This window comes from Aulonocara sp. 'chitande type north' Nkhata Bay, linkage group LG13 (assembly GCF_057382095.1).
Source record: "Aulonocara sp. 'chitande type north' Nkhata Bay isolate Kocher_YH1m ecotype deep benthic linkage group LG13, A_spYH_male_GT1.1, whole genome shotgun sequence".
NCBI classification, from domain to species: domain Eukaryota; kingdom Metazoa; phylum Chordata; class Actinopteri; order Cichliformes; family Cichlidae; genus Aulonocara; species Aulonocara sp. 'chitande type north' Nkhata Bay.
Window position 1 is genome coordinate 20,283,550 of NC_141356.1, and position 72,089 is coordinate 20,355,638.

Consider the following 72,089-nt stretch of genomic DNA (forward strand, 5'->3'; position numbering starts at 1 on the left):
AGACAGAGGAGTTCATGGTTGACTGAATAGATGTAACCAGTCAGTATGAACAATGCTGTGCATTGTAGCTAGAGTTGGTTGGAGTTTACTGCTTAAATGGCAATAGACTCTAACAAGCTTTTAACATGGGAAGGTCAAGGTCAAGGTCAAGGTTCTTTATTTGTCACATGCATAGTTATACAAGTATAACACACAGTGAAATGTAGCCTGACACGCTCCTCGACATGAAGCAGGTGGGAAGAAGATTTAAGTGCGCAGTTTTAGGGAGGGTCCTGTTCCCCGTCCTCTCTCCTACCTGCAAAAGTGTTTATACAAGCCTCCAAATATGCCATCAGAGATCGGACATCCAAATATTTTAGGGAACTCAAGCATCCATCATTTTACTGTTAACCCTTGTGTGGTGTTCGTATTTTTGTTACTCAGCCAGTGTTCATGGGTCTGGTGGACCCGCTAGAGTTTTGGCTTTCCAAATTAACACTATCAAACAATTTTATGTTAAATTACTCAACAGATGTTTACTTCATCCCAATTACAAGACATATGAACAGCAAACATGGTTAATTTTTTCCCTTTACCTTTGTTAGATCACATTTATGAATTAATGTGCTTCTCGTTTTTCTTTTATATAAAATGTTATAAATAAATCAGTTATAATCAAGTGGAGTGAGTGGAAAGACACAACACATTTACACGTGAAAAAATAATTAATTGTTTAATTTTTCTTTTGAAAAAAACTGAACACGGGTCTCACAGACCCGAACACCATACAAGGGTTAACCTGTTACACTCCTAACAGTCCTGGTTCATAGTGTCAAATTCAACTACTGAATGTAAATTAATTTTGTGGTACCAACAGCAGGATGGAAGAGACGGAAGTCAAACACAAAGTGATCATTTAATCCAGAAAGACTCCAGAATATTGCAAAGTCCAAAACCAGGGATATAAATTCATGAAACACAGAGAATACGTAGCTAGGAAGCACACAGCTATGAAACCAAGGAACTATTTTAATTTTTGACAAAGGTATCCCAAGTAAATACAAAATGCAGCTTCTAAATGTGATTTCCTTTATTAAGGGGGAAAAGGTTAATATTAAACTTTGTTTGATTTTATTTGATCTGAAACATGTAAGTGTGACAAGTATGCAAAAAAAACAAACAATAAATCAGGAAGGGGCAAATACTTTTTCATGGCTCTGTATGTAGACAACACAACAAAGAACAAAGGAAGACTGAGACAATTGAGACAATATACACACAAACAGAAATAGGTGGAGACTACACACAGCTGAAAACAATCAAGACAATGAGCAGGGGAAGATCAGAAAATTAGATACAGAAGATCAAAGAGCTACCAAAACAAAACAGGAATTCAATTCAGTTTCATTTATAAAGCATCAAATCACAACAGCAGCCACCTCAAGGTGATTTATATTGTACACTAAAAACCCTACAACAATACAGAGAAAAATGCCAACAAAACAAATAACCCCCTATGAACGAGCACTTGGCAACAGTGTGAAGGAAAAACTCCCTTTAAACAGGAAGAAACCTCAGACAGAATCAGCCTCAGGGAGAGGCAGTGACAGGGTGAGTGTGAGTGGAGGAAGACAGGACAAAAAAGACAATGTGGAAGAGAGCCAGAGATTAATAATAACTAATGATTAAATGCATAGTGGCTTGTAAGCACATAGTGAGTGAAAAATGTGAGTGAAGAAGAAACAGCATCCGCCAGCAGATTAGGCCTATTGCAGGGTAACTAAGGGAATATTCAAGGTCAGCTGAAGCCTAATCTTGAAAGTAGAGAGGCTGTCCGTCTCCCGAATAAAAACTGTGAGCTGGTTCCACAGAATAAGACACAACTAAACAAGGAGCTCAAATTAAAGCAACAACTCTACAACTAGTCAACCAGGTATTAGACCTTTGTGTGTCCATTAATTAGACACACAAAGAACCCAACGCAAAGGATTAGCTAAAATGAAAGGCTCAAAGGAGCCTAACTATAACCAAGGGCCACTGGGGAGATATAAGAATGTAAAAAATGCAAACAACCTACATTTAAAAAGGAACAAAAAACAAAAACTCAAAGAAGAACCACTCTTAGAACCAAAAGCAATCATGAGCTCTTAAAACTCAAAGTCCTGGCTCCAGGATTGAGGGGTCACGATGACCCACAGAGCTATGAGACCAGATATTTACCCAAAAAAACTGAAGGACCTTGCTTCTGGCTGATGGAATTTTAAAATGGCCAGGAGGGGAAAAGGATACTTTTTTGAGAAAACTACTGAAAACAGTGACCTGAAATTTTCTATAATTCCTTTAAAGAAGTTGAACAAATTAATAAACATTCTTCCCTAAAAACATGAGATATTAAACAGGCAGGATTAGAGGCTGTATAACACAGCTCTGTGTAACAGTGGAGAGCGGTGTGGCGATCGGAGCCAAACGTGATGCTTCTTTATGGTCTCAAACGCAGCAGTTTGCCTGAGTGAACAAAATTAATTTGATTTCGTTTGCAGTATGAATTTGGAAGGTAAAAGCCCTTAAATGTCCAGCAGGGGTTTTTGTCTGTGGCAAGGCAGCTGGCCAGATGTAGAGTCCCCCACCACAGAAGCCCACCACCCCCACTGCACACACACATACACACGCACAACTCTCTCTTAGTTCAGCAAGGGGACGGCCGGCTGGCTGTTGGCTTGGAGGCGCACTTAACCAATTTAGCTTCCAGATGTCCATCATACAGGCTCAGCCAAAGCTCCACAGTTCTCTGCAAGCTTCACACAAATGGGTGTGAGTCTCTCTCTCTCACACACACACGCACGCACACACACCCACGTTGCATAGCTGTGATATGCTGATGTTTGCTGAGACAGATATGTATAGAATGGCACAGACATCAGATGTATAAAATTCCCTTTAACACATCACACACGCACAGCAGCACCGCTCTCCTTGTGCATATATGAGAGCGACACTTGATTGACAAGTACAGATCCTAATAAAACTGAGACTCGCTTTTTGATCATGTCTAATGATCCTCCACCATCTGGAGATGAGCAAGTTAAATACACAGTTGTTTCTCCTGATGTCTGGTCCCACTGAGACACACGCACGCACAAATACACACACACTCTCGTGCATCAGAAAATGCGCTCTTGTACGCACACGCATGCTCAGGAACGCACGTGCAAACGCTAGAATCCACTCACACAAACACAAATTCACTTTCCTTAAATGGACAGATGCTGCACCTCTAGAGGCACAGAGACCCAGCAGCTGTTCCCCAGCCAGTCAGATGGGCGACCATTGATAGTTCATGAATATTTTACACTCAGTCAAAATGGCTGCATTCCAAACCGCCTACAACAGCAGCCACATTGAACCAGATGATCAAATCATTAAACTATATGGATGGATTTCCTCCCACTGTCAGCTGAAACAAAGTTTGTTCTTCCTGGAGGTTTTGACACTGACAGAAAGTTTGTGTTGGCTTTTTAGCTTGAGCTCAGGTGTTTAGGAGAGGATGTTCACATTTATGTCTCGTAATGCCACACATTTATGGAAAATTTAGGGACCTGCATAAATCCTGGGCCACATTGCTGCTGTATTCACATGATTAATCTCAGCTGAACAGGAGGTATGAGCCTGTTATTTCACCAATAACAGGCTTCCTTTTTCTCATACAGTCCAGTGATATAGAATGGATGCACTGCACACTTCTGCGAGAAGAAAAAATGGTGGATCAGGATGCCTGGTATGCATGGAGGAAAGAGGGCAGCCAATTGAACTAATAGAAATTGCTTCCATTACGTTCTCTATTTCTCTTTTGCTGTCTCTGCCTTGGAGGATGGATTAATCTCATCTGCCCCAGGGCTGGGATTCAAACATCTGTCTGCACCCCCTTTCCTTCCCTTCATCTTCGTCTGACAGCCAGCCAGTGTCTCCCAGAGTGTCTCCCCTCTTGCATACCTCCATTATGGGCATAATTAAGGAAGCTGTGGGACATACTGTGGAGGGCTGCTGCCTGCTGCAGGTTTGGGAAGCTCAAGGATTGATGGATAAGGAGTGTCCCTAACACAGGCTGAGACTTTATGAGAAAAAAACCAATTTATGCTCTTTACTTATATCAATAAAGATGCCCAAACAATTGTCAAAGGAAGTGAGATAATGATCCTGGCTGCTGCGTACTCTGCTGCCCTTGCGTGTTGCTTTTAATGGGTTTATTTCATTATTTCAGCCCCCTGCTGCTTCGAAACTAAGCTGAACCATCTACCAGACGGGATATCTCTGCAAATGAACATTTGTTTTTTCCTGCTTGGAACATTTAGTTCATGTTCATTCAGGGCAACTTATAAGACGTGCAAATAAGCTTTAAGATCTTTATCGCCAAATTTATCATGAACTTAAATGTAGGAATCACAGCAAACTGATGAGAACGGGAACACAGAAAGCAGTATTAATCACAGCGCAGGATACATAAATTATACAATGAGATCAGATTTAGAGCTCAGATCTTAGAGTCGCTTCTCTTGCACACTGAAATGAGCCAGTTGATGTGGTTCAGGCATCTGATGCCACCTGGACACCTTCTAGGTGAGGTTTTTAGGCCAGCTGGGAGAAGATCCAGGGACAGACCCGGGACATGTTGGAGACATAATGTCTTTCAGATGGCTTGGGAACACCACAGTGTCCCCCAGGAAGAGCTGGAGGAGGTGGCCAGGAAGGGAAGTCTGGGCATTTCTGCATCGCTGCTGCCCCAGCTACCAAGACCCAGATAAGTGGCAGAAAATGGATGGATGACTAGATGGATTTAATTGCAAATAAATATATCTTCAGTTGAGCACCCTGAGAAGTCATTTATTTTTGCATTTCATTGGGGAAAATGAGGACTGTTGAAAGAATTACCTTTAGAGGTGCTTTCAAACAGCCATCCATGTTAAAAAAAAAAACAACTTTGAATATGAAAACCCCTTAACAAGCAAAATATAATTAATGCTGGCAGCGAAAGCCAGAAGATGTGAAGCATGCAGTCCTAATATCTAAGGTATGGCCAGAGGTTTCCAGTGATTTACTTCATCTGCCAGATGCACAACATGCTTTTTCTTTGCTTTAAAAAAAAGAAAGAAAAAGCTTTGCTCAGGACTATCTATTCCAACAAAAAGATAAATAGCAGCATCAATCACTCTCTCCTAAAAGACAGTAAAAAAGAGTGAACAGAGAAAAATAAGCACTGGGAACACAACTACAAGCCAGAGAAGCATAAAGAAAGTCTGCTTAAATCTGAAGGAGATATTTAACACTTCCAATCGTTCTTTGAAGTGATTTTTTTATATTCTAGCCTTAGGTAAGAGCTTAAACATGTGCAGATATGCAGTCTAGTACCTTTCTTGCATGTATGCCCTTTATCAGAATAATTTTTAATCAAAATGTAAAACAAGCAAAGATAAGTTGAAGTCAATTCTACTGGACAGAGAGTGAACCGGTGTGTAAAATATGGGATCTACAGCGACCTCCAGAGGCAGAAATTATAACACTTACTCAGGACAATGCTGCATTTATTCGGAAGCGAAACACATGCTGTAATTAGTCTGGCTCTATATGTTTTCCTAGAAGCATTGTGCATGATTCATGTTTAAAGGAAACAACTCTTAGCATTGTTGTCATTGTCGTAACAGACAACAGAAATGTGAGAAAGGCCTGAGTACTGCAACATAAATATACGAGACTATTCGTAGATGTTTTGTTCTGTTCTTTCTTAATGTCCTCTGAGTTTTAAGCAGAAAGAAGGAGAACTAAACCTAAACAAAACTTCTGCTACAGATAATAAGCTCTGCTATGCATACTGGTTCTTGCATGTTTCTCCCTTCTGCCTGCCGTCTGCTTTGTCTTTCAGCTGTAAGGAGGATGAAACAGTAGTGCAGATAATTTCAAACATCAGTCTAGCTCTGCTTTCTTGGCTCACATGTTCACACACTTGGCTGTATTCTGGCATCTGTCAGTGGCAAAACAATATGTGGATCAGAGGAGGGAACACGAGAAAGGTGAAAGAAGTTTAGAAAATTGCACAGGAGTCTCTGGAGAACAGATTTCAGTACATCCAAGGCTATCTTTCTCTTTTCAGTCATCATATACAGAAGCTACAAAAGACACTTCCGGAGAGGTGAGCTTTCCAATACAGCCAAAGTGAAAAAGAGAAACTCTAAATGGCAGCGTATATTAAATATGGCTACATCTAAAATGCTTTGACTGCCATACGTTTATTGCACAAATTAGCCAACAGTTTTTAAAAGCCTGTCCTTCAGTCCAATTTCCTGCACAGGCCCCCTCGTTGAACTGCGTATTTTCGTGCATGAACAAGGGGCTCATTGTAATGCGCTGGTAACATGGATCCCTAAATTGATAGACACATAACAGGGTCATCATTCATTTGCATTTTAACAAGTCCTTCAGCTATGACACCAGATCGTGTGAATTCATTACCATACAGGGCTGCGGTTCATCCAGCCATCTATTAGTGACGCCAATTAGTTTACTGGGACAGGTTCACGAGATGCAAATAGGCCCTCAGACGCACCAAGCAGAGCTGCCCCAAACTTTTTCACATAGAGACTCTCATGACAGACACACATTCAAAAAAGGTTTTTGTCCCAGTGACCCACATCTGTGAGAAGTTGAAAAATATGTTGTAAGCATATAATTTGTGGTAAGTGGGGTAATAAATAAATTCATCTTGTGTGTCACTCTAAGCTTTAAGTCTCTGAACATCCTTATTTTGAAATCTGTGAAATGGTGTCCCTTTATCTGGACAGGAAGATATATTGCTGCTGATGTTGCGCCGTGTCCTAGATTCAGTGCTCTCTTCTCTCAGTTGTCACGTAGGAAACGTGCAACCTCAATATCTGTGAAGCATTTCGTACTGCTAAAGGCATCCATAACAAAGACTGATAAAAAAACAACTAAATTAAAACAAACCAAAAAAAAAAAGAACATCAGCTTGATTTCTGCTGGCCCGTTACTGGTGGAACAAACCAGTCCGGTGTAAAAATGTGCAACAGCCTGTTTATTGTAAACTGCCACTTACAGGTTAGACAGGCCCTGCCACCAGAAGCCTTGATGTTACTTCAGGAGGACAGAGCAAGTCACAGGTCTCCCGTGAAAGAGAAGTCCAAGACAACTCATGTGTCACCCGGGAAAGATACGGGCAGTTAAAACCTGTCAGCCAGCACAGGAACCTGTTACTTTTATTCACCCTTTTGTATCCAAGGTCACTGCTGGGCCTGTATTAGTCATTTCAGAAAAGAATTTCCTTCTTCCTCCTTTCATTTCAGACTCCGATTGACGCCTGTAAGAGTGATTTCTGGTGGAGACAAAACAAACATTTTAACTACACCTTACAGACATTTTGGATTTGTTCTTCTGACTCACACAGCTTAGGCAGCCACACTTTATTATAGGTTTTAACCGTGCTATAAGCATGAACAGCATCAGAGGCACATTAGTTTTTCTCACTCCAAAAATCATCATAGCCTCTGTTAAGGAGACAGTTTCCTCAAATATGTTAACATGTCTTTGGATTAGTTCAAATACAGATATAAGCTTTCACAGAGGAAAGACAAGTTTAAGATTTTAAGAAATTCTTGGTATTGGACAAGCTCATAGTGTACAGATGTGACTCAAGCAATCATATTATTAGTGATTAATATTTTTATTGTGTTTAAGCAGAAGATAAATTGCTGTTTAGTTCATAACATGTCAAAGAAGTAAAACAAATGATCATTTTACTGTTAACTGTGGCTCTCAGAGCTGTCTGTCTATTTAGTCACTTAATGAATAATAAAAACACATTAAATAAAAATGCCTTTAAGGCCTTTGTAACAGTTAACTGCAGATAAAATGTTAATCAGTTTTATTCTTTGTGCTTTGAAGAATCACCCTAGTTATACACTGCAATTTTGATATTATTATGAAAGTAGTAAAGCGTAGATTGTTCCTTCTAACAAATAAGACCAGGCCTGATAACATGTCTCAGATGCATTATAATGAACATGGGCTCTGAAATGTTTTGAATAAAACCCACATACTACTACTGCATCAGAGCCACACCTGGAAAAGGTTTGAGGATTTGCCACAGGAGACACTTTATAGGGAAATGACAGCGGTATTATCAATAGCTGTATTCTCAATTTTGTGGATTCTGATCTACTGCCATGGCTTTCTGATGCACCTACAGGCCAGCTGAGCCATCATTAACACTTTGTTCTTTTCCTACCTCGGCAAGTCAAAACAGGTTTGGTATATATTAGCAGGTAGGCGCCTCTTTGCAGCCACTGAGGCACACAAAATACCTTCATGGTTTGACCAAGGCGTTTTGGCTTGGGGGCCAAATAAAACATACAGGCAACATTAACAAGGGGATGCCAACATCACTTCCTTTATAGGGATGGGGGCATGTTTTTGTCCAAAGGTGCATTATGAAAAAGTGAAAGTTAAACTGTGTCTATCTGTCTATCTATCTATCTGAGGGATCAAGGTTAACTGTGTTGAAGAAACAAACTCTGAAGCAGACACACAACCTCTTTACTTTTTACTACAAGCTGCAATCACCCATTCACACACACCATACAGTATTTTTCTATCCATCACTTGGAGTGGAGTATCTTGCCCAAGGACACTTATCTGACTAGTAGATGAACTTCTCCGCATCCCTTCATCGGGCAAAGAAAACTTTTTTTATTGATTGAACAAAAAATTATATTTTTAACTGGATGGACAGCACACACTTTTAAAATGAGGTGGCATTAAAATGAAGTAAGGTAAGTGAGCAAGGTAGGTTTGTTGACTTTACATCTTCCTAATTATCTATCAACTACGTAAATACGTAATAAATTGTTTGTAACACTTGAAAATGTTTATCAGCGGTGCATTAACAAACACACTAATATAAATGCTCGCATTTGCTTACAACTACTACGCAATATAAATAATTTATCACATCTTCATCTGGTCATCATACATAATACATGTCCACCTCTGGAAGTGGTGCAGCTGGCTTTATGCCTGTGTCTTAAGCATTATCCAGCACCACTGGAAAACCCAACCACATGTTTTTACTTCCTGTCAAGGTGGTGCACCTGCTCATATCAGCTCCACCCCCTTAGCCTCCCTCCCTCCCTGCCTCCTACCCCCCCCCCCCCCACGACACCTCTCGCTCCAGGTTTGACTACAGTACCCAGAGCGCACTGCGCCGCTCTCCACTCTCCCTCGCTCTCCGCTGCGCCAGTCCGCCTCACTGACTCGCAGAACCAGTTGGTTTGGCCCAGCTTCTTGTTTCCTGCCTTCTCACTGTGTGTGTGCTGCTGCTGCTGCTGTTGTTGTTGCCTGGTGTCAACCTACGCCGACGGGAGAAGAAGACATATCCCTCCCTCTCCTCTGTCAGAGGGCCGCTTCCAATTTGCCTTCACTTTCCTCCTCGCCGGCACCATTGGCTTCCGTGCCGTGCCAGTCAACTCGCCTCCTTCCCCAGCCCGAGTTGAGCAGCAACAGCTCGGAAACATCTGGCCGCCGCAGAGTGCTAGACTCCCCGTCCCTGCGCCTGCTCGCCTCGGCAGCCTGTTATGGAAATTAGTCCAAAGTCAATCTAGTTTTGTCTCCGAAGGAAAAAAGAGGGGATTTTGACGGAGGAAGCGGGGAAGACGGTGGACCTTCTTGTCTGTAAGTGCTGCTTCTAATACCGGAGTCCGATTAAAGGAGGCTCAGGAGAGAGAGAGAGAGGGTGGGTTACGGAGGGGAAAAAGTAGCTAAACCTTCCTTAGCATGACTGTGTTGTCTCCACGCACTAATAGTTGCTATGTTAGCCGTCCCTCCGCGGTGTTTTAGGGGCTGTTGTCATAGCACCTGGGCCTCCCGAACAACTGTAAATAGCTCAATATTGCAGCCCGTCCGCCTTACTTTTGTTAGCCGCGATCGGGCTATAGCTAGCTGCGTGGGTCAGTGTGTCTCCGTGTGTGTCTCTCCCTGTTTTTCTGTGTTTGTTGTGTCTTCTGGTAAGAAATTAATTACAATACTCCTTTTCTCGCTCGGAGACTTGTCTCTGAACAGCCTGTAAGCGGTAGCAGGAGTTGGACTTTTATGCTAATTTTTTCTCCGGACCGTCGTGGGCAGGCAGCTTGAAAATTGAGTCTTAAATTAAAACAAACTCCAGCAGACTTTCTCCTAAATTTGATAGCACTTTAGAGGTGATAAAAACGCGTCAAAGTGAGGTGAAATTGATTTTTTTTAAAGCGACTTCCAAACCGTGTAATTAAAAGAACTCCGGTGGTGAAGTTAATTAGAAGTTTAAGTTGATTAATGTGATGTTTCCCGCACTTTATTTCTGTTTTATTGACACAGTGAAATTTTTCATTACAGGAGATTACACGGCAAATATTTCTAATTAACTTACAAAATGTTGAAATGGGTGATTATGAAACAAAGAAAAAATAATATAAATGTAATTTATTTCCACATTTGTGTGCAGCTGTGATCACATTTTATTGTGGAAACTCAGTGGGCGGTGTTGCTATTATTTTATTTAAAAAAAAAACAACTTTATTTACAGCCAAAATAAAATAGAAAATAAAAGTTGCAGAGTTGTAAATGTTACAGAAAGTTTGCCCAAAACGAAAGCGAAATACAGCCGTTATAATAAGTGTAATAAGTTTCTCCCCGGCTATTAAACACCCTGCACACCTTTTGTTTTGCCCTCACTGGACTCTTTCGGCTCATTTTTGTCACCCAGTGAGTCGTTCGAAGGGTCCGGGCAGTGGTGGTGGTGGTGTGTAGGGGGTGGTGGTTGCTGGATACATGGATATATGGATGGATGGATGGATGAGCGGATGAATGAGTGAATACAAGACGAGGTAGCGGCGCTGAACCGTAAAAGAGTGGAAAACAATATCAGCTGCGTGCGTCTGTCAGTTGCAAATGTGCCGTGTTGGCTTTTGTTTATGGTAACTGGAAGGAGAAAAAGACAGAAGGAGAAGGACAGAGAAGTGCATTTCAAATGATTTTAGACGCCAGGTAAAAGAAAAGTTGTTTGTGTGTGTGTATGTGTGTTTTTTAGTGCGTAAACTTTGCATTTCCTTAATAGTTTTGGTGGCAGTTGCAGCTTAGTGATTTTGATGTGTAAACTCCAAACACCAAATCCCAGAATATTTTAGCCGACTTGTGTTTTATTTCCCAGAGAGAGAAAAAAAGGAGGGGGAGAAGAGAGACAAAGTTGTGCGGTGTTGGTAGAATGAAAGAGGAGTCTGGTGGCAGGAGTGTAGAGGAGGCAGCATATGGCTGTAGAAAGAGCACAGCTGGAGGTAGCATCTCCATCTGAGGATGATGTCAGAGCAGCTGACAGGCTGCCATCCACCCCACCTCCTCCTCCTCCATCCCTCCACTGCCTCCACCCCTCCCCAGTCCTTTATTGTGAGTCTCAGCGGCAGCCTGGGAGAGTCAGTGCTGTGCGTGTGTGTGTGCAGTGTGCGCACGCTGTGTGTGTGTGTTTGTGGCTGCTGATCAGCGCCAGTTAGGAGGAGGAGGAGGAAGAGGAGGAGGAGGGAGGTGGTATCTCGTTCCCCCTCCAACATCTCCTCCACTTTGCATCTGTCCCTCGCAGTTTGAACAGCGTGTTTTTTTTTTTTTTGCTTGCCTGCCTGCCTGCCTGCCTCCCTCTTCTTCTTCTCTCCTCTTCTACCCACTCATTGATTCAGAGAGAGCGAGCGAGCAAGAGAAAGAGCAAGAAAGAAAGAGAGAGAGGGAGAGGGCGATACACAGCCATTCCCAGCCAGAGAGCCCGGCTATTCTGCTACAGTGGAGTTAATCAAGTTGATGCATACTGCTGCAGGTATCGTTTTGTGTGTGTATGTGTGTGCGTGCGTGTGTTTACAGTAGGAGAGTCCGGGATGGTGGAGTTTTGTTTTGTTGTGGGGGATCTCCGGTGTGTCAAACCAGTGTGAGAACTGCGTGAAACTGCTGGCGAGTGCTTCAGAAGTAAACGGCAAAGGTAGCCGGTGCTGCCTGTCTGAGGGGTAATTGCAGCCCGGGAGCAGTCTGCTTGTTTTTAGCTTGCAGTCGAGAGGGGTGCATTTAAAACTTAAGCTGCTGCTTCCTGTTTGAGCTGTCAGACGTTTTGTCGGGACACTTGTTAATTGAAAGGGAAGTGTAGTTTTTTGCAGTTTAATCGTGATCATAAATCATAAAAGTAAGTCTCCTTTGAAATATAGTATTTAGACATTTTAAGAGAAGACAATAAACACACATTTTAGCTAATAAATAGGCTTAAAAAACCCTAGAATAAACTGAGCAGTTATTTAATCTGTATTATCTACTTTACTTTTTTCCTGTTAATTCTAGCTCGCTGTAAAAATTACTTGAAAGCATGTGCGGTGCGCTCTACCCATTTTCCCCCTCCTGTCGGCTGGAGTAGAGGAGACTAATTTAGAAGTTGCAGATTTGAGCTGCCTGAATTGGCTAGACAGCTGTAATCGCACTCCCTCCTAGTCTTAATCTCTTTATCTGGCTAGCAGCTGCCATATGGCCCCCGTCAGCTGGATCAGATGTGGGTAAGCCTCCCTCCTCGGCCGTCCCAGCCTCTCCCTCACCCTCTCCCTCCCTGCCTGCCCCTCTGTGTGTGTCTCTCTCAGACCCCTGCCTGAGCTGGCTGGCCGGGGCCGGGTGGGCTGGGTGACTGGGCTGCTGCCCTCCTGAGTCTCCGCCGGCGGCTCCCTCCCCACCGTCGCCACCGTCGTCTTTATTTTTAGCCATCTTTAAGGATTAGGATTGATGCTGTGACGAGCAGGGCACTTACAGTGATTGTATTGTAAATCTTCTCTTCTGGGTGGTGGTGGGTGGAGGGGGTTGAGGAAGAGGGCAGTTTCTACTATGGGGCGGATGTGCGGGGTTTTTCTTGTAAGATTCAGATGGAAAGGAGTGCATGAGTGACGGCTGGTTTATATGTGTGTGCGAGTGTGTGTGTGTGTGTGTGTGGAAGGAGGAGGTGGTAGAGGGGTTTGGCTGGACAGTGGGGTGGGGGGGAGGTGGGAGGTGGTACACCCTTGTCCCTGTAAGTCCCCCTCATTAAAAGCAGTCTGAACAAGCCGGAGGGCGAGCACACACACACATGCACATCACACGGACGCACACACAGTCTAACACACTGACATTCTTGGTTTAGCTTCATTCAAATGAGGTGATTTAACTGCTTTGGTTAACACAGTGCAGAGCGGGACCAATGTATTTTCTCAGGCAGGACAAATCGACTTGGCTAACAGGTGGGACCTTTTACACATTTCTTTTTTCTTATTGTCTTCTGGAATCAAAGGTTTTTTGCACAATTAGTTGGTAATTAATTTTATTAATTCGATAATTTCCAGCAAATCTTCTCTAAGAACACCTGCAGAGCATTGATGCAAATTTCCTCCCTTTTTTTCCCTCCACGTCTAATCTCACACCTAAAGCCGAAGCTCGCAGGTTAAACAAGGGACAAGCTGTTTTGTTTTTGACAGTGCTGTTTCAATTGGCCAGTTTTGCTGCTCGACTTAGCCTGTGGAGGTGGTTGGTAGGTAGGCTGGTACTAAGTGTGTGTGTGTTGTGTTTTATATGTGAGGACAGCGTGTGCAGCTGAAAGCCGGTTACCTAAAAGGGCTGTGCCAGGCCAGGCCAAAGTGGGTTAATAAAAATAACCAGCGTAGGAGCAGCGACAATCCAGGAGTGCAGGCAGAGGAGTTGGAGAGATACAGAGAGTGAGAGCGGAGAGACCGAGTAGAAGAATCGGTCGCTGGTGGTTTACCTGAGATTGAGTCTTTGTCTTGGTACAAAACTGAGTTAGTGGTTTTTCTTAAATGAAACCATAAATTGTATTTTCTTTCTATTTTTCTTGTCTACTTTTTATTTATTTTAAATTAAGCAAGTAATTGGAGCAGAAAATGAACATTTGGTTTGATGTATGAAGGAATGTGTGCACGACTTTACGAGAATTGTTTCTGTCGATGTTGGGATGAGGAGTAAAAAAATCCGGGTTGTGCGTAGGTCATGGCTTATTTTAGTTAACTTTTTATGTGTTTTAAAATTATTATTTCATGTGTTACTCTTCCTGTTTGTGCCTTTCGTGTTTTCTTGTCTTTTTCTTGTTTTGTTGTCACCGTCGTTATATCAGATATGTTTTTTTACTGATTCTCTCTGTCCTTGTGTCTCTTAATTTTTAATCTTTTTGTGTTTTTTACCAGATTTAATACAAATTTTGTTCACAGAAATTGTGGCGTTAAAAGAAACGTCTTAGTGGTGATAAAAACTAAATCATGGTCTCTCTATTTAGCTTACGTTTTTAACTTGTTTTCCACCTTTTTAGATTCCATAGTTTTCTATTGCTCCTCATTTCATGTAATCTTGGTTGCCTCTTGTTTACCTTTTAATTCTTTATATTTTGCATATTTATGCTCATGGAAAGGTTGTTTTTTTTAATTACACCCCCTAAATGAAATCATTAAAATAACAAAAAATAAAAACTGTAGGTTTAAAATGAAAGACATCTTTGATACTTTACGAGATGTAATTAACTTTGACGCTGTGTCTGTGTGTGTGGCTTCAGGTTATGAGGACGGCAGGATGGAGTTCCCAGACCACAGCAGACATTTACTCCAGTGTCTGAGCGAACAGCGGCATCAGGGCTTCCTGTGTGACTCCACGGTGCTGGTGGGCGATGCCCAGTTCCGTGCCCATCGTGCTGTGTTGGCCTCCTGCAGCATGTACTTTCACCTTTTCTACAAGGACCAGCTGGACAAGAGAGACGTGGTGCACCTCAACAGTGACATTGTCACAGCTCCGGCCTTTTCCCTGCTCCTGGAGTTCATGTATGAGGGCAAACTGCAGTTCCAGGACCTTCCCGTGGAGGATGTGCTGGCAGCAGCCAGCTACTTGCACATGTATGACATTGTCAAGGTGTGTAAGAAACGTTTGAAGCAGAAGGCCACAGCGGAGGCAGACAGCACGCGCAGAGAGGATGACGGTGGGTCCAGCTGCTCTGATAAAGCCGATAGTCTATCAGACAGTTCCACAGGCCGGCCTGCTACTGCCGACCTGCTGCACAGCGATGAAGAGGAGGAGGGAAAGGCAGAGGGAGGGCCGCTGTGGCTGAGGCTGCCGTCTGCAGACAGACCAGGGACACCAGCTATGGCTACAACCAGTCCAGGGCAGGGTGCGACGGAGACGCAAGCAGGGGAAGGCCTGGGAGAGGGAGGAAAGCTCCTTTCTCCGGCCGGCAGCCCCACCAGCTCCACTGGATCTCTCTCCCAGAGGTCCCACCGCTCCGTGAGCTCTCGTGGGGGCCACAGGGGTAGGAGGGTGTCAAATGATGCAGCTGACTGCGTCCTGGACCTGTCAGTCAAGCCAATTGCAGGTAGCAACCACACTAACCACCACCAATCCTTTTTCAGCGGAGCAGCTACACCAGACAGCCTCCAAAGCCCATTGGCTGTTAGGGTAAAGGTAGAAAGGGGCGTGGCTTCAGATGAGGAAGAGGAACTGGGAGGTGGGGACTATGACATGGAGCATAGCGGCCTCACCAAGGCCACGGTTCCTAACACCAATGGGGGCCTGGCCCACCACGGGGTCGGAGGGCCCTTGTCGGCCCAGCGGAGGCTCGGCCTGGAAGCACACCTGTCTGCTCTGCGAGAAGCCTCCCTGGCCTCAGAGCTGGAGCGGGAGGAGAAGCCTCCAGCCACAGCAGACGATGAGGACATCCTGGGGGGCGAAAACGAGCGCGCTCAGGCTGAGGCGGCCAGCATGGATAGCTCGCTGCTGCCTTACGTCTCCAACATGCTGTCGGCTCAACACACACAGATCTTCATGTGCCCGCTGTGTAACAAGGTTTTCCCCTCACCCCACATCCTCCAGCTTCACCTCAGCTCCCACTTCAGGGAGCAGGAGGGCATCCGCGCCAAGCCCGCCGGAGACGTCAACGTGCCCACCTGCAACATCTGCAGCAAGACCTTCTCCTGCATGTACACGCTGAAGCGCCACGAGCGGACACACTCCGGTGAAAAACCCTACACCTGCACCACCTGCGGCAAGAGCTTCCAGTACTCACACAACCTCAGCCGCCACGCAGTGGTGCACACGCGTGAGAAGCCTCATGCTTGCAAGTGGTGCGAGCGGCGCTTCACGCAATCCGGGGACCTCTACCGACACATCCGCAAGTTCCATTGCGAACTGGTCAACTCGCTGTCAGTGAAGAGCGAACCTCTGGCGCTCCCAAATGTCAGGGATTGGGCGATCGAGGACAGCTCCCAGGAACTGTGGAAGTAGAAACAGACTTCTAGGTTTGGTAAAGGGAAAAAGACGGAGAGTGAAAGAAAGGCAGAGAGGCGTGGGGAGGTTAGAGGGAGGCGGCAGAGTTTGATATTCGGGGTTTAAGTGAGTCACGTTCTTGTTTGTTGCAACATCTCATTCAATAGCACTTTAATAGCACATGAAAATGTTACTACTGAGTTGTTTTTCTTTTCTTTTTGTTCCTATTTGGGGTAATTTTTGTTTTATTCTATTTTATTCTGAATCCTCATTTTTATTTCGCGCAAGTTCTCTCCTGTTGGTGGTTTTAATTGCGTCTCTGGACACGGGTCCCAGTGAGAAAGTCTCGCCTTTTTGAAGAGATTTCACTCTGTTTGTGTTTCATCCCAGACACAACACTCCGATGCTGGCCAGCGTATCGGTCCCAGTTCCACAGACAGCAAAACACCACTGCAGGAGTTCAGGTCGAACACACTGAAGTGAAAAAGCATTACAATACACTAAACGGGTACTGTGATCACCACAAGTCGACGCCACCAAACACACAGTTTGAATTAGCGTGCGCACACGCGAGTGTGTGTGTGTGTGGTACTGCACTACTCTGGCAAAAATTTCACCTAACGTGCGTGAGTGTGTATGAGTGTGTTTTGTGTGTATTGATTTTATTTTCTACTGGCACGGAGGTGTCGTTGGCGAAGCGCTCCCCGCTTCTCTTGTTAAGCTCTTTGGTGTTGTGTGTTCAGGGGAAAGCTGACTGACTGACAGATAAACTGATGGCACTCATGCAATGCACAGCCTCCTTTTTTCACTTCCAGTCAATTTGAAGTATTTTCTAAAAATGAAAAGACCTTTACAAATAATTAATAATTATTATTGTTATCGATAGAATTTTTTTCTTAAATCTAGCTGGCAGTCTTTAAAACATCTCTTGTTGAAAAGTTATTTAATTTAAGGTTGTTGTATATTGTTCTGATATAGTTTAAAAACTTTAATTCTTTGCATTTTTTTAAATTAATGATTATTATTATTATTATTTTGTTACTTTTTTTGTAATGGGACCTGCTGTTGTTGCATGACGTCCAAACCTGTATATTTTAAAATAAAAAATGTGAATTTGCTGTATTACTGTACACATTGTAATTGATCAAATATTTGACAACGGGCTTTCCTTTTTTTTTCTTTTCTTTTCTTTGTGAATACTATCCAGGGTGCGGTCTGTTGAAAAACTGAATATTATTCTCACGACTATGGAAAAAAAAATGCATGAAATTTTGATTTTGTCTTAAACCTTTAAGTTGTGGTTTTTGCATCGGGGAGGGGGAATGTTTGAACCGTACACTTTTGACAGTGAAAAGTCGGATATTTTGTACTCGCTGGGATCCTAGAAGAACGTTACCGAATGTGTTTCCGTCGGATGTTGAAGCGATATGATGAAGCATTTTAAGCCTGTGTCTATATGCACTGATCTTTCTGCTGCACGCGTGTGTGTGTGTTAATGCGTGCGTGCGCGTGTGTTTACGAGCGTGTGACTCGGTTAGCACCAGTCAATTTAACCTACTGAAGATCTACGTCCACCCAGCACTTCCTCCTCTTGCTCCTCCTCAGGCGTTAAATGTCTCTACTGCTATAACTTTTGTGTCCGTCCTCACCAGTTCTAAACGCGGTCGAGCCATTTCTTAATTATTTCTGCAGATTTGGGCTCTCGTTTCAGGTCTGTTGAGTGCAGTTTTTTTAAAACATTTTTTATTAAATTGTGGCTTGGCTGAAGTGTGAAGGATACGGAGGGAGGGAGTAAGGAAGGAGCGAGGCTGAACCTGAGCTGTCCTGCTGAAAGTTGAAGGGTCAGATATCTCTGCCACACTGTTGCTTCACGCTGAGCCGAGCTGTGCTGAGCTGAGCGGGGCCGTTAAACTCACTCAGCTCAGTGCAGTGTGCATTTCACATTAGGTGCAGTGGATGTCACGTCTGTGTGTGCGTGCGTGTCTGTTTGTGTGTTTCCTTTTAAAGCATAATCCTTACTTTGAGATGGATGGGAGAGAATTGGCATGCCTGAATGCACCTTTTTAAGCTTAAAGACATGAAATCAGATTTTTTGCTGAAAAGATGCCTTTATTTAAAAAAAATAAAAATAAAATTACATTTCTGATGCTGTGATGTATTTGATACTGTAAAGCATTGAGAAATGGCTGTTGAAAATTTTGTGTAAATTCTTGGAATTTATTGAATTTATCTATTTTGATCATGTGATTAGAAAACTCTTATATGTAAATGTTGCGTTTGGGTCAGGGCTACATCAGTTTCTTCTTCTTTTTTTCTTGTTTTTATTGAAATTTCAAAATAATTGGTCGAGCGTTTATACAATCCAAAAACATTTTTCAGAAAGATACTGACACTCCACATTACCCCCCCCCTCTCTCACTCACTCAAATATGTATGTGTGTGTGTGTGTTAGTGTGTGTGTCCCCGCAGATGTGCATGTGGTGGGTGGGGTATATGTACATGCCGCCCCGTCATCTGGTGGCACCTACAGGCTCTGCCAATGCAACAGTGTGGGTGACATTGCGACAGTTTGCACCACATCGTCTCATTTTTGTCCCGAAATGTTATTTCTTCACTGGCAGCGTCTCTGCATATGGGCTCCCTCCATCCTGCTGTTGTTTTCATCATTACTGCTGGGGGTTTTTTCTCATTTTTTTCCCTCCCCGTTCTGTTCCTCTGGTTTTACTTGACCGCCTTAAACTGCTGTAGTCCGGGCTGTTATTTTATTTTTAAAAGTGTGAGTGTGTGGGGTGGGGTGGAGTGGCGGGAGTGATGTTAACCACTCAAGACGCTGTGAAGTAAACCACCCCGACTGGACATCTCCATCTTTTTGCTGTGCTTACTTGAAAACAAAAGGGGATAGATTGGGGGGGGGGGGGGGGGGGGGGGTTTGTTGGTTTTTTTTTAAGTAAGGTATAAAAATAAATAAAATTTAAAAAAAAAATCAAATGTCATGGACAGTTTATGGTAAAGAACATGAAGGGTTGGAGGGTGGGGAGAGGGCATGAAATGACTGAGTCTGTTTTGAAAAAGGACAATCACTGTCTGGGGGGGGGGGGGACAAGCAGATTTCAATTGAGATCTATTTACTCCCTGTTGAGATTACAATTTTTTTCCTTTGCTTTTCTTTTATGTTCCTTTTTTCAGATTTAGTCATTTTAGCTTTGACAATCATAGTTGGGTTGATTTTTTTTTCTCTCAAGGGGAGTAAATTCTAATTGTGTTTAGTTTTGTAATTTTTTGGTGTGCTGTTGTTGACATTTTTAAATTGTGTGCAAACTGCAATAAATTATAAGAATCTTGAAATTCAACCCATGTGTGTGTGAAGCTTTTTTCTTTTTTGTGTTTAACTTTACTCATAAAAGTCACAGTTTCCTCGCTGCCATTAAAATAACGAAGATTAGCGACATTTAACTCTGTGTGTGCGCGCTCACGAGTTACAGGTTGCATGAGGGCCAGTTGGGAGGTCTTGGCATCCTGCTCTGCAATGACTTGTCATGTGGGTGGAAGCTGTGCACGTGTGTGTGTGTGTGTGTGTCTGAGAAGCTCTACAGCGAGCCGTGCCTGGACACAGCGTGGTGGCCTGCACACTCGCTGTGTGTGTACTCACACAGCTCCTGATATATATCTGCAGCACTGGCTGAAGTGTAGGCTGCATTTGAGAAGAAAATGTGCAGCAGCTTGTTGAGATCCAATCCCCTGCACCACACGCACACAGCCTCTTCCTAAAGGTTCTCAGGCACAAGTTTCCAGTAAAGAAATCAGCTTTAGCTAATGTCTTGCTGCTCAGTAAACCGGCTCTTACAGATGCATTAAAAGCCCCTGCACTCGGAGGCCAAGGAGCAGCGTTCATTAGGCCACAGATGGCCACTTCGATAAGCCCCCAATGCACACTCACGTGATAAGCTCACTCCTAATCTTTATGACATTGTCCCCTGTCTGATGAATGCCTAATGTCAGTTTAAGAAACTTGGAAGTGTTAAAAAGATTTCAGTGTGGCGTCCACTTCAAGGAAAGTTCAATATTTCAACTTTGCAGCTATTTTACTAGGTGAGGTTACTCACAGTGGCTGGCCATTATTTGGAATATATTTATTTTATTATAAAACTTGTCAAAAAACAGTAGGAGACATTTCATTTTAAAAGAAAAAACACCCTTTTTTCTCAGTTGAGATATCGAGACAATGTAAAAAAGTCTCTTTGAGATACCTTCTTTAAATCTTCAGAGGCAGAAAATACATTAACCCTCTCCTTTGCTCCTGCGCTACTTGGTGATCATTAATTGCAATCTGCAGCGTTGTAAGTGAACATCTGCTTGTAGACAACTGCGCGCTCTCTCTCTCTCTCTGTATGAGGAGGCCGTGCGAGGTTTGCTGTGAATGTAGGTCATTAATTTGTTTCTGTCCTTTGTTTACTTAAGGAAGGGGGGACAAAGGGGCAGCTGCAGAACCATTTGGCTGTGCCCAAGGCGGGCCAGCTCAACATGTTGGGAGGCTGAGACCAGCTTGGGCTCCTGTCTGGGGCCCGGGCCCCTGCACTCTGCTGGTTTGCGTGAGGGAGCGGACTCTGCCAAGCTGCCAGGGAGGACTCTCGTACCAAGGGAGGGAGGAGGGAGGAAGAGATAAAGAGAAGAGTGTCATGTGGACATGTGGAAACGTCCTGATGTTTGGCTGTTGTGTCTTGGTTTGTCTCTAAAATGACATCTGCAGGTTGAACAGAGAAAAAAAAGAATTCTTTAACTTTGGAACTTCTAAAACTCAGCTCGAGACAGATGTTTACGTCTTAAAACTCCATAGCATGCAAATACCAGACTGTTATGTTTTTGCTTTGTGTAGCAGTGTAAAAAGATTATTCATGTATTTATGTTCAATCCATTAAAAAAATGGATTCTCTTCCTGTGCATAAAAATGAATCTGTTTAAATGTACAGTAAAACGAAAGCTCCATAACAAACAGGATTCAAGCTTTTAGCCTTGACGAGACGGCAACGCTATTCACGCATTCATTCAGAGCTTATAGCGCAATGACGGGAGAAAAGCTTCCTGTATTCCTTCTCATGTCGGGGACTTGTTGATTTGCCATGAAAAAGGAAATATTCCCAGGACAGGTCGAAGCACAGAAGAACCGATGGCAAGGGAGCGAAAGAGGAAAGCTGGGACAAACCTTTGTGTGTGTGTGTGTGTGTGTGTGTGTGTGTGTGTGTGTGTGTGCAAGTGATCTAGGATTGTCTACATATTTAAAAGAGCGCCTTTGTCAGGCACTCAGCACAGCAGGACAGAAGGCAAGCAACAAGCGGCCTGCCTGCAGCAGACAATACAGTGGCACTACACTGGCTGGGGTGGGGTGGCTGAAATGGGGGAGGTAGTGGATGTGAGGGGGGAGGATTTTTGGGAAAATCAGGGGGCACAGTGTCCCAGCAAGCCATCCATCCATCCAGCCGCCCACCGCACTCTCGTCCCCCTCCTCTGCCTTCCTGAAAACAAAAGGCGATGCAACTCGAACTTGAATATCTGTGTGTCTCTGTGAGAAGGGGCCCCAAATACCACTTACACATAACCCCCCCCCAAAACCACGGCAACCCCCATGCACATCCTCCACACATACAGCTACCTCACATAAGAGACTTATTGATGAGCAATTTTCACACGTTTGCAAGAAACACACATTAGTAACACAGGTTTATATAACCTGTCATCTAGCACACACACACACACGCACAAGCACAAACACAAAGGCCTCCAGCTGGTATGTCTTCAGGGCTGGGCTACGATGGGATTAAACAGTACTTGTCCTTTGTGTAATTCTTGTATGGAAGGAGAGCAGCCATGAACTCTCAACAGAGACAGAATGGTAATGAAAAAGGAGAGAAAGAGAGAGAAGGAGATGGAGAGACAAATCTTTGAATCACAAGGACTTATTTGAAGACGAGGCGTTTGCGATAAAGAGCCAGATTAATTGGATTTAAGGTTAAAGCAACAATGAAGCCCCACAGGCAGAAATGAAAGCTTCTCTTTCATTCATCACCCTCCACACTTCTGCCATCCTCTCCCAGCTGTGCGTGCATGTGTGTGCGCGAGTGTGTGTGTGGTAGATAAGGGGCATTAACAGGGTGTGTTCGGGGTGTTGTTGTGAACTGCTGGCACCGGTACACATGTGCGCAACTCAGCACTTTATCACCGCCATGGTGACCTGATGAGGTCACGCAGGGAGAGGACCTTTAGTGTCACTAACTCAGCCTGTCGGGCTGCTGCTGTCTTCTGTGGTAACGCTGTTACTTTACCGGGTGTGTGTGTGTGTTTGTGGACATCTGCTGCACGTACCTGCTGAGCTGTACACATGTATAAACACACACATACACACACGGGCGACGAGCGAGCAGCAGTTAGCCAGCTGTGGCGGTGTTGCGGAAGCGTCAAGTTCATTCTCCCTGTCGTGTCTTTCCTCCTGCTGTAACGCAGTGGAGACGTGATAAAAGAGACAAACTGCAGTCTGGGTAATAGCGTAAATCCCTGCAGTTGTGTGTGCAGCTTCTTATCTAGCAGATCCTAAAACTCACAGTCCAGTTTGATGTGTCTCAGCGCTGTCAGGATGCGGTACATTTTCAAATCAGTAGGAATAAGGCACAGTGTGTGTCTCACATCCAACTGTCAGTTTATAATAATAGCTAAATGTTTAGGGTTTGAAGCTACAGAGACGTGCTGTCAAAAGAAGGCATCAGCCCATCTCAGCTCAGTGGTTCAATAGAATTCGAACAAAATGTGCAGTGACTAAGTTGATTTAGTTTTGTTATGAGAAGCGTACACACAACACACCTGTCCAAATATTCACACAAGAGGTAACAGCAAAACAAAGCACAGGTTCAGTCTGAAATCTATTCTAACAAAGAGGAAGGTAGAAGGTAGCACTTTACATGGATGCATCACGTATATGCAATAAGCCATACTTGTGTTTAAAAAAAATATTAAGTGTTACAGATACAACAATATTGTTCGTTCACAGCTCCTATATAAGAAGATAACAGTTTATTGACTCGATGACTGCAAAAAATGAAAAAACAAAACAAAACACAGATTCAACAAAACAAGCTTAGTAAAGGTTAAAAAAGGAGAAACTAGGCACGTTATTTAAACAATTATTTAAATAAAAAAATGCGTTATTAAACATCGTTGTTCCTTCATGTTTTTGAACATGTTCATGTTGCACATTCACACAGAGGAATATTAACACATAATGTACTCACTTTAAAACACACGGCCAACAGGAGATCAGACGAGGCAGATGGCTGCCCTCCCTGAGCCTGGTTCTGCTGAATGGTAAATGGACTGGTTCTTATATAGCGCTTTTCTACTCTGTCCGAGCACGCTTTATACAGCTAATTCATTCACCCAATCACACCAGCACTTCTAAGCTTAAGTGCTAAGTATTTAACATTCATACACATTCACACTCCGATGGATGCATCGGAGAGCAACATGGGGTTATTATCTTGCCCAAGGATATTTGGCATGCAGACTGGAGCAGCCTGGGATCGAACCACTGACCTTCTGGTTAGTGGCTGATCCGCTCTGCTACCTGAGCTACAGCCACCCCTAAAACATGCGGCCACCCCTGCTGAAGGTTTCTTCCTGTTAAAAGGGAGTTTTTCCTTCCCACTGTCGCCATGTGCTGGTCATAGGTTTGATTGTTGGGGGTTTTCACTCTATTAGAGTAGGCTCTTTACATATTAAGGGCTTTGAGGCAACCGTTGTTGTGATTTGGCGCTATATGAATAAAACTGAATTGAACTGAATGAATTTAATGTAAAGCTATATATGCACTGCGCTTATATTTTTAACTGTGAAAATGTTACCTACATTGAATTTGTCTGCTATTTGAGAATAATGGACGGCTGTGTAAAGTCATTTATGACCCTGAAAATATATGTATATATATTCTGACATTATAGGGTGGGTTGGTTGCATGTTTGAATGGACGGATGGAAGATTTTATTGTAATTTTCCACTTGCTAATCATTACATTTTGCAGTGCACCAATGGTTAACAGACACAAAGATTTACTGCTGCAGAAGCTTGCATCCTCATTCTAACTGGTTTTGCATAATAATTGTATAAATTAATTACACTGATGATTTAGATATCTGTCATAGATCACTGAGACAGGAGAGGCATGCTAAACACAAATACAGCCATCGAAGAAAGAAGTGTTCCTATAGAGAATGAACTAGGTTACAAGCCACAAAGTTGCACAGGGTAAAAATAATCAAATTACACTTCTTTCAATGAAGTTTTGTTGCACTGTCAAAGTAACATCATATATGAGTAGTTTTCTAAACACTTAGCATTAAAATAAGAATCCACTTTCTGCCATCTTTTGATGCGGCGCACATAATATCTAATACTATACAGTGTATTGGGATTATTTATTCTTCGTGCTACACGAAGGAGGGACAGACACACTGAAACATATTGACTCTGCTTACTATTCAGATAAAGATCTCTGTAGTTTTCTTAACATACTTTATCCACTGAAATCAATCATAAACAAGCCCGGTTTTGTTTAAGGTATAAAACAGCACATATCTGTTGCGTCTGTTTTCAGCAACTTAAATGTGTAATCTTTTGCTCCTACTGCCTTAAGATAATCTTGATTTCATAGACAACTTTGGGCAATTCTGATGTGAAAGCATAAATTAGACCCAACATATTGAACTATTATCTCAGCCTGCCAACGGGGAAATTGATTGCAGGAGCAGAAAATAAATTTATGCAAGCAATATGTCGAAACATGTCCGCTGCGTCATTTATTTGTCTATTTATCATATGGCCGACGTTTTCTTGACACGAGGAAAGACATTGAAAACACTCCTGACAGCAGAGAATGTGCGTGAGATGAGTTAAACAGCGCACACGCGTGTATGCGTGCAGTTAGTGTGTGTATTGTGTGTGTTTGTGTGTGTTCTCTCACCCTGTGATGCCAACCTCTCCGCACCCTCCCAGCTCTGGCCAGGCACGACCCATCTGTCACATTCTTCCTTCCATCCCTTCTTCCATCCCTCCCCCATCCACCACACTCTGGCCATCCCTCCCTCTCCGTATCCATCCTCCTTTTCCATCCCCCCTGTTTCTTTATTTACCTCCATCCTTCCATCACCATCGCTCTTCTCCTACTTTATCAGTCCTCTCTGGAAAGTCCTCTGTTTTTCTCCTCAGAAGTTCCTTTTCAGTGTTTGCTCATCTCTCCTTCACTGCTTTTCTTCCACCACTCTATCTTTATTGTCTTTGTCAGCTCTCGAGTGCCTGCACAGGCTTAAACTGATTAGAAAACAAAACAAAACATGTGGCCACTCCAGCTTGTGTAGCAATAATAATAGTAATCATCAAAAGATAACACAACCAAGCCTCAGAGCTTTTTTCCATTGCAGCCCAAGGTAGTCGGGGCCAACGTGGGGCCCTGCAGGCCCATGTAGAACCCTAAGGCCCAGTGTTACTGCTCCATGCTGAACCAAAGTGATCCAATCTGGGCTAGAGAGACAGGGGTCCTGCCTAGGGAACTGGCACTGTCTGTGTATGTGTGTGTGAGTAGTGTAGCATCAGGGGTGTAGCCTGGGGTGTACTGGCATGGCTGTGCATTGGATTATTGAAGGCAGCTTGGGACCATCTGTATGTTGGTAGGGAAGAAGTAGAGAAGGAGGAGAGGAGAACAGAAAAGAACCAAAGGAGTGAAAGTGAGCTATAAAAGAGATGTTTTCCTTCTTTGTGTATGCATCTTTGATTTGTTCTTACACTGCTTCTGTGCAAACTAATCCAACACAGGTGAATTCACCTGCCTCAGCTTCATGATCATGAATACAGAATTTATTGTCAGGTCATCTCATTGCATAAAATAAGTGGTTTCCAAATATGAAATCCGATTTTTTTGGGAGATGGCAGCAAACTTTACTACCAGAATGCGGCTGTTGGAGTGGTGGAGAGAGGGTGATAAAAACACAGAAAGACAAAAACACATGAACATAAATGAAACACATGGTGCAAAAACATGAACTGAAAAGGATAAAATGGGAAAAAAAAATTTTTTTTTGAAATGCAACACATGTGAGACGAATTAGGGCAAGACATGCAATTACAATGGACGGAGGGAAACAATTACAGGAAGTAAAACCAAACATGACACAAGAGATCTTCAAAGTAAAACAGGAAGTAACCAAAGGACAGTTAACTGACACTGAAAGCTGAAGGCTAACACTAAACTTGATAATAGAGACAAATGAATGAGGTGCAACCACAAAACTTCACAAAGACCAAAGTTGGGAAAGTGGAGTACCATGTTTTGAGAAAACCAAACGCAGCTCATCAGCACAAACACCTCACACCTAATGTCAAACACGGTGGTAGAGGAGCAATGATTTGGGCTTGTTTTGCAGTCACAGGACCCGAGCACCTTGCAGTCAGTGAGTTAACCATGAACTCCTCTGAATCGTATTTCAGAATCAAATATGAGGCTATCTCTCCAAAAGCTGAAGCTTGGCCAAAACTGAGGATGAGTGTGCATTATCACCACCACTTCTCACTTCTAAGACTTTACATATTGATACTTAGGACCATAGTGGTTTTAATGTGCAGATTAGTCAAATATTGTTCAATAGGAGTCACTGGACATTGATGTCATGAATTTAGGGGCAAAAATGCTCAGCTGGTATTGTCACATTCATAGGAGGCATAACTGGGATAGCTAAAGAAGCTAAGGAAAAGACTGGTTGAAAAGGGAAATTTGCCTTTTAACGTGTGCTTTAGGATGTGAAAGGATGTACTGAAAACAAACCATGATCCCCTCCCAGACCTCAAACACTGAAGATGTGATTCATGTGATTGTGCCATCTGCCAGCCACACTACCTCCTGACTTGGATGTATGTATGTTTTTCTTCCTAATCATGTTGAAAATTGACCCTAAACCTTCACCGTGTGTCAGGAAGTGTCGCTAACAGTGGTGTTAACGGAACCTTCTGCATTAAAATGACCAGGAGAGATTCAAGACCAAAGCTTGTCTGTGAAGGTTCTCAGTCATCCAGGTCAACGTAGTCAAAGGAGCTTGCAAAGAAAAGCGTCTGGACTTCTTTAAGTTGCTTGAAGACGTTTCACCTCTCATCTGAGAAGCTTCTTCAGACCAAAGCTTATATAATTTATTGGATAGTGTAACAACATGAGGAAATAATCCACGGACTAACTTGTGTACCCCTGCAAACTATTTACAGACACTGGTTCACACAAAGCCTCTGTCAGTGCGCCCCAGGGCAGCTGTGGCTACAATGTAGCTTGGCATTGCCAGTGTGTGAATGTGTGTGTGAATGGGTGAATGACTGAATGTAGTGTAAAGCGCTTTGGGGTCCTTAGGGACTGAGTAAAGCGCTGTACAAATACAGACCATTTACCATTTACCAAATGATGAGTGATGATGGGAACAAGTATGCAAAGAAATGTCGCATGCAACCTGATCACTAAATTTGTCTTGGACCGCAGTTTTTACTTCCCCAGTTTAGATTCCAGTGTGTTTTATGAAAAGCAGCACAAGACCAGTGAGTGTTGTGTCACTAAAAATTAAGTTGGTAGTCCTCTTGACTTTTTATAAAAACAAAAAACAAAAACAACAACTGGCAGCTCAATCAGAGATCAGTAGTATTAAAGAATATTTTTGAGGTTACAGCAGAGAAGGATTTTGGCAGTTTGATGCGTGATACATCTTCATAAGATCCCCTGGAGTCCAGATGCTGGTTGTAGTGGAGTAAAGCCAGCATGTGGTTGATGGAAACCTTTAGTTCGGGACTTCTGGAGACTGACAGAATTGCAATCATATCCAAAGAAAAGCATCCAAAGACTGATTGGCTTGAGGGAAGGGGCTGAAAAGATCATCAATCCAGTATGGTGATGTCTGGTAAATGGAAATGTGAGGAAATAAACAGAACAAGAGAAAGTAGTAAATACTCAAAAATAAAAGGAGGAACTATGTTCCTTCGATAAGGACACAGCACTTACTGTGCTGTGATTTATTCACGGCTGTTTCTGGATGCAGGTCAGTATCAGTCCAAATGCCATCGATGCATCACTTTTTCAGTGAGTGGACAAAGCAAACACGCTTTAAAAAAGTCCAAAAATAACTCACTTTGGAAAGATTTTATTTCTATAAAACACCTCAAAGCTCGAGCTCTGTATGTTGTGCACAGGAAACATTTTGGATGAGTAAACGTGCAGATCAACATTAAAGAACCAAACAGCTGTGTGTGTGTGTGTGTGTGTCTGTGTGCGTCAACGTGACATGTAAGGTTGTGTGTGTTCATATAGTGGGCTTTCCAGAAGGTCTTCACAAGAAGGCAGACAGGCTGGCAAGCAGCTGTGGTTGTAACTCTCTTTTTTCCTCACACACACACACACACACACACACACACACACACACACACACACACACACACACACACACGCACACACAAAACACAAGCTGTTGTTGCTTAACGACTGGGCTGCTCCGGAGCACATCTGCACTCTGCATTATCATTAGCTCTCTCCCGCATCCCCAGGATCGCTGACAAAGTGAACAATACCGACAATCACCCCCATCAGCTGCGGCCATATGGGCGCCATCCATAGCCGTAGTCCCCCACCTCCCCCGCCCCCCTGGCTGGCTAGGTGGATGGAATGGGTGAGGAGCAGAGTTGTTGGTGGTGGTGGTTGTAGGGAGTGGGGGGCATGGCAGCAATTGTACCAGCATCTGTTTGGCACCCTCTTGCTCACACTGCCACTTTTGAAGATGAGTCGGCTGAGCGTGCGATGAAGAAAGTTTCTTTTTTCTGCAGTCCTGATGTGAGCGTGTTGTCCTCTTTTTCCCTAATTATCTCCCCCCCCCCACCCATCTCATTTGTTCCTCCTCCTTTGCAGCCTTCCTCGGTTTCTCCCCTCTCTCACCTTCTCATTTTCCTCCCCTGGACAGTTAAATGTATTGCCAGGTACGCTCCTGTCTGCTGCATCTTGTAATTTCCACCACCTTAATCCTCCATCCTAATGGGCTGGGAGGAGGAGGAGGAGAAGGGGAACGAGATATATGTGTGTGTGTTTGTAGTGGGGGAGTCGGCCCAGATGGCACAACAAGGTGCGCTCCACCACTCTTCTGCTAGATCCCCAAATCTCTCCCTTCCTGTGGCCCTCTCTCTGTCTTCCCCTCCTCTTGTCTTTTCTCCCTCCTGGACTTTGAACCCAGCTGGCGGAGGTGTTTTTTCTGGGATCAGCAGCAGAATCCTTCACTGCTGTTCTAATTATCTTTCAACTCCAAACCCCAACTGTATATCATTCTTTTATATCCACATTCCTCTCTAACTCCCCTTTCTCCCTCTCTCTGGGATCACAAGCAGAAGCTTCAGTCAGTGTTTAGAGATTTTTGGAAAAGCACAACATTTCGCCGCCCATGTGTCACCTTGTGATTAGCATTTGTTGATGTAGAGTTTTACTCCATCACTTTATCTGCCTTTGTTTCTGTATAAAACATGGAAAAGGTTGAGCAGCAGTGGTTTTTCTTCTCTGAACGTCTGCTCGGCGGTTCCTTATAGGAGGAGGAATTATTTGGCTACTGTGCAGGATCAAAGGGGATCATAAATTCACTTTGACTGGATGCAGAAAAGGTAAGAATGTGCCCAAAAGCTTGCATATTATTTCAATATTTACACAGTGATATAGGTGGAATTTTTTTTTCTTAATCTGAAGCTCAGTGTTTGATACTGTAACTGTAAACTCAGCACGGCATAAAATCACTTAATGAATTTGATCTGACAATAATTTACCCAAACAGCAATCTTTATTTGGAGACACATTTTAGGGTCCTGATTTGTGAACAGTCACAAAAAAGATTTTCACAAGATGCCATGAAGAAAAAGGTAAGTACACGACATGAGTCAACAGCTTGTAGAACCACTTTTAGCAGCAATAACTTCCACTGTTTACTATATGACTTTATCAGTGTCTGACATCATTGCAGAGACATTTTTTCCCACATTTCTCTATAACGTTGCTTCAGTTGATTGAGATTTGTGGCCTCTCTTAGGGTCCTGCTGCAGCATTTCAATCAAGTCTGAAGTCTTCACTTTGACTGGGTCATTGCAACACCTTCATTCTTTTCTTTTGCTGCTGCGCTTGGGATCATTGTCCTATTGCATGACCCATTTTTGGCCAAGCTTTAGCTGTCAGGCAGATGGTCTCATGTTTGATTCTAGAATTCATTAGTAGAGAGATGATTTCATGGTTGACTCAATGACTGCAAGATGTCCAGATCCTGTGGCTACAAAACAAGCCAAAATCATTACACCCCCCCATCACCGTGCTTGACAGTTGCACTGAGACCTTTGAACTGACACGCTGCGTTTGGTTTTTAACACACCTGCTGCTGTATATCATGACCAAACACTTCCACTTTGGTCTACATTGTTCCAGCAGTCTCGTTGTTTGTTCAGATGCAACTTTGCAAACAATGTTCCTTTTGGAGAAAAGATTTCCCTTTTCCACTAGTGCCTACTCAGCTCAGCTCGACTCGACTCAATTTGGTTTTTATGGTAAAATACACAATATACACACAAAGACGTGAGCAAACTATGATAACACAAGGGAAGAAATAGGCATACTTTATCTAAAACATGCTATGTCCAAGCATCCACTTACCATTTTTCCCTGGCTTTCAACAGCAGGCAACTTTTCCACCAGGTCCCTCTTGGCCTTTAGGGACATACTGTATGTACCTAAAGAGGGCACATAACAGGAAGTAGTTCAATTCAAACACCTTTGGACTCCTGGAAATACTCTGTTTGGTTGAGGTGAGACAGCCTTCTATATAAAGCAGTTTGCCCACTTCCCAGTGGTGAACGTGCCCGAACATTAGCTGCTGTGTTCACACTTCGGGAAAAACTGGACAACACATAGGATATTTAGAGGGGAGCTCAGTCGTTAAAGACTGTCCATTGTTTGATCTGATTGCTTCTCACATTTTTGTTCTCATATGCACCTCTGTGAGGCAGAAAAATTCAGGGCTGTGTTGCATGAAATAGCACAGGTAAGATGAAAGCAGACTGAGAATAGCTTTATAAGTAAAAATATACCAGCGGCTGAGCCCACGGGAGGACCATCTGACCTGAGAATACAACATGCAATGTAGGCGAAGACTGAGGTTTACTATGAATATCACTGACCCATGGTATAGAGTAACCATGCAGTAAAGACACACACACACACACACACACACACACACACACACACACACACACACACACACACACACACACACACACACACAGGTGCCAGCTGATCTTTGCAGGGGTGCACATCACTGGATGAACAGTTTTATTTGCCATGTGTGGCTGCTACCAGGCTTTTATTCTGCTGAGTCAAAACAGGAAAAATCAGCCCCCAGTCACTGCCCATCCAGGTGTGTATACATGAAAAGGAGGGGCTCACATTCAACGCACAATGACTGTGTTTGTGTGAGCACACTCTCAGAAAATAAAGTACCTGATTGCACCTTTAGGGGCACAATGACTTCTTACTAGGACAATAACTGCCCTAGACAAAGCATACTTATTTGGCTCTTTATGGTTTATGTCACATGAAGACCTGCTGTCAGCCTCTAAGATGATACAAAAACTGACCTTTAAAAAACATAAAAGTGCAACACATTAATTCATGTTTATTGATTTGCACACATTGAAACTGAGTGACATTTAGAGAACATTTTTCTGGTTTTACCAACTCAAAGCTTTTTCTAGCTCTCTCATATCGTACACCTGCACTTTTAGGCAAAATCAAATGAATTAATCCTTTTTTTTTTGTTTTGTTTTGGGTTTTTTTTGTTTTCAAATGAATTAATCCAGTGGGGCTTTTTGTCTGTTGCTTTTAGGAAAATGTGAGAAGAGATTAATCTTATTGTTCTAACTTTTATTCATCTTAAATGCAGTTCTGACTCCCTTTCATTCTTATTCTCAAATTGTGGGCTGTGATAATGTTTTGTCTTTTGGAGTTAGGCATGCCAGAGGAAAGCCACTAAATTTACCTAATGTCCACAAAGGCCCCAGCGAAGAGTTAAACCACCGTGCATTAGATTAAATTAAACATTTCAGGTTGTATTAAAGGCTTTTATCTGAATACAAAGGTAAGGAAACAGCAAAACTTTATAATCTAAGAATAAAATGAGCATATATCCTAATATTGCACTTTGAAATCTAGAAGAAATGGTGCAAATATGCACATTTCTGACACATAACTGCTTTGCGTAGATTGTACCTGTTGGAGTTTTACTGTACTCCTGTTTATGGGCGTGTGTGTCATTTCATGCGCATACCCCACTCTTCTTCAATCCCTCTTTGCCCATAGAGAACAAGCGCCTCCTGGGCAAATATTTAAAGTCAAAACAGGCTGGGCCCATAAAAAGCTGAGAGGTGGTGGTGGTGTGGATACATCTGTCGGAGGGGGAGAGATGAGAGGGGAGAGCTGGGTGGAGAAGCGGGGTGGCAGCAGCTGCCGAAACGAGTCTGGACACTGCTGACGCCAACACCTGTCCATACTGGGGACACGCGGCTAGCAAATGTCCAACCACAGCCCCTCACACACACACACACACACACACACACACACACACACACACACACACACACACACACACACACACACACACGCACAAATTTATCACAAACTGTGGAATAAGCTGTGTGACACACAAACACACATACATAAAAGAGACACATACACAACCAAGACACACAGAAAACACACCTAATCCAACCCTTTGTAGCGCACCACAACCCTTTCCTCTGGCTGACCCCCATCTGCTGCATCCCGAGGGAGCGTGTGAGTGTGTGTGTATCTCTCTGTGCGCGCGCGTGTGTGGATGTGCTTGCATGTGTGTGTATGTGTGTGTAAGGGTAGGAGGTCAGGGGAGGGGACAGGCAGGCGTTGGCCCCGGCTGCCCATTGATCAACAGCTGCTAGGCTTCTCATGCTGGGCTGGACGGCTGGGAAGGCGACAGCAGCTGGGCTGGAGAGAAGGTAAAAGCTCAGGGCCAGAAGCTGGGACCCTGAGGTTGGAGTCGAGGTCGGGGCTAGGGGGTTGAAGCTTACAGGCTGGAAGTGGGAACAGAGTTGAAGCTGGGGGCACATTAAAGGCCAGACAGGAGTGAGTTTTCAGCTGAGGGGAGGGGATCAGTAGGGGTAACAGGCTAGGGACAGAGCTGCCAGAGATGAGCAGCGAGCCCCTTGGACAGCAGCCAGATGCTGAGCAGGGGATGGATGCCAGAAAGAAACAATGAGGTTGGATCAAGTAGAGTTTGAGCCGGGGTGCGCTTGAAACAAACTATGCAGTCCACTTCTGAATCTAAAAGAAAACCCGCTGGCTTACTAAAAGTAGGTGAAACATAAATGCGGTTTACTGACAGTCACTCCTCAGATTTACTTGCCACACTGTGAAATAAAAGAAGAGCGTGAGATCTGGAGAAGCTACAAATCCAGCCTACCGTCACACCTCCACACACCTGACCAATCACGGAGTGAGGCGGGCATGAATGCAGCATTGTCTGGATTTCTGAAAGTTAGACAAACTCTTGGCGTCTATGAAGAAGCAAAAAAAAACATTCTGCAGTACAAAACATGGGCAGACATCTAGAATAAGACAACAAAACTAAAGCATTAACATAACCTATGTGTTATAGTACAAATGAAACAGGACATTAGTGTGTTTTTGATTGTCGTCGTGAGCAAATGAAATAAACCAAACTTCAAACTCAGATGAAGTTTGTTGATTTTTTATAGACTGAGTGAATAATTAGGGGATAGAGCAAAAAATATGGATAAAATGAAGACATCCAAGTTAAAGAGATCCCCGCATGCATGCAATAGGATAATAAGAACAATCAGAACTTTTTTCCCTCTGAAAATTAAAGGGCAGCTCTTGTGCTCTTCACCTGCCTGTTTTTGAATAGAAGCATACAGTTGATCTGGTCTTGCTACTTTGTTTAGGTGAATAAGGAAAAAGCAAGATGTTACAGATATGTAAGAGACATGAAGAAAAAGCAGACACCCTTGAAGTTTGCACCGCAACTGCTCGAGATTGTTGTTCGGAAACCGTAAACTGAGGGCTGGTGTGTGCTGGGGGCGGTTGAGAGGCTGAACAGGAGCTGATATAAGAGCTGACAGCTGTTAGCAGCGCCGGTCGTCACACATCTGCTGTGATCGGGCTGTTTTACAGAGCGGCCACAGTTCAGGAGCTGAGAGGGGAGGGAGGGGCTGGAAAACAGGAGGAGAGAAAAACTGAAGCAGGTGAAGGAGGGTCAAAGAAGCTGGTGAATAAAAACAACTTTACAGGCTTTTTACAGCCACGCATTCCTCAGAGGGGTCAGAGTCACGGGTGGAGGGTCATTGGGTTGCTCAAGAAGTGGTGCAGAGCGATCAAATAAATGGTAGCGCTTGATAAAATGAAAAGGCAAATAAAAGACTGTGTGCTGGATTTCGTAGATAAATGAATAATAACCTACAAACTTCAGATAGAAGACCTGACATCAGCATGACTTTACCCATGCGTGGTTGATATTACATTCTCAAAGACAAAACTCCCAGAAAAGAACAAAATGTTTTTATTCATCTTTAATTTTTAACTTATTTTGGGGGTCAAAAGTCCCTTTAAAATGTGGGAATGCATTAAAATGCGGTCAGCTCGGCCTGAACAAAAGCACACGTGTGACCTAAACGCCACTATAGCTGTTGACCTTTGCACACACGTCAGACCACCTTAAGAGATAGCACGAGCTGTGGGCAAACACCATCAGGCAAGCGTACGTTTCCACCTTACACCTCAGCAATATATCACATCTGTTACTTAAAGAGATAGTTTGTGGCGTTAGGAATCTTTTTGAGTTAGAAGATAAATGCAAGATCTGCAAGACTGTATATAAAAGATGTATATAGCACCTGACTCTGAAAAGCAATGATAACTGAGAAGCTTCTTAAACTTCTTTTCTTTTTAGCAGCCACTAGGGGAGCAAGTTGTCTGCTTCTAAAAACGAGCACAGTTGACCTCTGTAACCTCCTTAAATACTTTCCTGATGGCTTTATGGTCTTAGAACATTAGGAACATTAACTTTATTTACTCAATTCTGGTCACACTGAGAACCAAAGAGGAGGCGAAAGCAGCGAGCTTTAAGGTTCTAAGTGAGATCTGCACCTCGTTCATCACAACCACTTTCAAAACACCAGCTTAGCAACGGCTGAAATGATGAGCATGGTGCATTTTCAGATCTCAGTCTATGGCTGCAAACTTTAGAACAATAAGTTATTGCAGCCTGTACAAATATAACCAGCACCTTTTAGGTTAATTAACACGTTTATTTTTACCTTAACAGGAGCTCAAGTGTAAAAATGACAATTTTTTTTTGCAGGGTTTTTCAGGGTTAGGTGCCAGTGCGGGCCAGCTGTTTCTTATGTTTCAAGCCTTTCATATAAAGCTTAAGCTCACTTTCTCCAAATTCAGTGTTGGATTAATACTTCTAAAAAAGTGCTGTAGATGCAAGAAAGTGAATATGTGTACTTACTGAACTATTCCTTTAACTATAAGAGATGATAGAAAAAATTTACTTCCTCCTCTGTATGCTAGGTGTTAAAAAGAAATAACTTATTTACTTAACTGTGTCAGTTTTCCAATTTTTTTTTAATCGAAAACAAAATAATATATTTAAGATAATTTTAAGACAATTTTCTTTTTTGAGTTTGTTAAATCTCAGTTCAGAGTTCCAGAAAGGTTACAGCCAGTTGACATTTTTATTTCTTTAAATGAATAAATCGTATGCGCAAGGTGAAGCAAGCTGCTTGCAGAGAGGAGCCCAGATCTGCTATGTGGAACATTTTACCATCTTTCAGCTCCATGTTTTGGCCTCACAGCCCACAGTTTCCTGTTTTGGTTCGCTCTCATTCTGCTCTCGTTACTTTTCCAGCTGCAGCAGGCAGCTGTTTCAAATAAAAGGATAAGATAAACACAGTTTTGCACTACCTGCCAGGAGCCAAATGGCTGACAGAAGAAGCTGGTGACCACAAGTCCCAGCATTTAACAGAGAAATGAAGATTTAACAAAATATTAAATGAAAAGGATCAAGCCTCAAAGATGGAGATCACAGTGAATATGGTCAAAAGTGTACTAGCCACTGTCTTCCCTTTCTTATAGAGGCCTCTGTTTCCAGGTCCAAGATTAGAGACAAGCAACAAACAGATATTCAGCTCAATAAGACACTGAAAGCTTCCTGAATGGGTGATTTGCTTGTATGTTTGTGCACATGAGGCTGAGTGTGTGTCCAAACATCACAGTCGACTGAAAACTCATTTGCTTGTCCATTTACTGAGCTTCCCTTCGCAGCACAATGCTGGACAAAGAGGCCTCACTGTGGGATTCAAATGAAGGGGGAGGAGGGGGCAGGGAGGTTGAAGGGGTTATTGGTGGAGTATGGAGGTTGAGTTATGTAGACAGCATTGAATGAGCTGTGCATGAAGAAGAGAGGTGAGAGATGTTGAGGGGTGAGGAAGAGGAAGGCGGAGAGGTGTTTGTGCACCTCCAGACCAAACTGTGGGGCAGTGGTGCCTTCCAGCCTGCTGAGATGCCTCCCAACCTCTCATCAACATAGTCACACAATACATAAAAAGGCCAGGCTTCATGCCAGATGCCACTGCGTGTGTTTCTGTGCGCTTCAAGGTGACACACTTTATTAAACAGGATGGCCTCACTCTGGGCAGCCGAGGAGTTTTGTGAGCTCGGTGATGAATAAACATGCAGGCGAGGTGTTTTTGTACTCGTCATGAAAGCGAGGCGCATCTGGACGATTCCTCTGTGAGTTTTTGTGAGTTTTTAGAGGTTGTTGGGGCATTCAGATGCAGTCAAATAAGGAGAGGAAGCTTGGCAAAAGCAGGGAAATGAGTTGCAGGTGAGGCTGTGGTTAAAGCCAATCTGCGGTCACAGCAAAAGTCAATACAAATAAAGGGGGCAGAGAGGCTAATGCAAACCCCTTTATTTGAGATTTGAGTTTAGTTTTGTGTGGTTTATTTGGTTTTCTGTGGAATTATATATATCTGCACAGGGGGAAAAAATCCCGAGGAGAGAAAATGACCTCGCTGGTCATTTGTTTTGCACTCATTTGCAGTCAAATGGCTCCCTCTAGTGCTTATGTAGAAAACTATTTTTTACATTTGGCAAAGACCACAGAAGCAGATTAAAAAACGATTGGGTCAATCATTTATAAGGATAAAGTAAGGTTATAAGCTGTTAATGGTATTATCACATAGTGAAAGCCATTTGGAACAACACCAATTCAGCAACACAGTGCTTCGGATTCAGAGAGAGCTTCAAGGAATTGGTTTCCACAGCCAAGCAGCTGCATCCAAGCCTTGCATCACCAAGTGCAATGCAAAGCACTGGATGCAGTGCTGTAAAGCACACCGCCGCTGGACTCTAGAGAAGTGGCGAAGTGTTCTCTAGAATGACAACTCCATTTTTTTTTTTTTATCTGTCAGTCTGATGGATGAGTCTGGATTTGCCAGGAGAACAACCTTTGTCTGACTGAACTGTGGCCCTTTGGACAATTTCATGCTCCCAACTTTGTGGGAACATTTTGGGGATGGCCCCTTCCTGTTCCAACATGAGCAAACACAACTACACAACGCAAGGCTAATTAAAACATGGATCAGCGAGTTTCCACCACACTCACTGTAGGAAGAACTCGCCTGGCTTGCAGAGTCCTGACCTCAACCCAACAGAACACTTTTAGAATGAACTAGAGCGAAGAGTCCAAGCCAGGCCTTCTTATCCAACATTAGTGTCTGACGTCACAAACCCTCTACTGGAATAATGGTCAAAAATTCCTATAAACACACTCCTGAACCTTGTGGAAAGTATTTCCAGGAAAGTTGGTGGTGTTATATCTGCAAAGAGTGGGCCGACATCATATTAAACCCTATGGTTGAAATGAGTTCATGTTTATAGAATCAAAGCTTTCCGCACTGACAGATGTCGGTGATTTTGTTCAGGCCTGGGTGTGGCTAAATCAATTTAACTCAGCTTTCCAAAAAAACTCAGTTAATCATTTAATTCATGTTTTTATCAAAAAGGGCAGTTACTTTTTCCACACAGGCCCAGGAAGGTTTTCGATAATGTATAAAAAATACAACAAAGAGCCACATGTTGATTTTAGGGGAAAAAAAGATACTAAACTGATTTTATTGTAAATTGTTTTCAAATTTTTAAAGATCATCCATAAACTTAACAGTATTAACAGGAATGTGCAGGAACGCCTGCTGGGTTTCCAAGACTGCAGTGATGTCTAGTCTGGCACTAATAAAAACACAGGAGGCCAGGCTGGAAGTGGAGAAGCTCATGTTTTCGTTGGGAGTCACCACAGTATTAATTAACAAATATTAATGCAGCTGAACTGCCTGAAAGCTTCTCCAAAATCTAATACGACTTCAGTCGGTTCAGTCAGATGCAGCTCAATACTCCCTAACTCTGCACACCTGTGTAACACTTTTTAAAGTCTCGTGCTTCTGTCTGTGCCACATCTGGGCTCTGTTTCCCTCTGAATCTAAATCTTTAATCTTCTGGTATTTTTGGAAACCAAAGCTTTGTTTCTGTAACTTTATTCAGCTGAATCCAATTTCATCTGCAGCTTTTTACTTGTATTTAAAATGTTGTTTTGAATATTTATTTAAATTTGTCATTTTCTAAATCATCCAGGACCTGTTTGGAATAAACTCAGGGGGGCATTTTCTCTCATTAACCTGCCACTAGGTGGTGCATTGTATGCAATAAACTGGTAACTATACTGAAAAAAATGTTTTTTCGCAAGGTTGTACAATATATTAGTTGTTAATTTGCATCAGTTGTAGTTAATTTAAACTTCCTTAAATGTTATATAAGCTGTGACTTTAACCTATGTCTCTCTGGTTAGTTGTTTGATTTATTTAAAAGAAAAAAGAAAGAAGGAGTGAAATTTTCATGTGATAAATGAACTAAATAAACATAAAGATAAATTATTATTAAATATAAATAATGAATAGATAAAATTATTATTATTATAAGTGACAATCCCTCACGTTTCTGAGTTTAACTATAATTTTGTGCATCGACCAGACATATTTAAATATGTTAAACTACAGGGGCTTGCAAAAGTATTCGGCCCCCTTGAACTTTTCCACATTTTGTCACATTACAGCCACAATCAACCAATACAAAGTGCTGTACATGTGAGAAGTGGAGTGAAAATCATACATGATTCCAAACATTTTTGCAAATAAATAACTGAAAAGTGGGGTGTGTGCGTTGTTATTCAGCCCCCTGAGTCAATACTTTGTAGAACCACCTTTTGCTGCAATTCCAGCTGCCAGTCTCTCACAGCACAGCTGCTCTGTGACGGCCTCAGAGGTTGTCTAAGAGAATATTGGGAGCAACAACACTGTGAAGTCCAAAGAGCACACCACACAGCTCAGGGATAAAGTTATTGAGAAATTTAAAGCAGGCTTAGGCTACAAAAGGATTTCCCAAGCTTTGAACATCCCACGGAGCACTGTTCAAGCGATCATTCAGAAATGGAAGTAGTATGGCACAACTGTAAACCTACCAAGACAAGGCTGTCCACCTAAACTCACAGGCCGAACAAGGAGAGCGCTGATCAGAAATGCAGCCAAGAGGCCCGTGGTGACTCTGGACGAGCTGCAGAGATCTACAGCTCAGGTGGGGGAATCTGTCCATAGGACAACTATTAGTCGTGAACTGCACAAAGTTAGCCTTTATGGAAGAGTGGCAAGAAGAAAGCCATTGTTAACAGAAAACCATAAGAAGTCCCGTTTGCAGTTTGCCACAAGCCACGTGGGGGACACAGCAAACATGTGGAAGATGCTGCTCTGGTCAGATGAGACCAAAATGGAACTTTTTGGCCAAAATGCAAAACGCTATGTGTGGCGGAAAACTAACACTGCACATCACTCTGAACACACCGTCCCCACTGTCAAATATGGTGGTGGCAGCATCATACTCTGGGGGTGCTTCTCTTCAGCGGGGACAGGGAAGCTGGTCAGAGTTGATGGGAAGATGGATGGAGCCAAATACAGGGCACTCTCGGAAGAAAACCTCTTGGAGTCTGCAAAAGACTTGAGACTGGGGCGGAGGTTCACCTTCCAGCAGGACAACGATCCTAAACATAAAGCCAGGGCAACAATGGAATGGTTTAACACAAAACATATCCATGTGTTAGAATGGCCCAAAGTCCAGATCTAAATCCAATCGAGAATCGGTGGCAAGATCTGAAAACTGCTGTTCACAAACACTATCCATCTAATCTGACTGAGCTGAGGCTGTTTTGCAAATAAGAATGGGCAAGGATTTCAGTCTCTAGATGTGCAAAGCTGGTAGAGACATACCCTAAAACAGCGGTCCCCAACCGTTTTTGCGCCACGGACCGGATTATGCCCGACAATATTTTCACGGACCGGCCTTTAAGGTGTCGCGGGTAAATACAACAAAATAAAACTAGTACCGGTACCGAAAAAAGAAGATTTATTCATAACACACGTGAAAAGACCCAGGAAAACCGAGTTAACGATAAAAACAATAACAAAAATAACGCTGAAAACCGATAAAAACCCTGAAAACCATACATTTCATACCTGAGCCTCAACTCTCGCGGCCTGGTACCAAACGACTCATGGACCGGTACCGGTCCGAGGCCCGGGGGTTGGGGACCGCTGCCCTAAAAGACTGGCAGCTGTAATTGCAGCAAGAGGTGGTTCTACAAAGTATTGACTCAAGGGGCTGAATAATTATGCACACCCCACTTTTCAGTTATTTATTTGTAAAAAATGTTTGGAATCATGTATGATTTTTGTTCCACTTCTCACGTGTGCACCACTTTGTGTTGGTCTTTCACGTGGAATTCCAAAAAAATTGATACATGTTTGTGGTTGTAATGTGACAAAATGTGGAAAAGTTCAAGAGGGCTGAATACCTTTGCAAGCCACTGTAAATGGGATATCTAATCACTCAAAGTGCTGGAAGTGTAATGAATACAGGAATACTAGCAAGATTCTGTTTCACCTTGCTAGTGTGACTAGATTTAACTGCTGCCTTCAGAGTTACTGTATCAATAGAGAACCATTAATAACTGTGAAATTCCTGCTATGACAGGCCAGCATGTGTGCTGTAAAGATGTGTTGTCAAACTCCTATTAATGAGAAGCAGATACATTCATGAATAAAGAACAACTAACAACACTGCACACTCTATTTGAGGTAGCCTATATTATGGACCCAGGCAGGTCAATATGGGTTTCACGTCAAAACCCATATTTTCAAAAAAAAATAGTGACATTAAATTTTCTCCATAAAAAGAACTTTAGCATGCTTTTTGCAGTTTTAGAAATGAAGCTAGTTACTGTTGCAGAAACAATAGGTTAAAAGAAAGAAAAATAAAATGAGTTTGGATTTAGCCTGCAGTTGATCCCAGGCATTAAACCAGAGTGAGAGACAAGAAAATAAAAACTGGGCAAAATGCGATTGCAGTTGTCATTTATGCATATAAGAGCATGTATATCAGGAAATCTAAACCATCCACTCTCCCAAAAGCAATTTAAAACTGTTATTTCCAGCTGTGATAAGGTAGACAATAAGCTGCAACCTAGATTTGATCAAAACAAGTTGTCCTCTGGTCTGCAAATTTACTGTTGCTCTGTATCTGCCACATGCTGCGAAATTATTGTGCAAGGATCAGCAACAAAAAGGAAAATAGGTAAGTCAATGTGTTTGTAAGGACATTTAAAAGCACCAGGTGTTTATTGAAGCGCTGCGCAGCTAAGAGATTAAAATAAAGTGACGTAACAGCAACTAAAAAGCAATATTTGATTTAAAAGTTATGAAAAGGTCTTGATGTGAATGCTTTGCTTGTTTCATAAATATGGAACAGTAAAGCCCTGATCTCCTTTGCAAAAGACCTTAAAAAACAAATTAAAAACTCTTTTCATGCTGAAGAGATTCTGGTTGAAATTAAAGGTTTTATAAAAGTCTTTCTTCCAATAGTCACCTGGTGTTTAAGACAAAAGTTAAATGCAGCTTTTTTTTTTTTTTTACTACAAGGGTTAAAATGATTATCCCCCTATGCTAATAGATAATTGTATACTGGAACAGCCTGTAGTCGTTTAGTTTTCAAGTCTCACGTCTTTCAATATTGTGCAATATTTAGTAGTTGCACAGGTTGCAGCTGATCACACTACCACACTGGAATTCACTGAGCTCCTGGGAACAACCCATTCTTTCACACATGTTTGTAGAAGTCTCGCACACATCTCCTGAGCAATCCCATTCTTCTTTGGCAAATCTCTCTTAATCAATAGTCTTCTCGGGTGGACCTCGGTCTTCAGTTCTCAAAATACTCCAACCACCGTGTTTAAATGTGGGGATGGTGTTCTTTGTTCTCCAAGCATAAGCAGCATCTCTGTATCCAAAGAACTGTAATTTCACCTCACCTAACTTAATTAAGAACGTGCTTCCAATACGTTCCAGTACATGAGTTTTGTCCAGGTTGTCCTACTTCAAGGTGTGAAGGTTTTACTGATCTGCAACCTCACAGTCCACTCCTGTTGCCTTTTTGAGACTACATTCTTGAGTTGGCAAAACATTAACGAGTATCTTTTCAGCTGTTCTGGGGTCTTTAGACAAATCTCTCACTAGTTTTCTGTCCAGAGTCTTTGAAATCTTTCACTTTCTACCTCTCCCAATGTTGTTTCTGTACAGAGTGTCTTCTTTGAATTTGTCACTCCAGTTCTTGATAATTGGAAACACTGTGATAACTGTATCTAAGCTAATTGTAATCCTGACACTAAAACTATGTTTTGAGTCTTAAAAATTCAAACTCATGGGAACGGGGACTTTGTCCCCATAAGGGCTGTTGGTCCCCACAAGTAATCTTCCAATGTTTGGTCCCCACAAGGATATGTAAACATGTACAGACACACACACACACACACACACACACACACACACACACACGCAAAGTAAAGTGATACAAACATAACACAAAAAATACAAGAGATGTATCCCCACATCAGCCCCCCCCCAAAGAAATTCACCTGACAGCAATCAAAATTAAGGAAAGTTTCCAGGCCAAGGTGTCTTATAAGCATGCAAGAGTCCATCAAGGTTAAAAGCAAAACTTCAAGATTTAAAGTTTATAAGATCACACTGACGGAGAGGTCTGATAAAATCTGGTTTTCATCGGTGCCAGACATTCCTCAGATCTGAAGAAATACTCTGCAGCGAAATGTTGTTTAAACCCGAAGAACTTTATTTGAAATTCCAGTCAAGATCCCAAAGTCACAAAATACACGAGCAGTACAGGAGGAATATCAAGATGTGGAGACTTTTTTTATAACCTGAAAAGGAAAACTGTGTTTAAAAGTGTTAAGGACAAAAAGAGGCAGTGTAACATGGTAAGGTTTCGTGTGAACATTGTGCGCATGCAGCCATTTAGTCTGTTTATGATTCAGGCAGTTTGGACAAGTAAAGGGATAAAAGTTCGCTCGAAACAGCAGCTGGAAGAAAAAAAAAAGTCAGAGCTGCTGTTAAGAAAAAGGAAATAAAGGCTCAGAGAGTTCATGAGAGCAAACGTGCCAACATCTGCTGTGGACAGACAGAAGCAGGAGACAATCAGGAAATCAGAAAACACCATTTTTCTGCTTATAAGAGTATATGAGGAAAAACCAACTTTCGTTGAGTGAGTCACAAACAACAGAAACACAAAAAATACAATTTCTTTTTTTTTTTTTTTTATGTCCTCACTGTATAAGTGCGATGTCTAGGACACCAGATGAGAGGCAGATCATATACAGTATCATATAACTTCCATCACCAGTTTAATTATTTTGCTTTGGAAAAGGTGGTTTTAAAAATACAGAGCAGAGTATTCTTCGTGATGGTAAATTTTATTTGTCTGTGTGAAATTTCCAACGTTCACCTTGGATCAGAGCAGCCGCCTGCAGCTCATTAAAGGAAGATTCAACTGAATTGTACTCCTAAAGTTTTGTTTACATGTCATGTGTAGCCTGTAAACACAGGCGTTATTTGCTCTGTGAGCTTTCTGAGGTCTGATTAAATGCTACATTCATGTCAAGTCGATTCATTCATGTCGAAGCACCTCGTCCAGCTTGTAAATAACATCAAAACTCAACCCTGGAAGCTTTAAAACAGCTCAGCTTTAAAGCTGCTGCTGCTGCTGCGAAAATGATTAAACTCCGTCTGCACCATCCTTCCATGAATCGACACCTCATTAGGATAAAAATTGGGGATAATTCAGACCTCTGCTTTCTCTTTTTTCCTGTGATTGCCAAGAAGGTTATGCAATGGGTTCAGTTTGTTAGCAGGATTGCTCAAAATATTAAAAGTGATTAACTTCTGCAGTAGGTCCAGATCTGGATCCAAGAACTCTTAGTATTTGGGGTTTTTGTTTTTGGCTATTGCGAGATTAAGGAAGATTGAACATTTCTCATCATATCATCACATATGCATACAAACTGAAACATGAAGTACTGCCACACAACGTCATCATGTTTTCCAGAAAATATTATCCCAGTGTCCTGAAATATTTTTACATCCAGAGACTCGATTCACACACGATGTGGAGGGAGGTACGAGGTGTCACACTTGTTTTAAAAGTATGTCTGAGCCACAATGTTATGGAAGAGCTTTACTTAGTAACATGAAAACTCTTTCAACATTCAAATCCAGACATCTTAAGATGAGATCAAACAATAAATAAAGCCGATTTACACAACAAAGTGGAAGACTACCACCATGTTCATGCTGCAACATTTGAACCAAGTGGGAAAATGTTGCATCAGCTGCTTCCTTTAAACCTTCGACAGAATGGCTGCAGATGATATTAAATACACTCTGATGATGGCACAAAGCAAACCGATCTAAACTGTTTATTTATACCCATACGTGGAATCTCCACCTGATTAACGCAATTCAAACAATGCGGCTACTAAAGCAGCTGTCGTGGCGGCCTTGCTGCATTGGTCTGTGAGCACGCCCACGTTGGAGTAAGAAATACGAACGCAGGATTAGACACGTTACCATTTTTCCTGCGGTGACCTCACATCTCCTCTGAGGTCTGGTTGCCAGATCCAGATTCTGGTTTCATTCACCCTTTTTTGCCTCAAAAGCCAAATCACCTTGTAGACAAACTATATAGTTGTTGTTTTTTTAATTTACAGACCCCTTTATTTTATTTTTTTATTCAGTTTAAAAGAAGACCCATTGAAGTCACTGTATCAGTTCATGCTGGACTGTTTTCTTTAACAACACCTTTAAAAAAGAAACAGTGTTCAAATTTAGGTTTACAAACAAAATCAGAGCTGTTTCTGCATCATTTACAGTACTGTATTAAATCCAACTCATGGCAGAACGTGAACATTCCCAAATATGTAACCACACGTAGCTATCGTAAGTAATAATACGCCATGTAGACACAGTATATTAAATAGCACAGAGATAATACCTTTCAGAAACTGTTGCAGTTGTACCCAGCTTGCTAGTACTGTGTGGGCACGTATACCATTTTTCTGATTTTCATTGCTCTGACATTCATTGTATGCACGCCGACTCAGTTTTGTCTCAGTAAAAGTAATGTTATTCATTATTAGCTCCAAGTCCAACAAGAGCAGCCCAGTTTCCCTCTTGATCAGTGGAGACACACAAGTTTAAAAGCATACAGCATTAACTTGTTTTTGCTGTGCACTGAAGACATTTGTGTGTGAGATTGAATGATGAACATGAGAAGAGAGATCAGAGTTTCAGCTTTTATTTCCTGGTATTTACATCTAGATGAGCGGCACAGTCTGGGCCTCACACCGTCCATTTGGGTTCTCTGTAGTCCAAAGTGCCGCATGGGGTTAGGCTAATGGGTGATTCTAAATTGATCATATGTATGAATGTGAGTGTGAGCGGCTGTCTGTCTCTAAGTATTGACTGTGATGGACTGGCGACTTGTCCAGGGTGCATCCTGCCTCTTGCGTCATGACAGCTGGGTTAGACTCTATAACCAGGAACAGGTTAAGTTTAACTTTTACAAAATCGCAGCACACTGATCAATTAATTCTCCAGAAAATGTCGTCACAATTCTTGGAAGATCAAACCAACCTCTGTGTGCGGATGTCAGTGATATCTTACATCAGTAGCCCAACACAGATTCCTCGACTCCCCTTGTGCAAGTTTGCACAGAGAGTAAGCCCACGTTCAAATCTAATTTTATATTCACTCTTTACTGAGAATTTTAAACACCACTGAGTTTTGTACATATTTAAACATGAATTTAATGGTGAAGCTTGCTCAGATTCTGTGACACTTAAGTCTCTAAACTTACACAGTCGCAGCTTTTCTTCCATACTTCAAATAGGCACAGATGTTTTTGAGCTGGACTGACCAAAATGTTTAAACTGCTCACACATTCATACAGCATGTTTCCTGTTGCTCACACTCATTTCACAGCTGCATTTTTCTTCACTTTTTTCTAAAGTTGTAGTTTTTTTCCCCCACAGCTAACCATGGGTGAGTTTGTGGTACAGTGTTGTTCCACAAGGTCCATTGTTTAATCATGGATATCTCCTCTCAGTTTAAGCTTTCACCTCTGGGTAGACCAACATGAAGACCAGTGAGAAAAGCATGTTATTCTGAAGCTGAGAAACTGGAAGAAGCTGAGCAAAGTCAGTAAAAGTATCTGGATTGTCCTGAAAAAGAAATGATGTACAGAGCAACAGGCATCTAAATGGCTCTCCAAGCTAAAAAAAAAACAAAACAAAAAACAAGAGCTGATAAAACACAAATGGTGAAAGCAGCAAGGAAACCCCCAAAACACTAATGAGACTTTGAGAACAGCAATGCAGAGGCCACACTGCAAGATGCCAACCACTCACCAGCAGCAAAAATCAAAAAGCAGGATTGCAATTTACAAAACTGTACAGATATGAGCTCCATCAGTTAGGGAACAGCTTTATGGCCTGATGGGACAAAGCTTAACTACTACCATATAGATGGAAAGACCAGTGTCTGCAGAAAAGCATGGATCTGCTCATGATCCTAAACATACAAGCTCATTTATAAAGCACGGTGGAGGTGCTGTCATGGCTTGGGCTCCGTCGCTTTCATTGATCATGACTGCAGTAGCAAAATGAATGAAGAAGTCTCCAAAAACATACTCTGACAATTTACAAAGAAATTCATCCAAAATAATCAGGAGGATCTTTATTATGTGGCAAGATAATAATCCAAAGCACACCACCACCTCAACAAAGGACTTCAGCAGGATACATAATGACCATGCACTTAAAAACCTGAAAACCCCAACAAATCTGACAACTACATGATGGTGCAGTAAAATCCTGTAAAGGCATGACCAGTGAAGAAACAGGAAATCTAAAGTTTATTTAATGTATACTGAATAAAAGCTGAAACTTTTTTGTGTCTCTTCTCATGATCACCTTTTGATCCAACACACAAAATGTCTTCATTGCACAGAACTGTAAATGCAAACAATGTCGTCATCCACTAAGGTGGGGATTCAATGCAGTACTCTAAATCAAGACTGTGGAATTACAGTCTTGCAGAAAACTGGGCAAAAAAAAAAAAAAAAAACAGCATACATCGAATCATTGCCTTCATCCCATGTTACCAGAACAATGTGCTGACAGTGCAAAGACAAAACAACATTAATCACAAGAATGTGAGGCGTGGAAAAGTGCTGACAGACTAATTTGATTTGTTTACTTCGAAAATCTAAGTTACATTAACATTTCTGTGCCTGTTAGTGGTTAGAGGAGAGCTCACCTGCTGAGATTAATCCTTAAAACTCAAGCGTTCCCACAGCGATCAGTGGAAGCAACCGCTAGCTACGGAAAAAATTTAAAAGCTAGGTTTTTTTTTGTTTTTGTTTTTTTGGAGTTGAATGACAAGGCAAGTTTTAACACTGAGAACACAGAAAGACACATTTAAAATATAAACCGATCCCTTTATCGTGTGAGGATGCGCCGTACACCTGGAAGAATAAAACATAAAGCACATACAGTCCAAAGCATCTAAAGTGCTGAGGGGGAAAACACAGCGCGTTAAAATCACAGCATAGATCAACCAAAATACAGTCAAACAATGTGTTCAACCAAACGAGCGATCCGGTGCCTGCGTGTCTCGTGGCCGTTCCTTCACGCCCTCACCTGATGGCAGCTGGCGTTGCCCAGTGTGTTGTATATGAAACAAAACGCTGCAATGTTAGCAGAGCGCCTTGTGATGCTGTTTTAATAAAGTTTAAAACTGTTAAAAATCCAAACAGACTGGAGAAGTCCAGTCCGGCACAGTCTGATGACGGTGGCGTCTTTGTTTGGAGGTTTAAAACAGGTAGGTAGGCTGTGTTTCTTTCCATTTGTCTAGAAGAGCTGGATCATGGACTCCCGGGACTTCCCTACTCCGATCCATTTGACTGATGAGGTGAGAAGCAGAAGAAGCAATCATCTTAGGGGAAATACTGAAAATCTATCAATTTAAAAAGCTGCTCATCAGTTCTTGCACTTCCATGCGTGACTTCTTACCAGGCACTCCCACATGCTCCTCAATGAAGCGAACGTATTTCTGTGCGTTCTCGGGCAGCTCCTCAAAGCTTCTAGCGGCCGAAGTGTCGCTGTCCCAGCCGGGCAGGGTCTCGTACTGAACCTCCACACGCTGCAGCACCTCCTGATTGGCTGGCACAAATCAATAACAGCATCACACCATTAACTTGACAGTAGGAATCACTCGAAGGGCAACAGCAACAGATCGATGTGTTCTCTCTGAAAACGGAGCTCTCTGTAAATGATCAAATAGACTGGAAGAAGAGAAAAGGCTGCCCGATGATCTCCCATGAAGGCAGAAGATTCTCCACCTACCAAGATCCAGTTTAAGACTACCAAGCAAAACAAAATTCATTAACATAGCTCACATGTTCAAATTTTTCCTCACCTGGAAAGTGAGGTATAGTTTGGTTGTCGACTTTGTACCCTATGCCCACTTTGATCTCGGTGAAAACGTCAAGTATGTCGAGTTTGGTGAGAGCTAAACTGAAAGAGAAGACGGACAGCTTTACAACAACTGGATAAAGATACTTTATATATTTTTACAGTAAATCAGTAAACAGATAAAACAAATCTGCTTTAAACAAAATGTGACAAAAGGGATGAAAAACTGTCAGAAAACAAGAAAAACAAGACTTTTTAAAAATGAATAATAGTCACCGGCAAAACCTATTAGCGGTCCTAAAACCTATTAGCGTCACATCACAATATTCAATTCAATTCACAAAACAGTTGCCTCAAGGTGCTTTGTATAGTAAGGTCAAGATCCTGCAATAATACAGAGATAACAGAGAAATCCCTGACCATATGACCAAGTGTTTTGGCGACAGTGGGAAGGAAAAACTCCCTTATATCCATGTAAGCTTTTAACAGAGCAGTTCCCTCTCTTCTTCTCTTCCTCTAAATACTTCATATAACATATAAACAGGTTACATGATGTCCTGAAGTGTTTAGATACAATAATCAAAGATACAGAAACTTCCTTCTGTAGGGACACAAAACCAACTTAGTGACATAATCTCGCCAAAGTGTTGCGACTGTGCCCTAAGGTGCCCAAGCATCCTAACTGGAGTTGTGACTCTACTCTAAAATACTTTCTTTTCTCTTAAAATATACAAAAAAATGATTTAAAACTCACGCAGTGAAGCCATTAATCATATGTGCATATTTGATGAGCACCAGATCCAGCCAACCGCACCGTCGTTTTCTGCCTGTGGTCACGCCGACCTCCTTCCCTCGAGTCTGCAGCAGGTCTCCGATCTCCTAATGAAAACAAGAGTCTAAACTTGAACATCAGTTCTTATGTAGGTTTTCTGTAAATGTTTGCAATCGCAGAAAACAAAAATACTCTAAATTTGTCTCTAAATCTTTGAAACGAATTCTAAGCTACAGCTGGTTTACTGCTGGCAGTGTGGCAAAACTCCTCCAGGTGGTGCTATTTGAAAATCTACTCATATTTCACACAGACAAATTAAGTGATTAGGCCATGTTTTAACCATGCAGACACAGTAGATACTGTATGTACGAAACAGTTAATGTGTATGTAACGTGCAGCTTTTAATTCTCCATGTGAAATATGAAGTCGTGCTTATTAAAAATAAAACCCGATCTGAACCAAACTTTTATCGTGTTTATATTTCGTATCGGTGTGTGCTCGTACATTCTTCTGCTCTGAGGGGAAAGCACCGATGCCCACTCTTGTGGTGTACGCCTTGACGACCCCATAAACCTCGCCGACGTTCTGAGGCGGCATCCCGAGGCCCGTGCACACCCCGCCCACCGTGCAGTTGGACGACGTCACAAACGGGTACGTTCCTGCAACGACACCAGAGGTGAAGTCGGGTCATACTTTCTTATGTCACATCTCCTTTACTGGTGTGAGCTCTGAAAAGGTGATGTCATCGCAGGCTTGTTTTAGCAAGTGTCCTGATTTGTACTGATTTGTACAAAGGCTTTCATATTTGTCCAGAGATTTGTAACAAAACCTGCAAAACAAGCTGTGACTGGACTAGAAACCAGATGGCTTCTACGTGACACTCAGTTAAATTTAAAGTAATTTTCCTAGTCTGTCCTGTTGTCTGATTAGACCTGCGGTTGCACCTTAGGAAACATACAGACAGACCGACACAAACAGAACAATCAATCAGAAAAATGACATGCTTGGAAATTTTTAAAAGCAAATAAGTGCTGGGATCACAAAACCAGTTGCTGGAGGCTGCTGACATGGAGGTAAACCCATTGTGAGGAGAGACTGTTATGTAATCAAACAGCAGTTTTGGTGTCTAAACCATCAAGCGTGTCCTGTCAAAGTGCTCTTTATGTAAACGCCGACACCCTGCATGCTCCCATGTGACATGTTCTGATCATGTGTAGATCCAGCCTGTCAGAAAGAGGGGATGTGTTTCGCTCTGACACCACAGAAACTACAGGCATCGTCTCTGGATCATGTTGAACTTTGACTGTAATTTAATCTGCTCTCAATGACAGGTTTATGCTCTTACAGAGAGATATTATGGTTAAGTCTACCGTATCATTTAATGAAAGGAACAATCAAATTGTCATACTTTAAAGTATTATGAGAACAGTTAAAGAGGCCCTCTAATTCTGATCAACTGACCGATAGACTCAGGGTGCCTCCGTGCTCATGCACAGGTGAGTGGTTTGAACTTGTGATTGTGCACGCCAAGCCCAGATGCACAAAGCGCAATAATAACGCTTAAACTTACCATCGTCCCTACCCTGAGCTCCATGCAGGCTTTTGCAAAGAGCATCACAAAGCTTTAAGTGTTTCTTGGACAACGTCATCAGCTCACCGTGGGTGCACTAAACAGCACTTTGCAATCAGAAACAAGATTTATACTGACACTACAGGTTAACACAAAGAAACAAAGAAGTGAAGTAAACACTGATTTACTGACCAAAGTCGATGTCCAGCAGCGCTGCATTGGCTCCTTCCACCAGGATTTTCTTAGGAGGACCATGAAGTGCCTCGTACATGTAGTGCACACCATCTCTTACCATGGGCTTGATCTGCTCAACATAGTCCTAAAATAAAAAATAAAAAAAAAACTCGCAAAAAACCCAACATAAATAATAAATAAAATACAGGGAGATCTGCAAAGAGCACAGCTAAATGTTTTCAGATTTCCTTTTAGTTTTATTACCTTTAACTTGAGCAGCTCTCCGTCTATGTCGATCTTTAGAGTGGGGTACATAGACTGGTACTGCTGGGCCAAAGCTTTATACCTGCAACAAAGAATGATTCTGATTTATTTCAATCATTCATGCACCTTGGTCACACTTTTCATTTTTGTTTGCATTTTAACACAAATGAAAAATAGCAGCACAGAAAATAACTATCGGTTGGACTATTTCCCCCCTCCTTTTCTGGCGGGGAAGTAGGAACAACCAGGAATGGCCACATTCAGAAAGAGATCAACCCTTTGAAGGAGGTCAGTGAAAGTAGAAGGGTTTAGCATAGAAATTCAAATGTCTATCATGGTGTTACCTACTAGGCCTGTGCGATCAAACTCATTTTTTTCTACCTCCAATGATTATTAAAAGAATACATATGAGATAAAGATATTTTTTTATATTTCTTATTTTCCTTTTACATTACCCTCCATAAAACTCCCCTCCCATACTGTGACATGTCCACTTGTGCTTTTCACTTGAATAATGATTATAGTTAAATAACACTAGCAGATTTCTGTTGGTCTGTGTGAATACTTTGGGGTTGCTTCCTTAATCACAATGAGTTACTACAGCAGGTAGCAACTGGTTGGAAACTTTATTTTAATTAATCACTTTGCATAACCGTCACCTAAGTTGTAAAATCCTCCCTGTAAGTATTCAAAACCACCTTGAGATGACCATAACAGCTGAACCATCTTGAATTTCAACTCTGAGTAAGTGAAGCAACTTACAGAGCTGGATTTCATCTGAACACCTGCTTAGATCTGCTTCCAGTAAAAGCGCCTGAGTTTATGGCACCGAAAAAAGGCTCGTCAGCCAGTTAAAATTTCTGAGCTCGGTGGTTCAAAAGATATAAAATACTACTCAGCCTTTAATTAATTAGTAATCTTAAACCTTTGCATAGTGACAGTGTCGCTGTCAGGGTAGGCTGAGCGGTGACTGCAGAAATGAAATGTGTTTAAACAGTTCAACTTTATTTTTGTTTCACTTCTACAGTTGTTTATTAATGCAGCATATTTAAATTGCAAACCAGTCCACCTGAAACTAAACTAAACAACCAGCTTCACACCAACTTCAGCTTCTGAAAAGTAAAGATAAGATATTTTATTTAACCCTTACTTACAGAGACAGTCCCGTTGAGACTCAATGTCTCATTTACATTTACTTATTAATGGGGCAAATCCACTGGTGGAAGTCTGTGGGGAAGTGACCCTCAGCTGCCTTCCTCTGTGAGCTCTGTGAACGCTTTCCTGATAACTTTACGGACTCGATCACTAGTTTAAGATTACACTGAATAAAACCTGGAGTTCATTTTGGAAAGTAGAAGTCAGGAGGATTCTCCAGGGTACGCTCATTAGCTAGCAACTTTCACAGGCTTGCGGTTTCACAGCCAGATTCACCCACTGGTTGGTCACATGCCGTTTCAAAACACTAGATGGCGATGGTGGAAACACTATTTTACTAACCAATGGGTAACACGGTGGTTGCATCCAAGTTTTATATCATTTATGGTCTAAACTATGGTCTAAAGCTTTTTTTGTGATACTGGCACAACAGCAACAGTTACCAGACAACCAGACTCCTGCTGCTGATATGCAAAAGTGATCAGGGTGAACGAGCACTGCATGTTGAGTGTTTATAGACTGTGGGCCTTTCCAGTGTCCAAACCTGTATTCTGAAAGGTAGATGTGACATATATAATGTTGTTGGTGAGACTGACCTTTCAGAGAACTGTGTGAAGTCTGCCAGCAAGTCACATATCCTGAGCCCGGAGCGTGCCGCCTTAGCCGAGTACACCGGACCAATCCCCTTCTTTGTCGTCCCGAGGCTGAGCAAGGCCAAGAGAGGAGGGAAGGAAACACAGAGAAAAGAAAAACAGCATTTACATGCAGTCTTACTCCGCAACATGAACTCTGAAACTGTAAAATCATTTCATGCTATGCACAGTTGCACACAAATGAAAAAGGAGCAGCTCAGTGGTTCTCACAAGAACAAAAGTTCATTACGCTGTTTCTAAAACAATACAACATAAAAAACATTTGACCTGCCACCTCTCATTTAATATCACTAAAACGGTTTCAAGTTATAGTCACAGACTAGCAAGTCCGAACTCGTGATGTGGAAACTTTTATTCTCTGAAAAATGACAAAATGCAGATGTTTAACTGTCACTGAGCCATTTGCTTCTTCTCTACAGACTCCAAAATATTATAAACTCAGACAGAAAGCATCTTCTCACACTAGAGTATTACAGTCTGACGTGCTATCACCACAGAATTACTACAGAGACAGCATGCCCACCTAAATACACATCTACATACAAAAGCTTACCATGTCATCATGTACCTCTAATAAGACGCCCTATTAAAAGGAAGTCTTGGCACAGCAGAATATTTACACCATACATGCAACTACAGAACAGAAATAGATAAATATGCCCTACAGTTATTGCACTTCATCATCAGTGCAGCCAATATAACTCATGTAGTATCCAGTAACCATATGTGCCAATGTGCATGAGTGAAAAGTCAGCTGTTTCTGCCAGAGAAGTAAGAAAGTAAGAAGGAAAGTCCAGTCGTACAAACCTTTGATTTATTTTTAAACACATTTTTGCTTTATCTGAAATATTGCATCATTTGACATCTTAATAACACTTATTTAAATACAACTGTCAGAGATGTTTGAAAAGGGATGAACTCTTAAGTACAACTGGGAACAAACTCAGAAACACTACACTCACTGGCTATTCTGTTATGTACTTCTGTTCAACCGCTCACTGATGCAAATATCTAATCAGCCAATTATATGGCAGCAACTCGGTGCAATTCAGCAAGCAGACATGGTCAAGATGTCCTGCTGAAGTTCAAACAGAGCAGCAGGAGTGTTTCTAGTTCCTTGTGGAATCTGTGCGACAACAATTAAGTCACTTCTGACGCAAAGGGGAGCCCAATCTACAATAGCTGTGATAAAAAAAACCTGTGCAATATAAAGCATGATATTTCAGTGGAATTAAATTGGATTTAATTTGAGCTTTACCCCCAAAGTTTGAATACAGTACGGAATAGTAGACTTTACATTTAAAGTGAGGCAACAAAATTTGAAAAGAAATATTAGACAAGTGGAAAATTAAATCTGTGCAACTTAATGTCCATTTCACTGGCAAATGAGTGATCTTACAGCAGTGCAAAGCTGGGAATGAGTGACGCATCATCTTTTTTCAAATATTTGTAGAAAACTTTAAATATTAATTTATATATTAAAGTTTTTGTTTCTTTTTTACTTGGAATGCTGGTAAATTTGTCAGAGATGAAATTTATGACAGTCGCACAGAGATCCCAGCCTTGAACTGTTTTACAGACACTTTTAATTTTATGGTAGAATAATCTTGATTATGAATCTTGATTATAACATGGAATTGAGAGTTACTAACTTAAATGTGTGAGGTTAGATCAGCAGTATAACACCGGCTGCTGTGATATTCCAGCACTCTGAATTGTGTTGCCTGGTTCTGTGATCGTATTCTGCTCTGACTTTCAGCAGACCTTACACTACAGCGTGCCTGCAGATGCTGGAAATCCACCAGCCTGACATCGCAATCTGCTGAAAGCTTATAATGACTCGGCCATTAAAGCACATGCACTCTGTCGCTCTCAGAAACACGTGAGCCGGCTGTGAGTTTGGGACCGTGGCTGCTTTTAACAGGAGTATGCTGGGTCTGAATTTAGATTAGCATTCTGAATGTTCCTCAGGCTTAGCATAACATTCCTCACACATATCAGTATGACGCAGTGCCCGGGCGAGTACTGAATTAGATGATTGAATATCTCGTTTTACTACCTATTTTATTGCTTGTGTCCTTGTGGAGAGTTTAGAAGGCAGACCGTCAGCAGGAGCCTGCTGCTTTACTTAGTCACTTGTTGAAGCTGTGCTACTCTGTCTCGCGCTACAGAAACAACACCTGCTGCAGGGCTGCTACTCTCTGCCTGCCCTCCAACTTCTCCGAGGACGCCTCCAGGCAGAGGAAAGCGTAGGTTACACGCACAGTGTCACTGTGGAGAGACGTTCGTGCACACATGCAAAGTAAAGATAAGCCTATGTGTGAATAAGTAAAGGAGAAAATGCTATATCTATCTTTTTAAGTTACTATATATAATATAATGGGCTCTGTGATATGTATCCATATGGTTTCAGATACAGAATAAAACAGTATTGTATATATGAATATAGTTCTGTTACATTTTACAGGATCTAGCTAATTCTGTCCCCAAAATTGGAAAATAACTCAAAGTTTAAAGGTATTCATACAAAATAAATTAACTGTGCAGGTGAGGGAGCACACAGAAGAGTCTGTAGATTTGTTCATGCAAATAAATCCTGGTTTATTTTCTGAGACTTTTACAATTTAACAAACTACTTTCGGTCTGTACTGACCCATGAAATGGCCAAAGTCACACAATGACACAAACTAACGACACTAGACTAGACAGACTCCCATTTGTTGTGAGGATTTAATTAATAGTAGAGTGCAAAGGCCCTCTTACTCTGTCTGATGGCAGGTAAACCTATTATTGAAACCATCAGCAAGAGATATTAAAAATGCTTTTATTAAGGCCTCACCTGCACAAGCCTAGAGACCTGTGGGAAATCATCTGGTGGTCTCTGGTCACAAATGAAAATCATGCATTCCCCAACAGGCTGCTGGCAGCTGCTGTGAAATCGACTGCTAAACTCCATTCATGCAGGCCTAGAGACCGGTTAGTGACCTCCTGGTAACCACCGGTCTAGAGGAAAATGTGTATTCTGAGATTAGCAAGCCAACGAGTGGTTGCTGATGGTCACAGGCAGGTTGCCACAGACACCAGTAGTTTGTATGGAAGATGTCAACTTGACCGGAAACACTAACTACTCACCAAACAGTGTGGAAAGTGTGAAAAATTCAACACAAACATTCACCTTCAAAAAGTTAGACCTTTTAAGATGCGAAGTGTGGCAAACTTTTGACTTTCAAGGTGGCTGGTCAACATTTCAGTGTTGCTCAGAACTTTTTCAAGTTTCACTGCAAGCCAGAAATTAAATTAAATTAAATTAGATTAAAATGAAAACTGCATCTGCAGGGAGAATAAAGCAATCACAAGGCGATTTTTGTGTGTTCCTTCTCTGCAACCAAATCACACAAAAGCAGATGTGATCGACCGAGTTGTCGATGAAAATTTTTCCCTAGCGGCTGGAATTTGCCAGAGGACGTTGTCGACCGGTCTCTAGGTCTGTGTGAATGAGGTTTATCTTCCAAAGTACTATAACACTCTTTGGCAGCAATTACCCAGTTTAAACCTCCCGACGGACTACAAACAACATTAACATATTATGTTTTAAGCTGTTTTGTTTAACAGCTGAATATTTACACATCGAGCAGCAACAGGATGACATTAAGTCCAATAATCCGCTTTTAACTCCTCGTGGAAATATCTGGCATTTTGGCTGCTAAATCCTCCACGATGTTCACCATCTAGTCTCTTTGCCTTTCAGCTGTTTAGCGATGAGTGCACAGAGTGGATGTTCAGAGATCCTTGTGTAAAATTACACTATGAGAACACAGAAAATGAAAGGTGTGCATGGAGCCGAGAGTCACCACGATGCTCTGCAAAGCCGAGGGTGGGAGCAGTTTTAGGTGTTATTACAAAAAATGTCAGTGCTTCAAGTTTGTATGTGAGGATCAATGTCGTGTTTATTTATAGAAAGGAGACTAAGATGTTTATAGAAGAAATCCAACATGCTGGGATCGTGTTCAAAGGTGCCGTAACATTCTTCTACCTGGATTTACAGTCATACTGTTGTTAACCGCATTCAGCAGCTACTAATGGTGCAACGGATCAAAAATCTCACGGTTCGGATCGGATCAATTTTCGGATCAGCAAAAATAGAAAAAAAAAAGACAAAAATTAGACTCGCCATTTACTTATTTAAGTATTTTTTGCCTATTAAAAAACATTCAACTGAAGATTCATTCCACGCACTTATATAAAAACAAATTAAGGTGCAATATGGACATTATGGACCATGCTGGGCATCCTCTGCATACGGCCATAAACAACCAGGAGTCTGTTCAGTGACAGGTTGCTTCTCCCAAAGTCAAGGACCAGCAGACTTAAAAAGTCCTTTGTCCCACACGCCATCAAACTGTTTAACTCCTCGCTGGAGGGGAGAGGGAGGGGAAACGGGGACAAAGGAGGGGCAACAAATAAGCTGTAGTGCCTTTTCACTGTGGAATAGTTTTTGTTAATATCCAACGGTATAATAGACTCACAATACTTGAAATGTGCCATTCCTTGTATTCTTATTCCTAATTATTCTATTTATCCCCTTTGTATACTCTGTATTTATATTTGTGTATATATGGTATATTTCTGCTCAGATTCTGCAACTTCTGTCGGTGCTGTGCTACTGGAAACTGAATTTCCCGGAGGAACCCACCCGAGGGATAAATAAAGTTTCATCTAATCTAATGTGATCTATAGGGCAGTACAGGGCTTTGTATCTACCACTCCGCTGTGATATAACGAGCGGTCACGGTCACGTGGCTTTCCGTTGACCTGGAGGTCCACCCATTTGTAGTTAAGGCAACAGAAGATGCCTGGGACAGTTCAGCCATAACTTTAAACTTCTCCTGCGCATACTTGCTTGGAACGATCTTGTCACTGAAGTGGACGCGCAACGAGATATCATAGCGTGGCTCAAGCACGTTTATCACAGTTTAAACCCCTTGTTTTGCACAACGGAATACGGCCTCCCGTCTGCAGCTAAACACCCCAGTAGCTTTTGTAATATCTTTAGCCCGGTTGGATTGGGCAGCAAAGAGCTGCTTAAATGCCGCAAACTCCTCTGCTCCGCCACTTGGACCGCTAGCGCTGGCCATAACCACCGCTTGACAGACCCACCACGCGCACCATACACATACTTTTTTTTCCCCTTTCTCGAATCTTCGGATCACGCGCATACCGAACCGTGGAGCGGGATCGGTTCGGATTTCGGCTCAACCGTGATCCGGTGCACCACTAGCAGCTACAGCTGGCAGCTGTTAGTGTGTAACATGTGGAATAGTACCCTGACCCTGTGACAGCAAACTGCAAAACTATCCAGAGGCCTGACTAAGCTTCACATGACAAAAAGAAAGAAAAGCTTGACTCAGTGCAAAGATGAATACCGAAAACAGAACGCAATCCAAGATAAGGAACACAAGGAGTGGCATTTATTCAATCAACGACTAACTTTAGTGTTTGAAGCTGTGTTTGCTAATATACGGAGTACCTGAAACTTAAAGTGTGTGCACGCTGTGTGTACATTGCAGCCATTTGTAAGCAACAGGTTTCTTACTTCTGGCCTGCTTGCTCTTGTCTCTGCTGTTCCTGAACGCCATCAACCGCTTGGTGGAAGTCAAACACTGCGAAGGAGGGAGAGAGGACACACACACACTCACACACCTCAAAGAAAGCAGAGCTCCCGCATTCACACACACATACACGCGCGCACACACACACACACACACACACACTTCTTCTTGCATGCATTCAAACTGTCGCACACTCTCTAAAGTAAACGAGTGCAGGGGCAGATCTGTGAGGACTTACCAATGTGTGCTCTGTCCGAGATGATCAACCGTTTCTCCCAGCCTTTTAGACCTACACACGCATATATGCTGTGAGTTCCACACAGATAACTAACACCATGTTTTGCTCAGAAAAAGAAAAAAAAAGTAAGTACAGCACTCACTTTTTCCTTTGCGTTCATTTTTTTCTGCTTCTTCGAACAGGCCTGGAAGATGGATCACCACACCATTGCCTGATGTAAAAACAAAGCTATGTGACATTACAGTTCTTGGTTTCAAATCAAAAGAGTCAAAGCTGAGTTTATTTCTCTGTAAACTATCAGTATATGCCCTATTTTGGTTTATGATCCCTTAAAGAATACACAAAATTATGTTTAAAGAAAGAAGAGTGACTTTTGATACGAAAGTAAAATGTTTCAATGCCACAGTGAAGGTTCAGATTGTCCTACAACAGAGAAATTACAGGTAGTATAAAATTCTATCATCACCACAATGTCACACTTTGGGATGTTTGAACAGAACGGAGGCTTCATTAATGATATTAGAAACAAAACTTATTACAAAGACAAGTCAAACTTTCTGACATGTTATGCTTCACACACTGTTGATGATGCAGCTCTGTTGGGGGCTGTCATTTGCGATGCTGTCGATCGGAGATGTCCTGAGTAGCTCTATGGAGTGATATCGAGGCCAATCCAGGCTTATTACTCTGGATGAACTAAAATAAACCTGATCAAATTTAAACCCTGTCTTTATAGCACTCCACTGTATTAACTTCAGCCTGCTGGTGTTACTGTGCAGTCAGCCTCTATCAAGCAGCTTTGTGCTCTGAGAGAGTGAAAATTAAGGGCAAATGAGGAGAGAGAGTGTGACCTCTGAAACCCAGACACTAACAGATGTGTTACTGAATCTTAAATCTCTCCTCTGACCAGGGCACAAAGCGTTTAGATACCAGCCTATCATTTCTGGCCAGAGCTGACAGTTACTTTCACAGATAAGTGATTTTGTTTCCAGCGAATAGTCGCATCGAAAGTTTCTGTGACCTTGAACACACTCATCCTGGCTAATCAAGACTTTTGTACAGTTACAGTTGTTTCATGAGCACCAACCAGTGTTCGTTTCAGTCAGATCTACCCATTACTCCTCGCATCATATAGGTGACGCTAAATTTGCCTTGTCTGTTGTTTGTTCTATACTGTCTGCTGTTCAGACCACAGTGGAAGCAAACCTGAATGCGGAACTGGCCAAACAGGATAGCCTGCATCTGGAAATGTTTTAACTTAGTTGGAAGATAAGCTTATCATTCCCATTTGTGGGCAGAGTCGCTTCATTCGACTGTGTGTAAGTTGCATCTAAACCAAAGTCAGCGCCCGTCATTGTGAAAGCAGTCTTAGGTGTGCCTGAATGTAATGCCAAGAGACAGAGCAGAGCTTTCTTTACTCACTGGAGTATTCAAACAGCTGGCTCTAATTAGCTTTTAACTGGAGCTTCATTACGTGGAGGCAATGAGGTAATTACTTTAACCAAATTAAATATAGGAAACAAGGAAATTAGCTATAAAAGCATTAAAAAAGCTCTTTTAATGACACTGTCAGAATGAATGTGCTCACTAAATGAGACGTTCTCAAAATCTACACAGGAGGCAAAGTTATGTCACAACAAACAGAAATAAGCCTCTACACATGAGTGCCACAGTTGTAAGCAAAAACAAAGCAGAAACAGTATTAAGTATTGATAGACTGTACGTGGTCAACTGCAGATGTGTACAGGGACTGGAAGCCTTAAAGGAAAAGTTGGATCCATTAGCTAATGAAATTACTGCAGATGGGTGGATACGATGTAGCCTGCAGTCTGGCTCCGAGTCAAGCCGATCGCACTCGCTGTAAGAGTCGTCAGGATGGAGGCTATATGAGCGATGACGAACAGCCAACTAAAAGGGATCGCGATCAGTTCAAGAAGAAAATAGCGAGGAACTGTGTTTGTATCGTGCAGCAATGTAAGTGTATTTCTGCATGCAATACACACCAATGAAAGCGGTGACCTTGGGGTTGATGATGCCGCTGGGTAGGAGGTGAAAGTCGTACTCGACTGAGTCGACCACCACTGTGTGTCCTGCGTTGTTGCCGCCCTGCAGGGAGAGAGGGGGGAAAAAACAGAAACTGATGACTAAAGCCAAACAGAAACTAGAGGAGGCTCTCCAACTTTGTTTTGAAAAGCCAAATAGTTTGGCGAGAAGCAACAAGCATCATACACAAACCACGAAGCGCTGCCTGTTAGGGTATGTGTTGCTCTGCGCTGTTGCTTAGAAACTTCTGCTTACTTTGAGGTCAGAAAGCAGAGGTATCAACCCAGTTTAAACCTACTGACAGATGCATGGAAGGGCATGTCAAACGAACTGTTGGTAATGTGTGTTAAGAACGCGTTCATAATCCTCTAGTCTGCACACCCAAACACAGCGACATGTTCTGTCAAGACTCTACAACTACAAACGTACACTTTAAGAATATATAATAAAGAAATATTCGTAGTTACGCCTGAAGGACATGGTACTCCAAGAAAGGAAATGAAGCTGGAGGAATAACGAGTTCTTGCGCCCCTCCTTACAACAAGCTGTGATTACAAAAGTAAAAGCTAGACTGAAGTTTATAATATTTGCGTAACAATATGCAATTTGTCTACAGGTTCTAATACTCAGAATTTAGATTTATATAGGGCTTTACAAGCTCTTCAGTCCTTTTCTTGTCAAAATTGGTGCCTATATTAACCATAATCTGTCTTTTTTGTTTATTGAGCCTTATTAGCAGCTTATATGGCCTCAATAATCTTCTACAGTTGAGAAGAGATTACTAGCAAGAAAAAAGGATATGGTAATGCTACTTCTTTCCAACTCCACACTCAGATTTCTAATTTTTAAGTATTTAACCAGTGAGGCAAAGCAACGACACTTATAATAGCTCATCAGACTCTGTGCAACTTTATACAAACACTGTTCACATTTGCAGCAACGCTCGCCAACACTTAAACTGACTTTGACATGTATAAAAGGCCAACTCCTCACACTTAACAAGACGACGCTATCTGCCTGACAGCTAAGTCGGTGAGAAAACAGAACCTCATCAGTTTTTTTTATGATAATAGTGATGATAAATCACAATAGTGATGACAAATTTATGACAAGAACAAAATCAGCTAATCATTCAGACTGTGGACTCTTGGAAGTGCAGGTTCTGAGAAGCGAAAGCAGTATCACTATCGGTGTGTAGACGCTCAGTACTGAACTATATCTGTACACCAATTTGTTTGCAGCACAAGACATCCACTGGCTAAAGGAAACTACAATTTCAGACAAGCAGAGACCATTTAATCTTGTTGTATTTAATCATGCTTCTGTGAGTTAATCTGATAGGATGTAGCACAGACGCCTGCAGATGATTTAGCACATCTGACTTTAGATATAAAAATGGGGGGGACCCAGAAAAGGAACGGTGAGTTCTTGGACTAGAACATCACAATCTGACCTGCTTTACTCCTCTCTTCTTCATGTTTATCAGTCAGATGTTAAGGTAAAAAAGAACACGAGGTACACGGAAAAGAAGGGGAGAAACAAACAGATACTTAAGCAAGTACTTCATTTTTTAAATTTCTTTTTCTTTTGCTGTGATGAAAAATTAAACTGCTGATCCATTTTTTCTGCTGCAGCTTGCGTCACTACCCACAACCCACGGTGCCTATTCAACTTATGCCTGTGGACATAAATCAGGCTCAGCATGTGCTTTGGCCACATGGAGTTATTCCTGGCTACAGCAGCACCCTGAAGGTGGAGAGGGGAAACAGATGGGGGGCAGATGCCTCTCCTTTTTAGATATGACTTTTACGATTCACCCCATCCCCCCAAAGAACCGAAGAACTCCGGTCTTCCAGCAGTCCCATGATCGGCTTCTCGTACCCAGACACAAATTTTTACGATGGTCACCTACTGCCCTTTAGTTTGGGAACTGCAGGGGCAGTGTGATTACTGCTCTAAGGGTACAATAGAAGGTCTCTGCTATGCAAACATACTTCAACAATAACAGAAATGATTACTATTATTAAAAAAGAGACAAAACTAAAGCTGTAGAAGCTTTTTGACAATAGATAAAGGACCTGAGGAAAAATCTGACCTTGCTGTTGGTAATAATGAATCATGCGACTCTAACCTGGGATAAATGCTTTGATGTGAAAGGAAAAACATGAGTTCATCTTGCAGCTATGCATCTCTTAGCCATTGGAATTAACTGGACAATTAGTCAATCCCTACGTCATCAGGCGCTACTGGTAGTTTCTTCTGAAAGACATAATTACATAAGATTAATTTACAGATTATTTGGCTTCAGCTTTAAGAGATCTTAAGCTGATCCAATCTTTGGATCTTTATTTGGTTAATGTGTTTAAAATGCATTTTTTGCCCCATCCTCTCATTAATGTTGTGATGCAAGTACGGTACTTTTGAAAAGCACTCGTTGGTCTCAGATTTCATTTATTTTGCAAAAATAAGCAGCTTAGAAAAGAGCAAGCAGAAACTTCTACTCATTGTATAAGATTTTAATGTCTCAACGCCTCTGTTTTTACTGCTATGTCAGAATGGTAAGTTGGGTAAGTCGATGTCTTGCTGGCGCATCTGATCTTTTAGGTAGCATCGATTTCCAAAATGAGCTCAGTTCAGCGGTTTTGATGTTCACACTTATATTTTCTCTTCTTTTTTTACTTTTACAACTAATAGCACTGAAAAGAAAACCCAAACTGCTCAAACCCACTGGGCATACCAAACAGCGAACAGCAGGCACACATCGCTAGAACTGATAGAAAGTATTCAACTTACATTCAGCAGGTGGCCAAAAACTCAATAAAAACTTAGAGTCTGAATGACTTTTTGAGTATGATCATGATAATTGGATTTAGGTTGCTATGAATAACACTCAGCCTTGATGATGAACATGATGCTTTTCATCAGACTCATTATTAGATCCTACCTGCAAGATAAACCTGATTTTTACAAATGTCACCCACAGAGTTTTACACAGAGACAGCAGTGGGTTCAGTAGATTCAAAGACATTTACATTTTCAGAGGCTGGGTACGACTCAGTATTTATATCTCAGATCGCTGTCAGATAAATATTGTTTTTTTTCACAGAAGATACTGTGATATACCACAGCAGGAAAAGTGATGCTTGATGGGACACAGTATCTGCAGTTGGAGAAAGAAACACTTTTCATAGATGTTTTGAGAGTTTGGGAGAACACTGGACTACTTCAACCACAAATCCTGCTTTTTAAACTAAATATAGTTATTACATTTGACTTATTTTAAAAAAGCTTTGACGCCTCACCAAACTGTGTTCACGTTACCACACTGAATCCCATGTGTTAGCACAAAAACAGGGACTTTTTTTTAGCGCTGCCGCTTTTCATCTGAATCAAGTAATGTGCAAAACAGTCAAAACCGTTCAGCACCAACTCCGTTCTGTTCAGTCATTTAATGCCAGATAACAACTTTGCTAAACAGATCAGTTGTACCTGACACTTTGTCTCTGAGAACCAGGGAGTCATAGTGAGGACAGGATCTTCCTCCTAAACAGGCTCATGTTTTGTTGGCAACCATTTGCCTTACTCAAGTGTACTCTGACACTAAATTGCAGGTCACTGTCATTTTCTGTACTACCTTACAATGCTGCAAAAGATTAACTACATCTTACGAATCAATCATTAAATAAAATCAAATACCATACTCCAGAACTTGGAGCGTGTATGTATATTTATAAGATATTAACTAGCCGTTGGGGATGCTCACAGTTACTTTTCTTCTTTGTGATGCAAGCAAAAAAACATAAAACAGGCAGGTAGTTTAAGCTAAGGCTGGATGTGATCACACCCCGAGCAACCTTAACAGATTGGGGTTTTTCAAAAAGATTTAGAAGCCCCCTCTAAAAAGTTTTGGCCTTCCACTCAAAAATAAATGAATAAATGAATAAATAAAAGGCCCAAAAAAGAAGCACAGAAGGAGACTGAGATATCCTTTGGCCAGATGAGCTAAACCTAGGCTTTGTTCCACTCCATTCTGGGTTCGTGCCCATGTACAGTTAGGAGCCCATCCAACGGGCAAATGAAAAAAAACAATATAACTGTATTTGTTTAAATGTTTCCTCAATCTATATATTACCAAAACGCAGATCTATTTAAATGATATAATTGGTAGAACACAGTAGTTCATCATAGACACTGGTGAGGCTAGTAGTAACTCTCAGAGTCAGCTGGCTAAATGATACAGTACTACAAAAACGAATGAAACAGAAGTGATGGAGGAAAATGGAAAAACTAGCAATGCAGTGAATTTATGATGTAAAACTTTGGTCCAATCTAAATGAAGGAGCCAGGCTGCCCTGACCAGTGCAGGGGTTGCTGCAGCTCTCGACCAAAGCAGTGAATATCGAGAGAATATTTTACCTGCATTATTATTTATGTTTTGTTCAACAAAGAAAGTTCCTTTTCTAATTGGGCAAGAGTATTTTACCCGAGAAGCTCTCTGAGCTCTATACTTTATTACTCTTTCAACATTAATCCGTGAGCAGTAGATCTGACTGTGTTATTGATGAGATTAGCTGAATCAAACCAAGTTGCTCTGGTCCCACCACATAGTTGTGCCCAGGGGTCTTTAACTTAAAATTGACCGCCAGCATCTGCCTCTAACTGGTCACTGTGCAGAAGCTTTCCTGCATATAAAAACTAATGATTAGTTCTCCTTATGTGAATCCCTGTTGTGAGCCAGGAAAAATCCTGCCGTGGTTTGATATTTCCCCTCTTTTTCTGGTAGGAAGGTCTGACTTCAGTTCATTACAGATGATTTATACGATTTTTATCGGATCCTTTTAAGTCTTGAAAGACCAAATGCATCAAAGTCGAAGGGCTAACAGGGCAACAGTCTCTGTTTTCTTTTCCTTTTGCAAACATCTCTATAGAAACTGAGTCGACGTGCGGCAACCACGTCTCCAGCTGAACTCGTACACCATTATAATACAAACCATTGTAAGCTAAACCTACACTGTAAACAAAACTGGACAAAATGGGCTTTAAAACTTGAGAGGAAGTATTATCAGTTTCACCAGATAACCTTGCTTCACAGCCCTTTGTTCTGCATCAGGTACGTTTCCCATCTCCGATCAGGTGATCGAGCCACTCTAAACTTTTAACTGTAAAATGTCTGAATAGTGAAAAACACTTTGTCCAAAATGATAAATAAAAAAGTAAAAATATGACAATCTGGAGCTGTTGTTTAGAAAACTACTTAAATAATCAGCTATTAAAGTACGTGTTGAGTAATTTCAATCCCACATAGGCATCAATGTACTCAGCTATAACACTTTACAGTTTGTATGTTTTCCTTTTGTTAAAAGCACGCAGTCACAGTTTACTTTAATCACTGATTGAATTGTCTTCGCATTGTGCATTCAACGAATGTTTAAACGTTTAAAAGGTGTGAGCAGCTTGTACAGAAATATATTACTGTAAATGTGTTTTGCTGGTATCACACCCTGTCTGCTACACACCTCTGACTCACACACCCAACTGTCACCAACAGCATCTTAGAGGTCTGGGCTGTAAGGGACACCGAGCAGGACTGCTTGGCAAAGCTGATTTTATAAAAAGACTAAGGGTGCCTGCTGCAGCACTTCACCGCTCACTTACACATCAAGCACACATGTCATAACATCATAATGCAGTGAGGGGAAGCACATCTGTGCAGGGTCGCCTGACAGACAACTGGACGGAAAAGGGAGTTTCCTGAACAACCAGTTTTCACGAGCACTCAGCAGATTCACTGGACCGTCTGCGTTAGTGAAAGAGGCTGTTTGATTACAGCAGAATTATAAACCACAATTATTTTGGCTCCTGTTGAAATTATCTGACAGGTTTATACACGCACTTTCCAAAAGTAATTCTAGGCTTATCGAGCAATTCTGTATAATTACATAGACTTCTTTAAACATTAATTATATTTCAGCTGAAAAAAAGAAAGAAGCCACAGACTGTTGTGGGTTAATTTGGACTTTTTTGAGTGGAGAGCAATAAATGTGGTGCAGTAATTGTTTTATCTCAGTATCTTGTTTTATAATTTTGGAAGCCAACATTAAAATTTTAATTAAAAATTGAACCAAGTGCACATCACAAGGTGTTATTAAGCTTTGCTTTTTTATTAGGAACAAGGTTTGCTTATAGTGCTTATCAGTTTAACAGGAAATCCTCCCCATCTGCTGTCAAACAGATTTAAATCATGATTTTGAGATGTTTATTATGCATTTTAACTGCTTTGGTATCGCTGCCTGATTAGAGGATATGGTTAATATTTTGCCGGTTCACTTGGTAGGAGCTTTGTGAGTCTACTTAGTGGAAGAGTGCAGGTTTGAGCTTGAGTTAGAGCAGGGATGTCAAACTTATTTTATATCGAGGGCCACAAACAGCTTACTTTGATCTTATGTGGGATGGACTGCTGAAACTCCAATTTCTGACAGTGTAAAAAGTTTAAATGCATATTTAATCAATTAGATACTTTAATATAAGACAAAGAAGAGATATTTCAACATTTTGCCTCACTTTGTCTACATGGTAAAGAAATACTGCTTTGCTATGCCCTCCTTCACATTTTCCATAACCATCCAACCGGCCAGATCGGGGTCTTTAACGGGCCGATGCTGGCCCCCGGTTCTTATGTTTGACACCCATGAGCTAGGTGAGCTGAAAGGACTATCTTGAGTCTAATTTTCAAAAAAGTTACAGTGCTGGAGGCCAGAACAACACATCATAAATGCATTCACCATATGTTAGTGATCAGATCTTTAAGGTGAAACGGTGTGATGCTTTTCTCTTTTTAAGGCACTTCTCTCAAGCAAGTTTCAAACCTCTGAATCAGATTTTCACACCTTGCCAAGAAGAATTTAAACCAGTGTGTTTCTGAGCCAATCTGTGCAATTACTACAGGGACATGTTGGAAAATCTGTCATCGCAGTTGCTGCAACCAAGAAGTGGGTATACGGAGGATAAATTAACATTGCAGTGAATTGATGTGGACTATCCTGACGCTGTTATTAATTGTGCGTAGGCACAGCCGGATTACTGGAAAGAGGAGGGAGGCACTGGGGTTTTTATTTGTTTCCCTCTTACAGCATGAAGAGGAAGTACCAAAATCACATTTTACCTCATTGTGACAGAGCGATAAAGTATTTAATTTCACCTGCTTTTTGTTTAAATGCATACAAAAACAGTTAACAGAGACAGACTTAACCGTTGAAGCTTTTGCCTAGAAAAGAAAATAATAAACCTGGTGCATAAGCCTGGCAGGCTTGTAAAACATACTGTGATTAGTTTGCTTCCCCACTCCTCACTGCATTACATGCACAGATTCAGGCTGACAAACTGCCTGTTTGCGATCTGCAAAGCTTTGATGCCTTTTCTTCCAAAATAGGAAGTCCTGCGCATTGTTCTGCAAACACAACACACTCAGCTGACTAGTTTGCATGTTTTGTTGCTAAGGCAATACCTAAACCAGTCCAAAACATAAGGTTGCTGCATTTCAAATCCAGACACTGTATGATGCGTAACAACATACATCACAGCCCTAATATAAGCAGTCTGATGCAGCCTTGCCAGACGTCAGCAGTCTTCTTTCTGTTGCTTTCCACAATAACAGCAGGGTTTTAAGAATTTCTTTTTAACTGAGGGTTTTAAACCTTTTTATTTAAGCAGATCAAGGGCAGATACAGGCTGGACAAAAAGAGGAGAGGCATATTAAAAGCCCAGGGATAACATATCCGGGTATTTTAAAGTTGAATCCACTCATTTTGCATGAGGAAACCACAGTGGATGCAATTCAAAAGTCCTTGCAGTCTTTGTACTGTCACCATTTCACTAGCAAGCTTAATTTTATTCTATGTGAGATTATGGGCTCTGTCTTTAGTCTTGCTAAATTAAAAAGGTGAAATTCATTTTGTAGATTGTGGTCATTATTAGAGTCTGGAGGACTACTTAGGGTATGCTCAACTACAAGTTGTTAGCCAATGAGTGTGTAGTTATATAGTTCTATATTGTGTATTTTGTTATTTTATTTTCAATTTAATTTATATATTTTATCTTATTCTTTCCCAGTGTGTTGTACAGTTATTTCATTTTTAACCTTAATTTATATTTTATTCCTTCGTAGTTAAATTTACCCTTTTTAATTTTTCATATTTATTTCCTATCTTATTCATAGCCTTTTCCTTTTTTGTTTTCTTTAGGTCACGAGCAGTTGTCCAAGCATTTCACTACATATCGTACTGTGTATGACTGTGTACGTGACAAATAAAAATTTGAATTTGAATTTTGAAATTAGTGTCCTCTGTGTCACCGTCAGGCCTCAATTGTCATGTCTGGCTTCAAAAGATGGTCAAAAGAACCAATGAGTGGCTCTAGCCATTGTCTATGCAGTTAACAGGTTTTAAAAAAGCTAAAACACTAAAATCTCTCTAAAAGCAAGCTGTGCCACTCTGTGACCATCGTGGTAATGCTTACAGAGGACCATAAGTGTCACGTCAATATTCCTTATAACATGGAGATTCACCCAAATCTCCATGTTGCAAAACTGACCAGGCAACGCTTCACAGAGCAAATGAGCAATGTAAATAAAGCATGCTTTAAAAGAAACCGTACAAGGCAAAGAAAGGGGATATTCTTCAATGGCATAGTCAGTCACTTGATCTCAACCCAAGAGAGCAAACAAACAAGCAGCAGCTGAAGCTGGCTGCAGTTAAGGTCTGGCAGAGCATCTCAGGGGAGGACACGCAGCATTTGGTGACGTCCATGGTTTCTACACTTCAGGCAGTCATTGACCGCAAAGGATTTTTATCCAAGTATTGAAAACAGTCCTTATGCCAGTCTCTCCATCTACTTTTGAATTTGTATAAACATGGCTCTAAAATGCTTTTGTATAAAACATACAAAAGCATTGTGGAGTGTATATAAAGTCCTCATATAAAAAGAATTGAAGTGCGTCACTTATTATGAGGTAAAGTAAGTGTCTACAACAAATGCTGATTATTAGTAATCAATTAGTAATCCTTAATTAATGCTTCAGAAAGCAGGAAGAGGGCATTCTTTAGGTTTTACAACACTTGTTTTTGGAGGAAAAATAACCTTACTGACCACTCAAAGTGCCTTTAATTGCAAGTTACACTGTAACCACATATTCATACAGTACTGTAAACTTCAAGCACTTTTTGCAACTCACATCTATGATCAATTCACCAATGTGTGTCGTAGGATTGTACAAGGAAAAGGAGTACTCGTATAGGCAAACTGCACGCAGACAGGCTTGGTACCAGGAACCTTCTTTATGTGAAGCAACACCATTACCCACTTTTCCACCGTGGCACTGAGGTACCCTCTCTCAAGGAAACCTTTGACCTCTGTATGACCTCTATTCCTTTTGTGCCCCCATACACATCCCTCCTGTGCTGTTTTACTATTGCACTGTTTAGCAATTCCTCCCATGACACTTTAGAGACCAGCAGGTGCACAGATAGATCGCATGTCACCACTGTCCCATAAAAACATACACAGAGACATGGCATGTACAACTTCAGAGTTTCAAGATTCTCTAGTTTGACTCCAACAGCATCAGTGTGTTAGAGTTTGTAGTACCTGCACATTTTTAAAGTTTATATTTTTGTGTATTTTGGGTGACGTTTGAAACGCTGTCAAATGTCAACACGGGTCAATTTTGAGGCCAACAGCAATTAAGATTTAAAAGAAGAAAAGAAAGAAGAAGAAAATGCCTTAAGATAACTTTAATTGTGCCAATACCGCCAAGACACAAGCATTAATGAAGAGCTCGGCGAGAATAAACACAAACCGAGGATAGCCGCTGTTTTGCGCCTTCTCTCTTTAAATAACCAGCTCTAGGTATCTGTTTTACGTGTGCACATGAAGTCACCACAGCTTTACAGGTGTTTGGGGAGCTAGGCAGCTAGCAGGAATTCAAGGTGACTTTAGCAAAAACACAGAGAGCCAGCCTGCCTGGGATGTTCGTCAGCCAGGAAATAGTCGCTGGCTTGTTGGATTCAATTCACACGGTCTTGTGAGGATGACAGAAAAAAGGGGGAGGAAGACCCCGCTTTTTCCGGTGCTAACCACTTTCACGAGGTGTGAAATTGGTGAAATCGCACCTGTTATGTTGGGTATTGGTAGTTCGGGAC

General features: G+C 41.8%; 2 protein-coding genes across 7 annotated transcripts in view; one reads left to right on the plus strand and one right to left on the minus strand.

The window, feature by feature from the left end:
* The first annotated feature begins 9,256 nt into the window (after positions 1 to 9,256).
* zbtb18 (zinc finger and BTB domain containing 18) lies at positions 9,257 to 19,220 on the plus strand. Of its 6 annotated transcripts, none has more exons than XM_086259097.1 (2): positions 9,257 to 9,711; positions 14,615 to 19,220. In XM_086259097.1, the coding sequence occupies exon 2, from the start codon at positions 14,632 to 14,634 to the stop codon at positions 16,327 to 16,329; it is 1,698 nt and encodes a 565-aa protein (XP_086115223.1). In that variant the 5' UTR covers positions 9,257 to 9,711; positions 14,615 to 14,631; the 3' UTR covers positions 16,330 to 19,220. The 6 variants fall into 6 exon arrangements, with proteins under 6 accessions (XP_086115223.1, XP_086115219.1, XP_086115220.1 ...); XM_086259093.1 differs by lacking the exon at positions 9,257 to 9,711 and adding an exon at positions 9,789 to 10,043; XM_086259094.1 differs by lacking the exon at positions 9,257 to 9,711 and adding an exon at positions 9,789 to 9,986.
* A 24,479-nt stretch (positions 19,221 to 43,699) lies between these two features.
* Positions 43,700 to 72,089, minus strand: part of adss2 (adenylosuccinate synthase 2) — a 28,912-nt gene continuing 522 nt past the window's right edge. The window contains exons 2-13 of the mRNA XM_086259100.1: positions 61,854 to 61,956; positions 59,993 to 60,061; positions 59,851 to 59,901; positions 59,597 to 59,663; positions 53,947 to 54,054; positions 52,196 to 52,277; positions 51,950 to 52,076; positions 50,692 to 50,846; positions 50,170 to 50,294; positions 49,420 to 49,517; positions 49,014 to 49,163; positions 43,700 to 48,904 (exon numbers count right to left, since the gene is read on the minus strand). Coding sequence (XP_086115226.1) covers positions 48,852 to 48,904; positions 49,014 to 49,163; positions 49,420 to 49,517; positions 50,170 to 50,294; positions 50,692 to 50,846; positions 51,950 to 52,076; positions 52,196 to 52,277; positions 53,947 to 54,054; positions 59,597 to 59,663; positions 59,851 to 59,901; positions 59,993 to 60,061; positions 61,854 to 61,956 — 1,188 coding nt within the window. The 3' untranslated portion in view covers positions 43,700 to 48,851. The remainder of the gene's footprint in view (positions 48,905 to 49,013; positions 49,164 to 49,419; positions 49,518 to 50,169; positions 50,295 to 50,691; positions 50,847 to 51,949; positions 52,077 to 52,195; positions 52,278 to 53,946; positions 54,055 to 59,596; positions 59,664 to 59,850; positions 59,902 to 59,992; positions 60,062 to 61,853; positions 61,957 to 72,089) is intronic.

Bases quoted from the DNA above. Each gene is read 5' to 3' on its own strand.
- zbtb18 (XM_086259093.1), top strand. From the start codon at position 9,848: ATGTTAGCCGTCCCTCCGCGGTGTTTTAGGGGCTGTTGTCATAGCACC. The intron at 10,044-14,614 runs GTAAGAAATTAA...GTGTGGCTTCAG, and splicing joins TGTGTTTGTTGTGTCTTCTG to GTTATGAGGACGGCAGGATG.